This window comes from Eriocheir sinensis, chromosome 40 (assembly GCF_024679095.1).
Source record: "Eriocheir sinensis breed Jianghai 21 chromosome 40, ASM2467909v1, whole genome shotgun sequence".
NCBI lineage: Eukaryota > Metazoa > Arthropoda > Malacostraca > Decapoda > Varunidae > Eriocheir > Eriocheir sinensis.
In genome coordinates, this window is record NC_066548.1 from 2,870,493 (window position 1) to 2,941,573 (window position 71,081).

General features: G+C 44.9%; 3 protein-coding genes and 1 long non-coding RNA gene across 9 annotated transcripts in view; 3 read left to right on the top strand and 1 right to left on the bottom strand.

The window, feature by feature from the left end:
• The window catches only part of LOC127009209 (protein singed-like), a 118,171-nt gene extending 109,139 nt beyond the window's left edge, over positions 1-9,032 (top strand). For all 3 annotated transcript variants that reach the window (XM_050882064.1, XM_050882062.1, XM_050882063.1), the window contains exons 7-10: positions 4,711-4,867; positions 6,022-6,186; positions 6,537-6,673; positions 6,967-9,032. In XM_050882064.1, coding sequence (XP_050738021.1) covers positions 4,711-4,867; positions 6,022-6,186; positions 6,537-6,673; positions 6,967-7,169 — 662 coding nt within the window. In that variant the 3' untranslated portion in view covers positions 7,170-9,032. The remainder of the gene's footprint in view (positions 1-4,710; positions 4,868-6,021; positions 6,187-6,536; positions 6,674-6,966) is intronic.
• Positions 8,847-11,539, bottom strand: LOC127009210 (uncharacterized). Its single transcript, XR_007761706.1, has 2 exons — positions 11,473-11,539; positions 8,847-10,115 (listed from the first exon to the last, which is right to left on the bottom strand). It is a non-coding gene; the product is annotated as an uncharacterized LOC127009210 (long non-coding RNA).
• Positions 11,540-11,700: 161 nt separating this feature from the next.
• On the top strand, positions 11,701-22,424 carry LOC127009208 (synaptotagmin-3-like). Of its 2 annotated transcripts, none has more exons than XM_050882059.1 (12): positions 11,701-11,850; positions 14,607-14,750; positions 15,005-15,116; positions 15,219-15,363; positions 15,755-15,995; positions 16,221-16,372; positions 17,568-17,704; positions 19,143-19,285; positions 20,234-20,384; positions 20,551-20,677; positions 20,904-21,083; positions 21,344-22,424. In XM_050882059.1, exons 2-12 carry the CDS (start codon positions 14,635-14,637, stop codon positions 22,264-22,266), a joined length of 2,427 nt encoding a protein of 808 aa, XP_050738016.1. In that variant the 5' UTR covers positions 11,701-11,850; positions 14,607-14,634; the 3' UTR covers positions 22,267-22,424. The 2 variants fall into 2 exon arrangements, with proteins under 2 accessions (XP_050738016.1, XP_050738017.1); XM_050882060.1 differs by having other exon boundaries at positions 11,702-11,850; positions 19,143-19,286; positions 20,244-20,384.
• Positions 22,425-24,911: 2,487 nt separating this feature from the next.
• LOC127009211 (vitamin K-dependent protein C-like) lies at positions 24,912-57,983 on the top strand. Of its 3 annotated transcripts, none has more exons than XM_050882067.1 (13): positions 24,912-25,213; positions 27,356-27,899; positions 46,951-47,055; positions 47,665-47,827; positions 48,027-48,229; positions 48,922-49,106; positions 50,148-50,293; positions 51,357-51,526; positions 52,027-52,161; positions 53,540-53,764; positions 54,419-54,570; positions 54,814-56,324; positions 57,582-57,983. In XM_050882067.1, the coding sequence occupies exons 2-12, from the start codon at positions 27,783-27,785 to the stop codon at positions 54,935-54,937; spliced, it is 1,725 nt and encodes a 574-aa protein (XP_050738024.1). In that variant the 5' UTR covers positions 24,912-25,213; positions 27,356-27,782; the 3' UTR covers positions 54,938-56,324; positions 57,582-57,983. The 3 variants fall into 3 exon arrangements, with proteins under 3 accessions (XP_050738024.1, XP_050738023.1, XP_050738022.1); XM_050882066.1 differs by having other exon boundaries at positions 24,912-25,102; positions 57,579-57,983; XM_050882065.1 differs by having other exon boundaries at positions 24,912-25,102.
• The last annotated feature ends 13,098 nt before the right edge of the window (positions 57,984-71,081 follow it).

The window sequence follows — 71,081 nt, forward strand, 5'->3', positions numbered from 1 at the left end:
TTTCTTTATAGTCTCTTTAGGTAAAAACACTACTTAATTGTGTGTTTATGTGATACAAGCGTCGTTATCGTCTTCGTAATGCTGATACCCGCTTTCCTAATGCCTCTGCTCCAGGGTTTGTTAAAAGTTAAAGTTTGCTCGTAAAGAAGTGTCCCGCGGTACCTTGAGTAATCTTAGCAAGGAGATAAAAAGTACAGGTACCTTAGTAGAGCACGCATTCGTTTTCACTTCACTTATTGTAGGGCAGCCACTGAGGTATTTTCCCACCCTCCAATGTCATGCTCCCCAGATCTCTCGTTTCCCAGAACTTTCCTCTTGTTTTCCTTCACATCCTTCCTTCCTTCCCAGTACTAATGACTGTCTTATGATCCAATTGTTTATCTAGCACGCACTCACCCCTACCCTTTCTTCCCTCTTTGAGTCACTCCAGATTGGTCTCGTTGTCGTTGTGAATAGCTACGTGTTTTTCTTCATTCCCTTCCCAGTACTAAGAAGTCTTTTATGATCCAATTGTTTATCTAGCACGCACTCACCCCTACCCTTTCTTCCCTCTTTGATTCACTCCAGATTGGTCTTATTTTCGTTGTGAATAGCTACGTGTTTTTCTTCATTCCCTTCCCAGTACTAAGAAGTCTTTTATGATCCAATCGTTTATCTAGCACACACTCCTCCCTACCCTTTCTTCCCTCTTTGATTCACTCCAGATTGGTCTTATTTTCGTTGTGAATAGCTACGTGTTCTTCTTCATTCCCTTCCCAGTACTAAGGAGTCTTTTATGATCCAATCGTTTATCTAGCACGTAATCCTCTCTCCTTCTCACTTCTCCTATAATTCCTTCCCCTTCTATCTCTCTCCGGCATATGACCACAGATGTTGCGCCGACTAAACGAAGCTTTCCAACTTTCCTCTCTCCTTCCCACTTTTTTTCTTGATTCCCTCCGGATTGGCCTTGTTTTCGTTGTCTATCCGTGTTTTTCTTCTTTATTTACAGTATTCATGACCGTTTTATGATCCAATTGTTTGCCTAGCACTTAACTCCCTCCCCCCTTCTTTAATTCCCAACAGAGTGGCCTTGTTTTCGTTGTCTATACCTGTTTTTCTTCGCTTCCTTCTCAGTTTGCATGAGTGTTTTACCTTCTAACGATCGTCTTTCTTTTTCTGACCCTCCTCTCCTCCCCCCTTCGTTGATTCCCTCCAGATCGATCTTGATTTCGTTGTCTATACCTGTTTTTCTTCGCTTCCTTCTCAGTTTGCATGAGTGTTTTACCTTCTAACGATCGTCTTTCTTTTTCTGACCCTCCTCTCCTCCCTTCGTTGAGTCCCTCCAGATCGATCTTGTTTTCGTTGTGTATACCTGTTTTTCTTCGCTTCCTTCTCAGTTTGCATGAGTGTTTTACCTTCTAACAATCGTCTTTCTTTTTCTTTACACCTCATCACCGCCCCGCCCTCTTCACACTTTGATAGCCCTCCAGGCCTGCCATGTGTGCGTGGTGTGTAGTCCTCCCTTGTTCCTCCAGCCCTCATTGTTTTCTCGAGCCCTTCAGTCTTGCTTGTGCAGTGCTTGAACGTGTTTTGCCAGCGCGCCTCGTTTCCCCCCCTTGGTTTTCCCGCGTCGTGAGTTTGCTCAGTGGAGAGGTTCAAGGAAGGCAAGTCCGGGTGATGGGCGGGCAGCGCATCGAGGGGCTGTTTGCCGATGGGCGTGAGCGGTCCTCCAGCTGCAGAGCCAAACAGACGATTGTTAGAATGTAAAACAGTCATGCAAACTCCGAAGGAAGCGAAGAAAAACACGTATAGACAACGAAAACAAGATTGATTTGGAGGGAATCAACGACGGAGGAGTAATTCGTCCAATGTCTTCCGTTCGTACTTACATGGAAACACTTTTTGACGTTTGTGGGCATCTAGAAGAAAATTTAAGGTGTTTCTATACATGCAGCAAGTCTACAAACTGCTGAAGATGGAGAGCATATTGAGGAAACATTGCACTTTAAAACACACTAGTGCCACCTCTGATGCCTATTGAAAGAACTTGGGTCAAAGGATAAAGGCTGGTTTTCTTGCCGGTACAGAATTGTCAAGTTCTAGTTTATTGTGATGCTGAATAAATCGGTAAATAAATAAACAGATAGATTAGTAAAGGAAGAACACATTTGTTTTCTTCAGAAGGTTAAGTTTGCTGCCCAATAAAAATCTTATACTAAAATAATCAAGATCAGTTTTCGTGTTCGTAAAAAAATTGTGATAGTTACTTGCACCGAGAGGATAAATTTAACATTGTAAAAAGATGACGAATAATAATCAGGATATATGTTTTTTTTCCCTTCAGCGCGTGGCCGACGAGCTCTCGTTGACATATAAAAGTAAATAACGCTTTTTATTCTTGTATTAAACTAAAGACTAATTAGACGCTCTTTAAATATATTTGGATACAATAATCAGGATCATTTTGTGTGAGTACGTGATTGACAAACTCCCGTTTATGCCTGAACAAAAAGAAAGAACTATTTATTTTTGCTTGTTACCGAGCTTTTAAATTTGGCATTCCCAAAAATCACGAATAAAGATTATTCTCAATAACTTCAAATAAGCGCTTGGTCGACAACCCTCCGTCAGCGGTAAAGAAAGAAAATCACATTTGCACCGAAGTTTTATTTACACCCTAAAAATATCACGACTAAAAACAGTGCGGATCACTTCTCCGTGAAGCACGTGGCGGACAGGCGGGCTTTGACGGCGTGGCGGCGGGGAGGCGGCGCTGCGTCAAGGTCTCAAGCAAGGCGTGCTGGTCGAGGGTCTGTTCGTTGTGTGGAGGTGCTAATGGGCGAGGCAAAGATCAGAGTGCAACCAGAGGTGAAGACGTTCCCTTTAACACTTTCTCCTCCTCCTCCTCCTCCTCCTCCTCTTGCTGCGTGCCAAAGTTTACAAAATACTTTTCTGACAGCGTAAGAAAATAAGCGAGGAAAAGGAAAGAATACAGTGCAGGAAAGCGTCGAGGAACATATGGAACTAATTCGATCAGTCTGCCCATCGGGGACAGCGTGTTTCGGGTATTTTTGGCACACACTATTTTCTTTAGTTCTCGGTCTGTGCAACATACGCCACTAGAGAAAAGTCTAAGGAATGCGGCGGTGATGGCAGGCGTGAGGTCGGGAGGGGAAGGCCGCGCATCAAATTTATATTACGGCCACAACAGCCTCGCTCTTGTCCGCATAAGGAAACTTAAGCCGCAGCCTCTGCCCGCTAACAGCTTGCTCTTTGTGTCCAGGGGCGTGGGTGGCTGGTAGGTGACTGTGGCCTGGCTGAGGGAGGAGAACACTTCCCATCCCCCCTGTCTGACGAAGCTCCGGTGGGGAACACAAAGGAGAAAGAGGGAAGGCATATGCTATCACCTCTCCTCTTGACGAAGCTATGAGGGGGATGAGACTGCTATATACCTCTCCCTTTTGCCTGACGAAGCTCCGGTTGGGGAAATACAAAGGGGAGGAGGGAAGATGTGTGTTATCCTCTCTCCTCTTTACAAAGGTCTGGTTGGGGGTTGAGACAAAGGGGATAGACTTGTGATGCTCTTTTCCCTTCCCTTTTGCCTGACGAAGCTCCGGTTGGGGAAATACAGGATAGACTTGTGATGCTCTTTTCCCTTCCCTTTTGCCTGACGGAGCTCCGGTAGGGAAATACAAAGGAGAAAGGGGAAAGACTTCTTATATCCCCTCTCCCTCTGACCAAGCTCTGATGGGGGTGAGACAATGATAAGTGCTGCCTTTTTCCTCTCCCTCCTGACGAAGCTCCGGTAGGGGAAGAGGAACACAAGAGGAAAAGTGGGAAGACTTGTGATATTCCCTCTCCTCTTTACAAAGCTCTCATTGGGGGTTGAGACAAAGAGGACTCCCCCTGGCCCCTTCCCCCCCGGGCTGACGAAGCATCAGGGGGCGGGGAGATGAGACAGTGGGGAAAACTGTGTGTTGTCCCTTCTCCTACCTGATGAAGCTGCAGCGGTGGTAGGGGGGGGGGATGTCGCCTCCCCCCCACACCCACACCCACCCTTACACACACACACACACACACCTGGCTGACGCTATAACGGTGAGACACGGGGAGGAAGCGTGTCTGTGCTCACTGAATCACTCTTGAAAATGCTTGACGGAAAGCTCTCGTGAAGACTGTCAACAAAGAGGATATCAAACGTTTCAGACTCTTATTACGCCCGTTTTTTAAAGGCCACAGATGGGATACGTGGGGTGTCATGAGTGCTTTTACCGTCCATGGCGCAGAAGCCTTCCTTAACTACCGCCACAGTCAAGAAACCACCCGTTGAAACCCTTTAAACTTCTGCTGGAGCCTTTTTGAATAGGTGGACTAAGGTTTCGAAGAGTTTGATAATATGGCCCTTCTTCTGTATCTTTAGGGCCTTTCATAGTCATTTTGTTTTTATCGTTACCAATGGCGGCGATCGACACTATAGTTTTCCACGTGAAACTGGCTACAGAGGAAGCGAGAGGTGTTGAGAGTGGGTGGTAAGGTGCAGGGCTAGGCTAACCCCGCAGCCGCCACTACCCCATCGGCCAGTTTTACGTGGAAATATTATAACAGCCATTGGTAACGATCTAAACAAACAAAATGACTGTGAAAGCGGCCAGTTGTGTTCTCAGTGTTCTCCTGATGAAATACCGGGCCGGGGAAGCATAGTAGTAACACCTCCCCTTTTGTTGACAGGTGTGGACGTTACTGCCAACCAGGAGGAGATTTCCCAGCACGAGAAGTTCCAGCTGGAGTATGACGGGTCGACCAAGCGCTGGTATGTGCGGACCATGCAGGACAAGTACTGGACGCTGGAGGCTGGCGGCGGCATCCAGGCCAACACCACCAAGCCGTGAGTGCTCCGCCGTGTTCGTTTTTACCTGTTGCCATTATTAGCCCGGTAGCAGCGGGGATCATGTTTCCTAATGGTCCCTCCAAGCGAGAAAAATGAGAAAAAAATCACCCCTCACACAAACCATTTCATAATATATATCAAAGCATTTGTGATCAGATTATGTATCATCTATTTTGGGGGGCTTATATCCAGGCACAAATTTGGCCCGTCGCTGCTACCGGGTTAGATTAGATTATTATTATTATTTTTTTTTTACAGCAGAAGAGACAGTGTAAGGGCGTAAAAAAAAGAAAACAATAATGAAAAAAAAAGCCCGCTACTTACTACTCCTAAATAGTGGCCAAAAAGATAAATCAATTTCGGGAGGAGAGGTGTCCTGATAGATTAGTTTGTATGTCCAGTATTTTATCCGATAATTCCTCAAACTTGTGTGCAATTTTGAGACAGTATCAGTGTAAAAGTACCGAGGCTACACCTTAGTTACTCGTTCATGTAGATTTTGTAGAGGGATACAAATAGGGCATACAGTGATCTTACTTTGTTGATATTTACTTGGTTTTTGGACCCATATAAAAGCATCTGTTATTTTGTTTTTCTTTCTCATCTCTTCCATTTTATTCGTATTAGTTTACAGTGTTGGTAATTTTGTACCCTACATGTATAGATTTTCACTGTGGCTGTACAAATTGAGATGACAATATAAGTATAATCCTCTCCATTTTTCAAGTGTAAAAAAATATATTTAAGTGAATATACTCACAAACACGCATGGCAGGCAGAGGTTGAAGCCCCGCTCAGGCCACTTTTTTTTCCGTGGACTTGGAGTGGTTACTGTCCCCTCTTGAGCAAGGCGATGGGGTGTGTGGTGTGTGAGGTCCTGGCAGTGCCCAGAGAATGACTAATGAACCTTGCTCCAATCAAGAGAGTACTGCTGGCGATTGCGAGTCCAACTTGTGATCAGGCCGTGGTGAAATACACACACACCCACAACACGCACACGCACATCATCCACAAGCACAATACGCACACGCACAATACGTACAAGCACAATACGCACAAGCACAATACGCACAACACACACACACACACACACACACACACATAATTTTCTCTTCCTAAATAGTAATGAAGCTCCCTGTCTTCCCTCACAGGACCTCCAACGCCCTGTTCAACTTCCAGTGGCTGGCCGACGGCTCCGTGGCTTTCCAGGCAAACAATGGCAAGTACGTGGCCACCAAGAAGTCTGGCCACCTGTTTGCCAACGCCGAAAGTCCTGATGAGGAGAGTGCTCGCTTCCACTTCTACCTTATCAACAGGTATGCTTGGAAACAGCAAAACTACCACTGGATGATAATTTTGATTCTTGTTCAAAAACGTGATTCCTCGTTTGTATCTGGATCTTTCCTAAGAAGTGTTTGTATACTTACTGAGAGACATCAGGTTTTATCAAGACTTAAATATATTGTTTACTATTGCATATATTTGAGTTAGAACTTGGTTAATTAGTATTATTGTAAATATGGAGTTTAAAATTATCTTCACACTGCAAACTGATTAACTATTACCACATTTCCATCACATTCCTGGCTGTCCTTGTGTTTGGCATAAATGTTGTGTAAATATCTGTGTGTACTGACTGAGCCGTGTTGTTGTGGTTGTGGTGCAGGCCGGTGCTGGTGCTGAAGTGTGAGCAGGGCTTCGTGGGCTACAAGATATCTTCCAGCCTCAAGATGGAGTGCAACAAGGCCAACTACGAGACCATCAGGGTGGAGCGAGGCGAGCAGGGACAGGTCTTCTTCAGAGGTACTGCTTCTTGTCACCCGTGCCTCATACTGAGTAGTATTTTCATATCTCATGACAGAACCAGCCACCACACTGACCAACTAAGATGATATTAAAGCTGTCATATGAAGTACTAATTGTAAAATATCGTATCAGATAAAAATTAACATTGTAATATAATAATATGTACACTAATCTTGCAGTTTACAATAATTTGATATAGCAAACACCATTTTTAGATAGTTAAATGAACGATATCGGCAATTGTTAAACTCACTTGGCAGAACTTAAGTTTATCTTTGTTACCCCCTCAGGCCAGCAGGGTGGTTACTGGCATGCCTGTGGGGATGGCATCATGGCTGACTCCGAGGTGCCGGAAGGCTTCTTCATTGAGCTGCGTGAAGCCACCCGTATGTGCATCAAGAACTCCTCTGGCCAGTACATCATCACAGAGAAGAACGGCGGCTTCAAGCTGGGAGACACAGATCCCGCCCGTGCCACGCTATGGGAGTTTTGAGGTGGCAGGCCATTGTGGAGTCAAGCAAGGGGTGAGAGGTCCTCCAGCCTGGCCTAGAGTGTTGAGAAGGCAGGGGTAGTTTGGCATCACACCGAAAGATCTTGTATGGTAAGGTTGTAGATGTTTGAGAGATTGATTCATTGCAGAATTTAATTTGAGGCAGATTTGCAACATCCCATCCAACCACTTAAATTTAGTGAGGTCCTGAAGGATGTCGATACCGCTCAGTAGGTGTAATTAGGATGTAAGATGTTTTGTGATGTTCTTTTCATCAATGTTGCTATCTGTTAATCTGCCTAATCCTTTCATCGAAGAAGAGATTTTTTTTTTACTTTTATACCAACGAGCTGAGTTAGAATTTTGCAACTTGAAAGTAAGTTTAATCATCGACAAAGACACTCGGTTACTAGGTAATGCTATAATCTTAAGGAACTGTATGTGTTACAGACTCCAACAGTAAAACAATCTCACAAGGGAGTCTGTTGGTGCTTGGGGCTCCCGGCCCGGCAGTACTCAGACTCTCTTGTGGGGGCTGGTGGAGAGGCACTGGAGGTCCGCACAACCAAAGTATCTACGTCTTTGTATCTGTCCCTGTACAATTAACTTGAAGCCTTGCTGTTTGTAGATATCATTATTACTAATATTGCTTCCACATGTCCCTAAGCTAAGTCAAATAATCTTGTACTTAATTATACTTTTTTACTCTTTCTACCTGTGACAGATGACTGATTGATTTGTGGGAGTACAGGACGGAGTTGTCCTATTGATACATTTACTACTGATATATTATATTACATATTAGCAAGATTTTTTATGATTTTATAAGGAGCATTTTGTGATAGTCCAGTCCCTGCGTCATGCACCACCACCTAGCTCGTGTAGCCAATTAGGCATCAAAGCTTGCTTGTCTGAGGCTGCTGCGGCCACTGTGACACACGTAGTGAAACAGATCAGTGTTTCCAGAGTGAGGCTGACATTCACTTGTTTTCATAATTGAAAATGTCAGTTCATAGTATGTCAAATTTTATGACATTTGTTTACTTGGTACTAAGAAACATCTGGTAGACAGAATGGTCTGTCATATCTAGTTAAAGGCAAAACTACAGCAAATCATGAAAGTCTGGATATTTCTTTGATATCTTTGAGCATTTTACAACACAACAAACAAGTTTCAACGGAATAAGTTACAGCAGTGTGTTTGTGTGTGTGTGTGTGTGTGTGAGAGTGTGAGTGTGAGTGTGAGTGTGTTTATATCTGCTTCTGTGTCATCCACTGCCAAGTGCTTGCTCAAGGATCTTTGCATTAGCCAGACTAACTTGGATCATGATAGCACCAGCTAAAGTGTGCTTAGTGATGTGTATTGATCTGTTAACCCAAATCAGTCCAATGAATCAACAATGGTAGCAGCAGCCTCCACGCTCTTGGTGTCACAGCCACAGCTCCCACACTGTGGCCACCAGCCAATGCATTTATGGAAGGGGAAGCTCGACCCAGGACTGTATAAAGGGGGTCACATAAAGCAGGAAGTCAGCTGTGTCCCTGTGCCCGCCAGCCTTTCCCTAACCAATACTAGCTCTTGGTGTTTACTGTTCACCTCATTTAGATGTTTGTGTGCTACTCACCATCTCATTTCAGCAGGTGTGTCCCTTTTTAACGTGTGTTTAAGGTGTGTAGGAATAACCCCTCAGTGTCATCGGGTGTGGGGTGGGGCGGGGCGGGGCACTGCTGGCTCCCCCGCACAATCCTGCCGGGTGTAGTCTGTTGATTGTAAGAAGCGCTTTAGGCTAGGTATACACTCTTTATTTATTGCATTATTGTATAGCAGACCAGTATAAACTGCTTATTAATAAAGTAAAGCAGACATGTATTTATTATTTTACGGCATCCTGAAATGACAATGTGCATATTCATACCTGGAGTTTTAAAAGTCGGAATGTGTAGTGTGTTGATACATGGGTCACATTTACTCACCCCGCTATTCATTGTCTCTCTTCTGTCAGCAATATTTAGTGGAAGCAAAAAAAATTCCCTGCTTTTTCATTGTTGTCTGTTTGCTTTTTATAATTTTGTCTTATTAGACATCTTTTATGATAGTCAAAGCCAAGCATAACTCTCTTGTATCACTATAGAGATTGAAATGCTTAAGAGGAGTAAAAGTGGCAGGCATTTTGCTGACATCATGTGCGTCACAATTGTCCATCCAAGCACTGGCCACTCCACTGTGAAGAATGCACCACAACTGAAGGAAAAGGCTCAACTTTTACCTAAGCATTCTTCTGATGTCCTTATCACTCACGTGCAAAGTGACTGAATGTTGAAATTTAGAGTTTCTGCTGTTAGAATATGAGTGCATAAATCCAGGGGTCAAGGCAACTGAGCAATCTATGTTGCAGTGTTTGTTATTGGCCCTGATAGTCACAACACGGGGCAATTTCTTGAATTTGCACAAATGCTATTGTAGCTGTTTTTTGGTAGAATTAAACTATGTCTATAAAAACAGCATCATGGTATACCCAAAAATGAATAGTCCGTCTCAAAAATACTTCCTGATTCTTAATTAAACCCTCTTATATAGAATCTCATGGGGTATGTTGTTTCTTTTTCTGTTTAATTTTTTTTGTCATGTTTTTGTGGTTGATCTGAATGATGAATAACGGGTCCCCTGATTATCCACTGAATGTTCCAGTGTCCTCTTTAACTCATTGAAGGTTTATTTTTTTCAAAATATACATTTCCTGAGCGTCTTTCAAGTAAAAACTGAATGTTCCTGCCTCCATCGTGACCTCTGGGTGACTGACACAAAGGATGGTGAGAAGAGTTGGCAAGTGGTGCCGGGATCTACAATCTGATCCACTTTAGGAAGTAGGTCTGAGCTGTCTGTGGGTGTATGTCACTTGCTCAGGAATGGCCCAATAGGTGTGTGTCACAGCCTATGGGTTACTTATGCTGCAGGAGACAGAAAATAGGAATAATAGGAAATGTTACAGTAGCTAGCTTTCAAGGTGAGTAGATGTTTTGTCATAGCTAATTAAAATACTCATGTATTCATTATCAAACTCCTCTTCCTCCTCCTCCTCTTCCTCCTCCTCATCATCATCATCACAATCAGCACCTTTGCACGGAAGCACTGTGTGGTGGGGTTCACCCAATGTAACAAAACCAATAATCAAAGGCCAAATTTAGTGGGCGACAAAATCAAATATCTTCTGTCCCCAAACTTGGGTACATACCTCAGTCTGGGTGCCTTCACTGACAGACTAATCAGTACTGAGGCAAAATATTTGGAATACTCATTATTATCATAATTTTCTTTGACTAACCTTTTAATGGCATATGAAGGACTAGGGTTAATTGAGTACAAGATAGTAAATAAATGAAAAGGTATTGCCTTGTGATGGCCACTCTATTCATTAAACAATGATGTTGCCCACAGTCCAACACTGGCTATGAGGCCAACCTTGTCAGATGCTTCCGAAACATAGGCATAAAATGAGTCACAGCAGGTAAGGTGTGTGCAACACAAGTGGGTTAAATGAGAACTTATTGTGTAACACTGAGATAGTATGAGTAATGGAGATGTATACATATGAGTGATGAATGTGAGCAAAAGATGTAGAGTGCAAAGTGGTGGAATGGGTAAAGTGTAATACACCGAGATGGTATGAACGTGAGAATGCATGATTGTGATTTTTAGGAGTGTGTGCGAATCAAACAGGAGTCATTTATGGAGACATATGGAGGCGGGTCAGCTTATTGAGACCACCGGCATGGTGAATTTATATGACTAAAGAATACATGGAGAGGTGGGAGGAAGAGTGTGAATGTTACTAAAAGGGAGTGTGTAAACAAGGGACGTGCACTAAGATCAAGAGCTGGATGTCTCGCCCTGAACCACCAAAGCCAAGCATCATGAGTGGTGGTCTGAATATGATTTCTAGCAACTGGGGCTCTGGCGAGCAGCGTGGATCTGGAGAAGAGCCTCTGAAAAATTTAGCAGCACCAGCACAGGTAGAGATCTATATGAGAGCATTTAGTAAAAGCTAAAGGTCATTGCAAAAAATCCATTTCGATTTATATCATCTGGCAGTCTGCAAAAAGCAGAAAAGAAAGGTATAAAAAATAAACGATTGTATGCACGAGTAGTTTAGGAGACATCATAATGCAACGCGCGATTAAAAAAAAAAAAAAAAAAATATATATATATATATATATATATATATATATATATATATATATATATATATATATATATATATATATATATATATATATATATATATATTCCTGTCAGCGACAACCGAACCCTTGAATGTCAATCACACGTTGTGGGCGAACACGTTCAAGAGTCACTGAGGACTTTCTGTAGCAGGCCGTTGCGAGACGTCCGTAACATTTTTCCCCATTATCTCTCCTGAAGATAACATTGATACCATCTAAGGTGTCTGAAGAAAGAAATGCGTCGTGCTCTGGGAGCGAGATAGGGCGGAGGGGCGTGTTGGGGGAGGGGGTTGGAAAGGGCCACAGGTGCAACGAACACCTGTGCACATCACATCCACCCTTGCCACCTCCTCATCCCCTCCACGGCCAGTTCCACGCCAGCCAAGCAGCGTCACCCACGCCCCAGGGCCTCGTCACCGCGGGAGTCTCCTCGGAAGTCCTGCCCCATGTGTTGATGGAAAATGTGAGAAGGGGGCGAATGAGTGTGTGGGGGGTGAGGTGCTGGCTGCCGGGAGGCGCTCGTTGTCCTATTCCTGACCTCGCCTGTAACACTTTTTTTTTATTTACGGCGAAATGGCAGAGTCGTGACACGCGTTGAGTATTCGGTCACCTGTTTTTGGCGTGTATACTTTATTTCCTTATCTAACAACCCTCAGTGGTGAGTGGCGGATGAAACGAGTGCAGCAATCAAGACTGTGTTAATCAAAACCATGTTGGGAGTGTACAAAAGCCTGATCCCGTCCCGTTATGATCACCAGATGAATGACACCCGGATTTCTGTGCTACCACCAAATGTACATCAAACCCACCCTTTAATAGTGGGAGTTACGGCTGTATAAAGTTTCCACGGACGTACATTTTTTTTTTTACAGCAAAGGAGACAGCACAAGGGCACAAAAAGAAGGAAACAATAAAAAAGCCCGCTACTCGCTGCTCCTGTAAAGAATCCGAAGAGGTGGCCGAAAGAGCAGTCAATTACGATTCCTTTATCAATTCGTATAAAAGTTTGGTGTTCTGTCTGACAATATCTATCACTACGTAAGAAACGCCTGATAAAGCGGAATGTATATAATAGTAGTGTAATAGTTAAAACGAGAAAACTGAAACAAGTCATAACGTTGCCTAAGACTGATGGTGAGCGAGGCGCGTTCAAGGACGGCCATGAAAACAGCCGAGGAATGTTAGAAGCCGTTCCGCTATGCGTCCGGGAAAGTGGGTCAGAGCGAGCGTCTCAAAATAGTTCCAAAAGTGTCACAGTAAGGAGGCAGAGGAGCATTTACATTTTTTTTTCCAGGCACGGAACAGGAGATGGCATGGTATGTCACGAAGGGTTATTCATGAAGTTAAATTGCCGAATCAAGTAATACGGAACTGCATCAAGTGACAGTAAATCGATGAATGAAGAGCTTTGTGTGTTCCGGGAAGCAATTATGAATCTTTGGGGACACCTGCACCTTACTCTTCTCGACAGCTGCTCTTATGAATCATTAAAGTGCAAAGTTTAGGATAATCGTCCTCGATTACTATATGTCCTACGCATGTGTGCCTCGCGGCCACGAATGAAATTCAGTGACGACACGACACCTCGGCAGCGACTCGTCAGTGCTCGCGGTGGTGGAACGCCGCCGCCTCCACGTTGCTGGCCGCCTCGCCCCCGCCCGCCACCCAACGGTGAAAGACGGGAAGCATTACCGCAAGTGTTAGAGGCGGTGAAATCATCACCTCTACCACTATTACTACTACTACTACATGTCATGCATAAAAGTTCTCCCAAGGCCTTATAGTCAAGAAAAGATGACGCCACTATAAAACGCTTGCCTGCGCCATGACGTGCTGGGGCCGACTACCATCCAGGCCCCTCAAGAAAGCCTACTGGCGCTATAGGCTGGCCTGTAAAAAAAAAAAAAAAGGCATGTGACTCATGCTCATCCGTCCGGTGGTGCCTGCCGCCTGTGTGTGTGCGGGCTCGCGAGCTGCGGCCCGCTGTTACAGTCGTGTTGACCAGGTGTTGACAATATCGCCGCGTTTGGTTTGGGCGGATAAAAAGATTAGTTGCGAGTTTATAGAACTTTATAAAGGATTTTTATGCTGAATAATGCACACGAAGCGTGTGTATGGCCGGCTTTATAAGCGGATCAATATTATTGTGACGCTCAGGCCACGAGAACAGAATCTTAGCTCACTTAGATACACTAACGGTATGCACAGTGTCCAGTCGTCCCGTTGACTTAGTTCCACTCCAGCAATGAATCTTCCGCCATACGTGGACAGGAAGTACGTAAGGTGTCTTACTTACTTGTCTTTTATTTATCGAAAGTTTTGGTAGAATCACCGAGGCCAACTTGAAAGTCCACCCCCTCTACATTTTTCTTCTTTCTACCTATGCTGTAGCTGGTCAGTGATACAGTTTGACGCTGCGACCCGTGGGCTGTGAGGAATAGGAGGCTCGGCCGGTATGGTTTTCAGAAATTTCTCGAGCTTCTTTTTATAATTTTTATGGGTCTTTAGTGCATATTGCTTTGTCCCTAATTTATCTTGATAAACAGTTGAAAAGTATTTCATTTGTCTTTTTTTTATTATTACATGAACTGACTATGCGTTGGACTTGGGTTTATAGAAACATTTTTTCATCAGCTGTCAAATCGGATATGAAAAACATGCTTTACACATGATAGAAAATTTAAGTCGGGAACTGGAAGAATATAGAACAGTACTTGGAAAGTCAGGTGGACATTTCTGACGACCAATGACAGCCATGAGGCGTGAGATCAGTGTCACTTAACAACTGATGTGATCTTCAGTGTGTAATTTGTTTGGGCGTACACACTGTCGACGCCCTTGTTGTTGACTGGATGTTGCACACGTTCCTCGGTGAAGCTTAGGAGGCCTTCTCGTCCCGGCCCTGTAGTGATGCCTGGGAGCAGCGGAGGACACACACACACACACACACACACACACACACACACACACACACACACACACCTGTGTTCCAGATATATCCTGACAACGGGAGTGAGTCATGCTCATAACAACACACCACACAACAAAAGGAACACCGGTGCGCTTATTATTCATCGGTGTGTTTGTTTCTTTGCCTTTTCCTTTACTATCCATTAATCTATTTTCACTCACCCTAAACGTCTGTCTGCTGTACTGTGACGTGATCAGACGGAGGCAGGACATTCTCCCTTTATCAGCGGCTCCCTCTTGACACGACAGAATGGCTGAGCCGCCCGGCGAGTTTTAGATGGGCGGGGAAGGCGGCGTGATGAGCGCGGCCATGGTGGGCGGCGTGGTGGTGGGCGCCTCGTTAGCCGCCGCCACCATCCTCTGCACCTCCCTCTGCCTGGCCCTCTGGTGCAGGTGAGTCGCAGGGTGGGAGCGAGGAGCGTGTGTACGGTACGTTTAATGTACTCGAGAACAGGTGCATGTGATAATACCACACGATGAATCACCCAACAGGCTGTAGATATAACACTTCCCGGAGTCAAATGTAAGGTTGGTTACTATGATAGGCATATATTCATTGAAATTCATCAAAGAAACATCATGGATTATAGGATCAGGCTAGGGTTGACCTGACCCTATAAGTGGGTTTGTGTATGTGTATGTTGCAGGCGGTGGCGCGGAAACGGTAACGACCCGAGTCCGGCCACCTTCCTCGTCAACAAACGGAAGCCAGGACAGGAGTTTATCGCGGACCACCCCATGGCCCTCGTCATGCCCACGGTGAGTCACGACGTTCTGTAGCTCGCATATTGTCTCTGGGCAGATAAGTAAGCGCGGGTCTTGCGACAGTGAACCCCTTTTCCTATATTGTGTGTCCCTCAGATCACCCAGAGCGAGGCGGACAGCGAGCCGCGCACCCCCACGCCCACCACCACCCTCACGCCCACCAGCGAGTGGCCCAAGCGTGGCATGTCATCCTACACGCCGGCGTCCAGACCCAACACCTTGGACACCACGAATTACCCAAGTGAGTACCCGAGACACAGACGGTGATGTAAATTTACAAGGAGCTCATCTAAGCACAGCTAGCACGCTACACTGGAGGGTGATTCCTGGTATTGGACCTGTTTGACTGTTTTAGGTGATGAGTAATAATTAAATATAGGATAATTAGGAAGCTTTTTGTTGCTACTTTGTGGGAAACAAATGTAACATAATGAGAAAAGTATTTTTAAAACCACAATTTTGTGGCTACTCTGTTATCAGCAGAGGAATTCTTTAATGTTTTGTTTCCATCAGTGACTGTACCTTCATCCAACGATAAGCCGGTACCATAAATTATCATATTGTCTGTCTTCCTCACTGTGTGCCCACGGAGGCCATGGCGTGACCCCCATCGAGTATCTCTTCTCCCCCAGGGATGACGACCCTCGCATCGCCCCCCAGCTACTCTCCGCTGCCCACCTACGCGACGCACCGCTCGCGCACCTCCCAGCGCCCCCGCTCTGCCTCACCCCGCAGTTTCCTGCCCACCTCGCCCCGGACTCCGCCTCTATCCCTGCCGCTGAGTGCACGCAGATGGCCGTCAGGAACTCGCCCCAGCTCCCCTCTCACCCCCGGCACGCCCCCCGGCCTGCTCCCTAGGACCTATTTCAGAAAGTAAGGCTCCGCATTTTTTGTTTTCGACATATTTCTTTTCAGGGCACAGCATGCATGTAAACTTTCACAGTATTCAGCCTACCAAACTTTTCCAACCTCTCCACCTTTACTGACCTGTCCTACGTGAGGTTAACGCCCCAACTGTAATGATGAACCTTCTCTCTCTCTCTCTCTCTCTCTCTCTCTCTCTCTCTCTCTCTCTCTCTCTCTCTCTCTCTCTTTCAGGGGCGTGGTGGGGTTGGAGGACCTGCGCGCGGCCCTCCACCACTCCTTCGTCACGAGCGAGCTGGGCGGCGGCGATGCGCTGGAGGTGAGCACGCCGGACTCTATCGAGGGGTGGGCGCCCGTGTGGACCCCGGCCTCCAGCGTGGGCTCAGGTGGGTAGCGAAGGGCGGGGATTTGTGTGTGTATTTGTGTGAGAGAAATGGGTGTGTGTTGATGTGTGTGTGGGTGGGTGTACGTGTGTGGGTGGATGTGTGGACTTTAGTAGACATTTTTTTTGGTTATGTTATTGTTGTTGTTGTTGTTGTTGTTGTTGTTGTTGTTGTTGTTGTTGTTGTTGTTATTGTTGTTGTTGTTTTGTTGTTGTTGTTGTTGTTGTTGTTGTTGTTGTTGTTGTATTTTTATTATTATTATTATTATTATTATTATTATTATTATTATTATTATTATTATTATTACTATCTTTATCATTATTATTAGTGTTATAGATATTATTATTATTATTATTAGTAGTAGTAGTAGTAGTAGTAGTAGTAGTAGTAGTAGTAGTAGTAGTAGTAGTAGTAACACTTTAACGCTCTTGTTGTTGGTGGTCATGTTAGCGGGGGTGATGCTGTAAGCGGCTCGTGTTGCTGCCATCATCAAGTGCTTGCCCCAAGTGCCCAATTAAGAGATTTCCTTACCACTTGGCTTTTTTGTACGTATTCTTTATACTCTATCAACATCGGTTTCCTGTTTGCCTCGCGTTATCAAGTTCATCATCGACACCGACAGACGTCACGCATTAATAGTCACGCTCTTGTTGGTCTGTGAGGCGCTTGTTGCTGCTGCGCCTCTGTGGGCTTGACCGGCAACAGGCAGCAACAGGGCGAGCTAGATAATTCTACGCTGTAAAGGAAATATGTTTAACTGAAGGATCAGAATCCACTTATATCTGTCTGTACACCTTGTTGAGTGTGTGTGTGTGTGTAATAATAAATGGTTTATTCATTTGTAGGAAGCCATAAGGCTGAAAATACACAAAAATACCATCCAATGAGTTTCATGTGGTGAGTAATGGGGGAAGTGGGGAAGGGTGATGTGTGTGTGTGTGTGTGTGTGTGTGTGTGTGTGTGTGTGTGTGTGTGTGTGTGTGTGTGTGTGTGTGTGTTGGGGTGGAGGGGTCATGTGATCATGGAGGTGTTAATGACCCTCACAAGTGTCGGTATCAAGTCCGTGCGAGTTTTGACCGGGACGAGAATATTGTGGTGTCTTGTGGGTCTAGTGTGTGTGTGTGTGTGTGTGTGTGTGTGTGTGTGTGTGTGTGTTACCTGGAGAGTGTCGGGTACACCTGACGTGGACGTTTGGCAGGCGGCGGCTGTGGGCTGGGCGAGGTCCGGCTCCGTTTACGCTACACCGTCAGGACGCGCCTCCTGCACCTCCTCCTCTACTCGGCCGACCAGCTGCCCCACCGCCTCGGCCCTGACCCCGTGGCCACCTACGCTAAGGTAAGCGAGACGCCCGGTTGACTAATGACCTTGTGTTCAGCAGACTGACATGGTCGGCTGAGGTTACCTCTTTGGTGACCCAGGCCCTGGCCATGGCCCTTTCTTTACTTTGCCAAGATATTTTACCTAGCTACATTACTTTATTGTAGATCTATATTCACGTTAGCAAACCGACAGGAAAGCTAAATAACTGTTTAGTTACGAAGACGTCAAAATGAAATATATAATGTAATATATAACATGATAATGTGTCCATATTATCATGTGATTTATAAATTAATATTACGACTCATAGCTGGAGCAGATTTGTCAATAGAGTCAACCAGATTGAGACTCCTGCAACTCACTCTTCGTACCCGAGAGGGCACGAAAGTTTGATCTCTGCTGACTCATTGTTAACTTTATATGATTTTCACCTTCCCAGCGCTGAGAAAGTTTTCTCTCAAGATATTGTTTACAGGAGGCCAGAGAAGATCTTTCTAACAAACAATTAATGAATTAATGCATGGAGGATCCAGTCTGTAAGATTCCTTATTTAACCCAGGAAGTTCATCGATGTGACCCACGGAATTTTTTTTATAAAGAAAAAAATTGTAGGAATATATCAACAAAAGAAGGTTAAAAATCATCAGTAAGCTTTAACCGAACCCTGAGGTCAGTGACAAATAGGGATAATCTGTCAAAAACTCAAGTAGACTGCAGAGGAGCACAGGCTTCCAGCCACCTCCCTGCTTTCCTCATCAACAGCATAATTTTTTTTTTAATGATCACTCACGCTGTCTACACGTTGATCATCTAACTGCCGTTCCAATGTTACTTTATTTGTTTCTCGTGAGTAAATGGAGCACCGTTAAGTGGATTTAGGATAGTGCATAAGGCAGCTCAGCCAAGGCCTTCCATGAGTGAGAAGGCCATGGCTCAGCAGACCCTCCTCTGCAGCCACTCACTGAGGGTCTGACGGAGCATGATAGGCGAGGGTGGGTATGCGAGTATGACGATGCGTTTTCCATCATGAGCACGGGTGACTCACCAAGGAGGAGAAAGTGTAGGCTACGTACTGGTACCCGGAGAAAGTAAGAAGGACGGTAGGGTTGTGGAAATGCAGATAAAAGACAGGACGAGGTGTATAGATAGTTTGGAGATGGATGGATAGATAGATAGATAGACAGAAACAGACGGGAACAGCAATATAAGCATAAAGAGAAACAGACCAACACCGACAGGAACAGAAACAGAGCGGACAGACACACAGCGGGAGGAGAAAAAAATGCCAAAAAATATATATATATGCTGACAAATAGACAGAAAAACGGCACAGACAAACAAACAAGCACAGAGAGATATAGGAAGTTAACGATATAAACAGACAGACCACATTTACAACCAAGTCCACCCCCTTACCCCCCCCCCCCTCCATCCCCCTCCTTCCCTCTCCCAGGCGGTGCTGCTGCCGGAGAAGCGGGTACGGTTCACCACTCCCTGGGTAGCCGCCACGGACACAGCAGTCTTCAACGCCTCCTTCACCCATCCGACCCGCCCCTCGCGCCTCGCCCACGCCACCCTCAGGCTCTCCGTGTGTCAGGTGAGAAGGAGCGTCATTTGCCTGTCTATTGTTACCTGTCCTGTTACCTGTCACCTGTTAGCTACTTCTTTTTTATAATTATTACCTGTCCGTTACCTGTTTATCGTTATTTGTCTCCTTGTTACCTGTCATTGTTACCTGTTTCATTGTTATCTGCCTCCTCGTTACCTGTCTCCTTGTTACCTGTCAAAATGTTACCTGTCAAAATGTTACCTGTTTCATTATTACCTGTCTCCTTTTAACCTGTCAAAATGTTACCTGTCTCACTGTTACCTGTCTCGCTGTTATTTGTCTCACTCTCACCGGTCTCATCCTAATTCATCTCATTGTTACCTGTCCGATCACCTGCTTCTGTGTACCTGCCCTGACCTAGTTTTCTCATACCTCTGTGACCCTCATCCACGTAACCTTTTGTTTTGTTGCTACCTGTGCATGGGTGTTGCTGTGACCCAGTTATCCTGTCGCCGCGTCCGAAAGGTTCAGGTTTATTTGTGTTAGTATTTTTTATAGGACGGTGTGTGCCGCCCCGAGAGTGACCAAAGTCTCCGAAATCTAAAGTTATGAAAGGGGGAGAAAGCAGTCGTTAAATATTGCAAAGGTGATCGAGTATATTCTGTTCTATGTTCTTGGGAATTAGTACGTCTAATTTCATCTTCTTCATTTATTTTTGTTGTTGTTGTCATCATCATCATTATCTAGCTTTGCATTTATTCAATTCATAAGTACCCGAAATCCTGAAGATATGATCAATTCATTTAAGAAAATTTAAAATTTCCTTCTTACAGTCTTTTGCATTTAATAAAAAAAAAGGTGAAAACATTACTCTAGACATCCGAAACGGCTTCTACCGTAATATAAAAGCTTAGATTTTAGTTTGTTGAGAAAATCTTGTGAGTGCTTTGGCGAGGGCTGGCTGGTGTGTCTGACTCTGGCTGCCTCTTGGTGTGGGTGCTGGAGGTGACGGGCTGCGGGCGCCGCGTGGTGGTGGGATACTGTGCCGTCAACCTCTCCTCTATTGGGATGCGTTCCGGCCTCACCACCGACATCGACACCGGCCTCCTCGCCCTCCACCTGCAGGAGACAGCCCCGGACCAACAGGTGAGGCGCATCAACGAATGACTTGCGAGACTCCACTGTGTTGACCCCTCAGAGTAATCGTATACTATTGTAATATGATCATGGTACGGTCGGGCCGAGATGTGATTGACCCCGAAGGCTCCAGTAGAGTGTTGACTTACGGGGTGTTGTGTGGCGGCGGCGGCAGGTGGGCGTGGGAGGCCAGCTGATGATGGGCCTCAAGTGGGACACGGAGGCAGGCGCCCTCACCATCAGGATCTCCTGCATCACCGGCCTTCAGCTGCTGCACCTCCAGCCGCCCCTGCAGGACAGCGGTACGTGGAAGAGGAGGGGGAAGGAAGATAGATAGTGGGATAGTAGATAGGGTAGCGGGAGGATGTTATATTGTTTTGGTAGAAACGTTCATCTGCCTTGGGAGTGACCTCGTTAGTTTTGCCCAGAGTTCATTCCCTCGTGGCCGTGCAATCAAGGCGCACTTAACGTACCCTGCCCAGAGTACGTCCGTCATGCCACACCGAGAAATCATCCATCCTCTCACAGCTCAGGCGTACGTCAAGGTGACTGTGTACGTGAACAACACCATCCTGTGCTGGCGGCGGAGCGGACCTCAGCCCGTGGCGCCGAGGGTGGAGGTGGAGGAGAACCTCACCCTCCACATGCCTGAGCTGGACCTCGACGCCACCCATCTCGTCCTCAGCGTCAGACTCCGCACCCGCCCAGGTACACTTGCGGCTGGCAGTCAATAACCTCTGCCTGCTGCATTGTCATCTGATTAAATATTCATAAATCACAGTCATTCTTATTACAAGGCTAACCGTTACCAGGCTCAATGTGTCACCTGCAAGTCAAGACACTGAGTGGACGTGTGTGCTAATCCCTCCTCTTAGATACCCACAGCCAAGTATCAAAACCAGCACTCCAAAGCCAGTTTCAGCCAGTGAGATGCACGACTAACTCTTCCGTGTTCGGTTCCCGTGCAGGCTGTGGGCGTCGCGTGGTGGGGTCGTGTTTGGTTGGGCGCGGTGGCTGCGTGGGGGAGGACGGCCATCACCACTGGGAGGACATGCTCAGGGCAGCCCCGGACTTCGTCAATAGAACCCACCCACTCTCGACCCACCATGACCTCGGCGCGCATCCCAGCGACTACGACGTTCATGAGTGGAAGCAGGACGCGGGCGGGAAGGCGTCTCCCCACTTCCAGAGCGTCCCGGAGAGCACTGCTTCAGACTACCCAACGACTTTCACCTCCTCTGCAATATCGAGTCGTCCCTTGATCCTTCCCAGCCCGAGGAAAGCTTTGCCCAGCCCCCCAGACCAAAGCAGTCCGCCCACGAGCCACACCACGCCCCTCAACAGCTCGTCAGCCGTCACTCTCACCACGAACACGACAACTCTCAGTAGTTCCTCGGTGCTCACTGACCCCACAAAAGCCCACATCAGCCCCCTAGTAGACTCCAGTTCCTCCACGTCCCTTAGCAGTCCCTCAGCCCTTATCAGCCCCAGCAGCGCCCACAGTAGCAGTCCCACAGAGTTTGTATCGCCAGACCTAACCTTCAGTGGCTCCCCTCCTGTTCCCAGCAGCTCGTCGGCTTTCACTAGACCGTCCTCGACCCTCAGCAGTAGGTCGGGAGGCAGAAGAAGCTGCACCCCGCCCCTTCCTGGCCCTACACCCCCTCACACCCCTACACCCCCTGCTGCCCAGACACCCACGCAGGGCCCTACACCCCCTCCTGTTTCCATTTCTATATCTCCTGCTCCTACCTATCAACAGGACACTCCGATGCCCCCAGATACCACCCCAGCACCTCTCCCCCACTCCCATCTCCAGCCGCCCCCTCTACCCCCAGCACCCCCGCCGTCCCCCAGCCAAACCCGACCAATATCTCAGCACAACACGCTGTAAAAGGTTGTTGTCGGGTTACGGACGTCAACAGAAGAATGTAAACAACGAGGTGCGTCTGGACACTAGCTTTAACGGGATGTGTTACGGGATGAAGTATATGTGTGTATTCTAAATATAAAAATAAAGCTTAATGTGTATAGGAAAAAAAAAAAAAACTATTGGTTGATATTTCCCTATGATGAACTGTATGATGATGCATGACTTTGACACACACACACACACACACACACACACACACACACACACACACACACACACACACACACACACACACACACACACACAGGTAAGGTTAATACATGTTTATTTATGAGATCGATACTTGATTTCTTGACACATATACAAGTCATCTTTGTGGAGTCGTGGTCAATCGCTGTTTCAAATATATCGGAGTTGCTCTTCGCTCACGACCCGAGACCCAGCAAGGCGGAGACACATATCTGGTTCCATTCGGTGTCAAGTAATGGGCGGCGCTAGACATCCTTGCTTGTGGACATTGTTATTATTTCAGTTGCGTGTGTATACGAATCAGTGAAACCAGTGTTGCATTTTGTTTGAGCAACGACTTGGTGGCCTTGAGACATGAGCCATTGAGTCAGGGGAACGGAGTGAGGACATTGGGGAACAGTCACTACTGTCTCCTGGGGATGGCGTTGGGGCAGGTCAGGAATAGCGGGACAATCTTCCTTCGCCAGGTGTCCATTGAACGGCTTCCCCGAAAGTAAGAAAGAACAGCTGGATGGTCTGCGCTCCAAATGCTCAGGGCGGGATCGAATCTGTTCCCGTGGATTCGTATAGCTATTATAGGCCGGGTAACCACTTTACCAGGGAGGTCATCTATAAAGCGTATTAAGCTGATACTTGTTAGAACATGAGATAAGTTGTCGATAGCAGTATTGTCACCGGTGCTCTAAAGATGAAAGAGAAGACACTGTTCAATGTAAATGCAAACGAAACAACGCTTCGAATATTTTTTTATGTGAAGAGGAAGGAGGCCTCGGCACACCACAGCAGCCGCTAAGTGACCTGCGCCTTACTTAAAACTTAGGAAAATGTGTCATGGAAATTGAAAGTCTCGCTGATCATTGCTGTGAGCCCTGCCCCGCGTGGTGTGGTGGGGGCTGGGCAGCGCCTTCTTGTGCGGCACGTAAATGGAAAAGCAAACACTGACTAGGCGGCCGCCGGCACGCCTCGCCCTGCATGAGCCTGTTTCGGAGGGACGCCGCCGCCCTTGCTCCCGCCGAGGATCCGCCCTGACCAAGGATGCTGAGTTAGCCCCGACTCGCCATGCATTTTGGTAATTATGTTGTCACCTGTTGCGCTTTGTCTAGCTACACCTTTCCATATCTTTCATAATTGTAATGTTTTAAGTGCTGCAAATATCAGGGTATCTGGGTATCAGGACACCTCTCCTCCCAAAATTGACCTATCTTTCGGCCACCTCCTTGGATTATTTTTTGGGAGCAGCGAGTAGCGGGCTTTTTGTTTTATTATTGTTTCCTTTCTTTTGTGCCCTTGAGCTGTCTCCTTTGTTGTAGAAAAAAAATAATAGTAAATAAACACTAGCTCTTTTCTCGTTAAATAGCTCATGAAATTTCTTTGTAATGGACGACCTTGCATGTCTCCTCACGGCGCCTTTGTGATGTGTGATGCGGGAGGTGCGTGGCTGGTGGCAGGTGTATAAATTTTTTGGGTCATTAGGAGGATGAATGTTTCTTTGTGAATCTTCTTCGTGGTGTGCATGGTGTTGGTTAACCAGCCGTGCCTCGCGATGTATGTACGCTAATCGCCCCCAAGATCTTGATCGCCGCTGTCACCCTGTTTATAACGACCACCCACGAGAACAACGCTGGGAACGGGTTATTTATCAACATGAGTGACAGGTAATGCGGTGACAAGTGATGAGCAGTGTTAACAAGGACACGTTGACCACAGCTGCTTGCCTGCTTACAGTGACCCCCCAGCGAGAGCAACAAGACGTTACGAGAGAAAGGCGTTAACATGAGTGATGGGCATTGATGCGGGAGATGACAGCGACCCGCCCGCCAGACGAGGCTAGCATACAAACCAGCGCCACACACACACGAAGGCGACGCCGGCTCAGGAAACGGAATACAAGCCACCAACCCACACTGACGCAACCACGCTGCCGCAAAACATCCACATATGGTTCCTCTATATGTGGCGGAGATAAGGTTACCTCGATGTACTGATAAGGGCTGCCTTGGCCACGGCCTTGACGGGGAGCGGGTGGCTGCCGCTGCCCAGCCATACAAGATTCCTGGGTGCTGTGTGGCAAGCCTTCCCGTCCCCCTTCCCGCCCCTACCCCGGAAGTGATAATGTAAAAATAATGATAATGTACAGCGAAAGGGGGTTCACGCCTGCTTCATCCTCGGAGATGCAGTGGGTGAGTGGAAGACAGATGATCATAGCCATTACACCAGCATCAGCCGAGGGACGCCACTGTAAACCCACTATCAAGATCATCTGAACTTGGGGGCACACGCGGAAAACGAGATAGGAACACCACATACAGGAAGAAGGGTTGAGGAGGAAGAGGGAAGCGGCAAGGAAAGGGTGATGGAGGGGAGGACAGGGCTGCAGGAGGCTGGCGGGCTGGCGGGCGAGCTGCGAGACGAGGTGAGGGTCAGTCAGCGTCAGTGAGACAGAGGCTGGCGTGCGTGGTGGAGGCGGCAGCTCCCTACCCTCTCACACATACACACTTGCACACAGACACACACACACGCGCACGCACACGCCAGGCCTATCTCAGTGTTTGGCGGTGCGTGAGGCTGAGTGTGAAGTGTCGAGCCGTGACGCCGATAGTCGCTCAGTGTAAGTGCTCGTGTCCCAGCTGCGAGGGATGAAGAATTTGCATCGGCGAAGTGAGAGAAGCACGGGCTGCCTTTTAAGTGCTGAGGGCGGCACCGTGAGAGCTGACTTTGTGTTAGTATCCCGTGAAAACCTGAAGGCCTTCTTATAACTATCCCTGAGTGCACGAACTAACCACCGCCCCAAATAACATTACGAAAATACACGAATTTCAATGTGGATTTGTGTGTATAGGAGAAAAATATGTATCAACTCTATAGTATTTGTATTGTGAAATGAAAAAGAAAAACTGTACTTTTCTCGGATGCAACACAAGACGCAATACACACTCGTAATAGATAAACGAGATAAGATAAAAGATAACCGTGGGAAAATGGTAGATAGATAATATAAACATGCATAGGGGAAGAAAGGGGAATGAATACAGCTCATATATGCACTGACAGGCAGATAAGAGGGTATAGGCATGGAGGTTGGTAGGTATGTCGGTAGTAAACTTGGTGCAGTAAAATCTTTTGTAAGTTAAGAAGGTAAATAGTCCCAGAGCAAAACAAGCAAACATATATGAGTGTCCAGGATAATGAACCTCCACTTTCTCCTCCTCTTCCTCTGCTTCTCGTCAATCCTCCGCTTCTCTTTATACTTCTTTATTGTGTACTATTTACCCTTTTCTTATTTATCCAGTCTTCTTTATCCTTTTCTCCTTTCTTTTACATTTTCATTGACTTTTTTTTTCTACCCCTGTCGCTCTTTCCTTCTTTCCTTTTCTTTTTCCTTCCTTCCTTCCCTCTTTCCTTCTTTCTGTACTTTTTATTCTTTTCTTCAAGTCTTTTTTTTTCATTTTTTTTGTCTTCTGTTCCTCCTTTCCTCCTTCGTCTCCTCCCTCCCTTCCCTCACTTCTTTCCTTCTTTTCACCTTCTCGACCTTCTCTTCACTATCATCATCACCATCATTTTTCTCCTCCTCATTCTTGACCTCTTAAACTCCCTCCTCTTTTACAACCCTCATCATGCCCTCACGTCTCTCCATACCCTCCTCTCCTCCTCTACCTTCTCCTTCCCACAACTTTACAACTCCTCTTCCTCCTCATTTGCTTAAGCCCTCTATATTAGGATCCAAAGACGGCTGGGGACAGTCGCGGTAACAGTGACCAGCCTTGGGGGACACGGCTCCTTTGAGGGGGTGGGAGGGAAAGTCTACAAGGAGCAGGAAGAGGACGAAGTTTGGGGATGATGAAGGGGATGATGGGGAGGGGGTTGGGGAAGAGATGAGAGGCTATAATACGCTACCAGCCAAATTGACCTTCATGCTCGAGTTACTCCCAAAAGAATCTGTTTATTTCTCCTGAATATGTTGCTTTGACTCGGATTTTTTTATAGGATAATTGGACGCGTACGGTAGGCTATTCCTCGGGCGCTTGTTTACGGAAAAAGATACAGTAGGCTATTTATTTTTATCTTATTTTAGAGGGTATGTATAGGTAAGTGTTCTTTGGTGTTTTGTTTACGGGGATTAGAGTTTAGTGTTTTCTTTTTCGTCAGTAGGCTATTTATTATCCAGTTTTGTTTTTAGGGAAAGGTGGGTTAATGATATCTATTTTTTATGGTTGTATTAGGCTATGTATTGTAGTCCTACTTACAGAAATAGGGTAGTTTTGCGATCTTATTTTTTTTTCTTTGCAATAGGCTACGTATTGTCTAGTCTTGTTTACTTAGATAGGTGGGTTTACGATATCTTATTTTCATCGTTATTAGGCTACGTATTGTACAATCCTGCTTACAGAAATAGGTTAGTTTTACGATTTTGTTTTATCTTTGCAATAGGCTACATATTGTCTAGTCTTGTTTACTTAGATAGGTGGGTTTACGATATCTTATTTTCATCGTTATTAGGCTACGTATTGTACAGTCCTGCTTACATAAATAGGTTAGTTTTACGATTTTTTTTTTTTATCTTTGCAATAGGCTACGTCTTGTTTGCTTAGGTGGGTTTACGATATCTTATTTTCATCGTTATTAGGCTATGTATTGTACAGTCTTGTTTACGGAAATAGGTTTAGTCTTAATTAATCCTTCCCTCTTGAAAGCGTGACAATAATATCTGCACGAAAGGAGGAGGCTAGAAACACCATCTCTTGAATATTTTGCTTTGGCTTTTGATTGTTTTTAAAGTTAATAGAGTACAGAGTGTTCGGTCTTTTAGTAACGGGAAGAGATTGGATTATAGTTTGTTTTCTTTCGCCACCGCATATTGAAGGCGTGTCAAAATCTGCACCGAGGCACTAGAAGCTGAGAGAGAGAGAGGAAGATCCCGCCCATTCACAACGCTACGAGGACCCAAGCTCATCCACGCGCCATCCACCGCTTGGGAAATCACCCGCCAGCCAATCCGTCACGTCAGCCGCAAACCAGGAAATATATAGCACTGTTCTCACAAGACGCCATCATCATCCCCTCATCCCCACGCGCCTCCCGCCATCACGACACCCAGCACCACTACCTCAGCACCCACGACTTGCCACTCCCTCGAACCAGCTTCCTCGTGATCCTTTGGCAGGACAAGAGGCGCCTTCCACTGTACCCTATCTAACACGTGGGAGACAGTGAAGGAGGAAGGAACGCACTGACTCTGCTTCTACCTCATTGCTACTGGAGGCTAGAGAGGAAGGGGCTACACAGGGAAGATGAAACTGTGGGTGATGGTGACGGTGGTGGTTGGGGTGCTGGCGGCGGCGGAGGAGGTGGGGGCTGCCAAAAAACGCTCACGTGCCCACAGGAAACGTCATAACCGGAGGAAATTGGTGAGTTACCCTCTTCTCATGCGTTACGTTTTCTCTCTCTTTTAGATAACATGTTGCTTGCTACTAACTTTGATGGTTTGTGTATTTTGAGATGCGTATGCTCTCTCTCTCTCTCTCTCTCTCTCTCTCTCTCTCTCTCTCTCTCTCTCTCTCTCTCGTGTCCGTTCAATCTCTTCGCCCAATTAACTTTCCCTCTTGTTCGATCTCGTCTCGTGTCCTTCATGAGTTGTAGACCGTGTGTGTGTGTGTGTGTGTGTGTGTGTGAGAGAGAGAGAGAGAGAGAGAGAGAGAGAGAGAGAGAGAGAGAGAGAGTGTGTGTGTGTACTGAGAAGGGGACATTTGCCCTTGGTTGGAATCTGTGGATGGAGTGTGTGTGTGTGTGTGTGTGTGTGTGTGTGTGTGTAAAAGAGAGAGTAAGAAGCAAAGAAAAATAGAAAAGGAACGAAGAGGAAGAAGAAATAAAGGAAAAAGAAAAAGGAATTGGGATGAAAAGGAAAGAAAACGAAATTATGGAAGAGGAGAAAGAGAAAAAAGACGATGAAAAACCTCCTTATCCTATCTGTAGACTCGTTCTTAATTCAACCTGTTTTTCTCAGTGTGCCCCAGTTATATTTTAAGCATTACCCTCGCGCCCCCTATGCAAGCCTCGTGACCGTATTAATAGCTAGGTGTCTGTCTGTCTCGCCGTCTGGTGCCTAGTTATCTCTATGCTAAGGAGTGGCGCCCATATTGACGTCTATCGCACGACCTATACTTTGAAGGGTCCTGGTATGGAGAGAGAGAGAGAGAGAGAGAGAGAGAGAGAGAGAGAGATGGGTGAAGGCAAATGTTTCATAAGAGAGGTCGTTTGAGTTGATCCCAGACACCTCATAATCATTCCTCTCTCTCTCCTCTCCTCTTTCTACCACTCCAAGCACACACACACACACACACACACACACACACACTGTTTATGTACCGGATTAAAACCCTCCTTGAACACTTGTCCATAACCTCTCTCTCTCTCTCTCTCTCTCTCTCTCTCTCTCTCTCTCTCTCTCTCTCTCTCTCTCGTGTCTCTTTCACTATCATTATCAGCGGTGATTTGTCATTCTCTGTCACCTCATTAGCCTACCAAACTACACCCTCCATCACCACCATCACCACCACCACATCTCCCTACCACCTCCCCGTTACCACCATCCACCACCAACTCAACCACCAACTCATCCCAAGAACATCATATCCCCTCACCCTCACACCCTTGCCCCAACCTCGCCGTCGCCACCAGCCAGGCAGACACGTGAGAGGTTTGTTGTTGTGTTTGTGGGAATACGGAAGGCGAGTTCTCGACACTAGCTTCTGTGCGGTATCGTGACCCCGAGAGCAGCGATAAGAGCAGACTGGGCGGCGATGGTTGGCTGTGTGTGTGTGTGTACGGATGTGGAGGTGTTTATTTTCTTTGACAGAGAGACGAACTTGATTTACAAAGGCCCCAGTGCTGTTGAGGTTATAATATGGGTCTTTGAAATGATGATAACTGGGCTGAAGCAAAGAATACAAAAAAAGGATATTTGAAGAACATGTAGCGACGCATAAAAAGGGAGTAAGAATAGAATAACAACCCGACACAATCACTTTAATCCTGATCCCAAACATTACCCGTTCAAACGAGATCCTTATTTGTGGCGGGTATTAACCCCTTCAATACAAACAGACAAAACATAACCTCCATGCCATATCCTGGTTTGCGTCTCTAGGATATGGTTCGAGAGATGAAATGACTCATATACTGCGTCATGGTACTGAAGAGGTTAAGTGAGTGTGTGTGTTTGGCAAAGCGCTCAGACCAACGCAGAATCATGTGCGAATAGGTGTGAAGGACGAAAGGATAAAATTAGTCGCGGGAAGAGAACAGATAATGCCAAGGATGGTTCTAAGGGCTCAGGTGAGGATGTGGCGGCGCATATGGTGGAAGTGGAGGCCAAGGTAACGATAGGGGCAAGAGGTAGTGGAGCTAGTGAGAGTGGTCCAGGTGGTGAAGCTGGAGGCCAAGGTAACAGGGGGGGGGGGGCAGAGGGGGGAAGGGAGGGGATGGTAGAGGTGGAAGGGGTCAAGGAGTGGCATTCAACACACGCCTTCGCTTTCTTCCTACGAGTCTTCCCTAAAGGTCGCACGCGGAAAAAGTTGCCTCGTGGCCGCGCGATGGAGGTTAGGAAGCGTGAGTGGGCCGTGTGACCTTGTCTGCCCTGCCTGTGTCCATCCATGCAGGGCCCGGCACCTCCATGCAGCGATCCCGGCAACACGAGCCTCACTAGGGAGCTGGGTGGTGTCTTACTTACATACTTACTTACATACTTACTACTTACTGACACTTACTGATTGACTGACTGACTTACCCTGGACTATTGTGTTCATTCAGAGTTCAGATGAGAAGAAGAAGTAGAAGTAGTAGAAGAAGAAGAAGAAGAAACGGAGAGAGAGAGAGAGAGAGGCTGTTGGAGGCGATAATTACAGAGACGAGACTGAAAAATGAGACAGGATTCATCAGCCTCGGTCCTGCGTGGGTTCGTTATCTGCAGAGAGAGAGAGAGAGAGAGAGAGAGAGAGAGAGAGAGAGAGATGAAGCCAGCTCAATTAGTCTCTTGACAACAGGATAACGTAACACGACGCCTCATTAGCGGTGTTTCAGGCAGTGAGGTGAGGCGAGACGCTGGCCAGGGACGGGACTGACCCAAAAACCCGCGCACAAGGATATATATAAATAGTTGTGCTCACCAATTCGTACGCATCCTTCCAGTTAGAACTCGTATCATAACAATTACTCTTTAGGAAAACTGAGATGAATCATGAAAGTTAACGTAAAAAATATATAAAAAAAGTGCTCACCAATTTGTACGCACTCTTCCAGCTATAGTACTCATATCAGAACAGTAACTACTAGGTTTGGGAAAGTGAGATGAATTATGAAAGTCAACGTTAACAATTAAAAAGGTTGCGTAATAATGGCGAACAGACCACATGTAAGAAAGATGGATTAGTGTAAAGTCTAGAGCAGTGACGGAGATGAGCACTGAGGCCACTTGTAGCTATAGCGTATGCCCTCAAGTTCTCATTTACCCTGAGTAGGCAAAAAAATCTTACATAACAATGATCTCTTGATAATTTGTAGTCTCTCCATGCCTTGAGGTTAATGAAATATAAAAATAAATACAAATAAGAAAAGAGAGAATTAAGAAAGGCTAGTGCAGTGTATAGAATCTTACGCAATACCGAGCTTTTTAAATCTCGTCGACTCCTTATGTCCTTACACAAATACTATCAGAGGAGATGTGTTTTTCTTAAGTCACAGCAGGCTGGTTCGTTGTGACCGCTCTTGTTTACATAGTTATTTTGTCCTTATCTGAGTGATTAGCGCTAGTGTGTCTTCATTATCTGGGCTTCAGTTTGCTCTTTTACTTCTTCTGCCGCAAGACTGTACAGACCATTATTGTACTTAGCCCTGAGAGAGAGAGAGAGAGACGATCCTGTGGTTTGGGAGTTTTTCGTCTTATCGAGTCAGCTGGCCAAAAACTTTTCCCTAATAAGTTCTCGTATTATAACATGAATTCAGTGAAAAATCTTTTTTCTTATATATTTCCATCGCTTATTCCTATACTATCCACCAATACTATTTTTTTTTCAGTAAAGGAGGATGCTCAAGTTAGGGCAAAATAAACAATAAACGAAAAAAGTCCGCAAGCGCTTCTTCTGCATATAGTTGATAGTATAAGTACCCGAAAGACAGTCAAAATCGGATGGAGAGGCAGGCGCCTTGATACTCCCCTCCTGGAAGCGTTGAAGTCGTAGGCATAGGAAGGCTGTCTTTAGAATCTTCATAGTAAGGGTTGCGACCTACCAGAGGATAGCGACAGGTTACTATTCGGGTCCCCAGTTCGTATTAGGTGGATAATTAAATACCGGACAGCATATGACGCGCAGCTCTTAGTCCTGTCAAAGAGTCTGGCAGTGGGTCCCGAGGATAAGACTTAAAATATAACTGGGTCGCAATAAAATAACCTTGCTGAACCACCCCCACCACCACCACCACTGCCTCCGCCTCTTGCAGACTCCTTGCGTTCTTATGTTCTTATATTCTTATCATTTACACATATACCATCACAACCTTTAGTACTGCCTTTCCGATAAGCTCCACTACCACCATTCCTACCATCTCCATAAACCCATTTCATTACCTATCATTCACACGCATACCATTTGCTCCACCATCATCCCTGCCATTCCAATACTCTCTTCCTACACCATTCCTATATATATACCATCACTACATACTCTCTCCCTACTTATACTTATAGTCCCACTCCATTACCCATCATCCATCATCATTATCACCATCATCATCAGCACCATGACCAACAAGCTGTAAGGGTGACGTGTGAGGTGTTATTTTGGTCTTGGAAATGGCAGAGGGCAAAGACAACACCATCTCCATTCCCACCACTCCCTCTATACAAGCGTCATCCCTGCCACACCCAAACACTCCCCTCTCTCTCTCTCTCTCTCTCTCTCTCTCTCTCTCTTTCTCTCTTCCGACAATCAAAGAATCGAGAGGTGTATTCGGAACCCAAGAAGTGACTTGCATGTAGTACGAGTGATTAAGTATGGCCGCCTGTTATCCGCGCTCTCCCTTCCTTCCTCCCCGCTCATTCTCTCTCTCTCTCTCTCTCTCTCTCTCTCTCTCTCTCTCTCTCTCTCTCTCTCTCTCATCAATGGTCTGCAGGAAGCACCGCCTACGTTTGTTATTCTGTCTACCCGACCCAGGCACGCCGCGTTGTCTTGCATGGCGCGGGGGGAAAATGCAGCTTCTTTGCACTTTGAGCAGCTGCCGAGCATACACTGCATAAATATTTAGTAGTTTTGAGCGAGGGTGAAGCTAATTTGACGCCTTACATGGAAATATTATTGTGACGCAAGCAGCAGCAGCAACAGCCTGCCGTCACAGTGCCGTGTCCTCCGCCGCAGCCCTTGAGGAGGATGCGCGGCGCGGGGTCGTCTGTTCCCTGACTGACGCGGAAGGTCTCTCTCTCCTCTCAGACTGGACATGTAAACAAATCGTCTTCATCACCTTGGCGTCGCTTGCAACAAAACCATCAACGACAGTAATAACAATGTGATACATAATTGTTGTTATAGTAATGATAATAATATTGATAATAAGAATAAGAATAAGAATAAAAATAAGAATAAGAATAAGAATAATCCACGGTTAACTTAAGTTTTATCGGCACGTCTAGCCGTGCTATTTCAAACACTGGCGCCTGGAATCTAAATAGACGGCTCCCATTCACCTCCTTTCTACCTTGATTATTATGGGCGGGTGGCGGGGTGTGCAGCGTCTGTCAGGGCGACTATAAACAAAGCCTGCCGGGGTGCTGAGAATTACTCGCCGGCGTGCGGGGAGGGAGTGGCTGTGCCGGTGGCCCTGGACAACGATTATCGCGCTCCCATGACCTCCCCTCCTCCCATGATTACAGGCTGAGCAGCTCCAAGCGTTTTGTATGGCGATAACAGGCGCAAGATATAAGAAAATTATAACACAAGGTTCTCCAAGAGGCCTGTCTGCCCACACAGGGTGACTCCTATAAACTTAAAACCTCTTATCCTCAACATTTATGAATATGATTATCTCTAACAATTTTTTTTTTTTAAGCTATCTATGGTGTTGAAATTCTGACACTTACCACATGGCTCCCAAGTCTGCTCCACTCGTTCACTGCTGTATTCGAAAATTAATTCTTGCTCATGATTAATTTTTTGGTAAATCAGAATTTCTAACTTTAATCCATTAGTACGAGTCCTATATTTTACAACTAGAAATTTATCTAAATCATCTTCCGTCACACTCCAAGCTGCAGTTGCTGTTTTACATAATGCATATCTATAATTTAAAGTTTTCCCCGTACGGCAAATTTATCAAGTAGAAAATATTTTATTATTATTCTCTGCACTGATTCCAACATGTTAAAGTTATTATGAAGTAAGGAGACGAGAACATTTTTTACCTGAGTCTTCACCGCCTAGAAGCATGCACGGTGGCAGCCTTGGCGGGGAGGGACGCAGGTGTGCACAGACAGCTGATGGCAGGCTGGCTCACTGGTCCCGTAAGGTGGTGTTGGAATCTAGCCTGCAGTTAGCGACGATTCTTCAGGTAGCCGTTGATCAGATCTTTATTTAGCGAGATTTTTTTCCCGTCACTTTATCACGAGTTGTTTATGGGACGATATAGCAAGGGAAGGAATGCTGATGATGTCGATGATGAAGATTGTGACGATGATAATAAGAAAAATATGCATAAGAGTATAAAACAAGATTAGTAAAGATAATAAAGAAAGCAGAAAGACCTTGCGTTGAACTGGGTCACAACATAAGTCAACGGTCTGAAGGGCGAGCAACTTCCTTATGTTATTTCCTGGCGCCACCCAACACACACACACACACACACACACACACACGCACACACTCCTTCCCACCCTCCCTAACCCCTCCCTCACTCCCCTTCACCCCCCTCACAACCTTACCCCCCCTTTTGCTAGATCTTCACACCCCCTCCCACCCTCCATAACCCCTCCCTCACTCCCTTCATCCCCCTCACAACCTTACTCCCCCTTTGCTAGATCTTCACACCCCTTCCCACTCTCCCTAACCCCTCCCTCACTCCCCTTCACCCCCCTCACAACCTCACCCCCCTTTGCTATATTTCCCACCCCCTCCCACCCTCCATAATCCCTCCCTCACTCCCTTCACCCCCCTCACAACCTTACCCCCCCTTTGCTAGATCTTCACACCCCCTCCCACCTTCCTTAACCTTTCCCTTACCCCGCCACTCCCCTTCACCCACACCCCACAGCCTTACCCACACTTCCCCACCTCCTCCCACCTCTTCACACCGCGCATAACCCTTCCCTCCCTCCCTTCACCCCCCTCACAACCTTACCCCCAATTTGCTAGCTATGCCCACCCCCTCCTACATTCCATATCCTCTCCCTCATTCCCTCCCCTCTTCACCCCCCCCCCCTCACAGCTTTACCTTCACTCTTCCACCTCCTTCCACCTCTCCCTCACTCCCCTTCACCCCACCACAGCCTCCCCCTAACTTTCCAACCTCCTCCCACCCCTTCACACCCTGCATATCCTCTCCCTCACACCTTCACCCCTCTTCAACCCTTCCCCACTAACTCTGCCTCCAGCTCCCACCCTGCCTAACCCCCCGCAACCCCTCCCTCCCCTTCACACTATCACCTTTCTCTCACAGCCACCCCAGCCGCCCCAGCTTCCTCCTCCTTACACCTCCACATTCTCCTCCTCTGCTATTATCCCTCCCCGCACTTACCCAACACATGCAGCCACATTACATCCGCTACAGCTTATCCTCTCTCCCCTCCCCCTCCCTCAGTCTCCCTCCCCTGCCACCCCCCTCCCCCCACACCTGCGGGCACGGCACACGCCCCAGACTCGTCGCCCGGCACTTCTTGGCGACGGCTGGACGGAAGAGAATATAATCATGCAAAGGACATCCTGGGCTGCATGGCGCCAGTGGACTCTGCATCCTTAGGCCAGCGGCGACGGCGTGAAGGTCACCTCGCACTTCCTGTAGCATGACTGGACTGCCGCTGCGACGCTGTAAATTGGTTCTGGTCACTCATTGGTAAGCGGAGTGGAGCAATACCCCGTCGACGAAGGTACAGGCATGCCGTCCCTACTGATTAGAGTGATGGGATCCTTACTCATTCACTAGGACGCGTGTGTGCTCCTGTGTGTGGTGCCGGTAACTGGGTGAAATTACGAAGGGAGGAGACAAGTTTTTGCGGCGGTGATTCATTGGTAAGCGGAGTGGAGCCATACCCCGTCGACGAAGGTACAGGTATGCCCTCCCTGCCGATTAGAGTGATGGGATCCTTACTCATTCACTAGGACGCATAACTATTGCTCCTGTGTGTGGTGATGGGATCCTTACTCATTCACTAGGACGCGTAACTTGCTCCTGTGCGCGGTGCCGGTAACTGAGTGAAATTACGAAGGGAGAAGACAAGTTTTTGCTGCGGTGAAATGCTGCTCCATGCCTCCAGGTGGTGCGCGTCTTGTCACTCGCCTGCCCACACAAGTCGCCTGCCGTCCCAGAGGATAAAAAAAAACGAAAGCAAGAAACCAAGTAACTCAATACGAAAAACCTGAGTAAACAGAGAGTACGTGTACCTTCGAGGAACAGGGACAGCAAAAAGGGATTAGGCAGCGAGAAGCGAGCCAGACAGTGCAAGGGTGTCCGCCGTGATGACGAAAACAGTGCCAGACTTCCGAGGGCGTGACAAAGGTGAGACGCTGCACGCACACACACACACACACACACACACACACACACACACACACACACACACACACACACACACACACATTCTCTCTCTTTCCTTCTTTCTTTTTTTTTCTTTCTTTCTTTTCTTTCTGCCTCTCTTCCTTTCTTTCTTTCTCTCTTTATTTATTTATTTCTGCCTCTCCTTTCTTTCTTTCTCTCTTTCTTTCTTTCTCTCTCTCTCTCTCTCTCTCTCTCTCTCTCTCTCTCTCTCTCTCTCTCTCTCTCTCTCTCTCTCTCTCAAGGAGGTCATGTAAGCAAAGGGACCATCCATTCACGTGACAACACCAATGGATAGCACAAAAAGCGACGCATCACTCACACACAAACGTAAACGGAAGCCAAAAAATCACCTCTTGCTAAACACCGACATATACACGGGCAAATAAGCAGACCGGTCAACTTACAGGAGCGGATGATGTGGAGTAAACAGATTTGAAGTAGAAGTGGATGATGTGGAGGGAGAGGCGTCGGTGGGTGGAGGAGGTGGCACGGGGCTGTATATACAAACCCGGAAGAGTCATCTACAGTGATCTAAAGTACTGAACAGACAGACAAATAGGGTGACTAATCGCCCAGCCGACAGATAGGTATGAGGAGATAGGAGTGGAGGAGGAGGAGGAGGAGGCAGAGGGGGAGGAGGGTGTGGAAGGGGAGGTCATGGGTTGAAGGAGGACGTGAAATGGAGACAGAGGTGGAGAAGGACGTGGAAGGGGAGGCAGAAGTGGAAAAAAAATGTGGAGGGCGAGGCAAGGGTGGAGTAGTCTATGAAGGAGGAGGTGGAGGGTGGAGGTCTTGGATTTAATGAGGATGTGAAAAATAGGCAGCAGAGGTGGAGGAGGACGTGGAAGAGGAGGCAGGAGTGAAAGAAAAGGGATGTGGAGGGTGAGGCAAAGGTGGAGTAGGCTATGGAGTGGGAGGGTGTGGAGGAGGAAGGTCAGAGCTGGAGGAGAACGTAAAATGGAGGCAGCAGGGGTGGAGGAGGATGTGGAAGAGGAGGCAGGAGTGAAAGAAAAGGGATGTGGAGGGTGAGGCAAAGGTGGAGTAGGCTATGGACGGGTAGGGTGTGGAGGAGGAAGGTCAGAGCTGGAGAACGTGAAATGGAGGCAGCAGGGGTGGAGGAGGATGTGGAAGGGGAGGTAGGAGTAGAAAAAAATGGGATGTGGAGGGTAAGGCAAGTGAAAAAAAAGGGGACATGGTGTGGCAAGGGTGGAGTAGGCTATGGGGGGAGGGGGGAGGGGGGGGAGTCAGAGCTGGAGGAGGATGTGAAATGGAGGCAGGGGTGAAGGAGAACGTGGAAGGGGAGACAGGACAGTGAGGCAAGGATGGAGTAGTCTAAGAAGGGGTATAGAGGTTAGGTTTGGTTAGGTAAGGTAAGGTAAGGTAAAGTATAGAGGTTAAGTTAGGTTACTGTGGGGTGGGTTAGGTTGCATAGGTTAGGTTAGGTTAGGTTAGGTAAGGTAAAGTAAGGTTAGGTTTGGTTAGGTGAGGTTAGGTTAGGTTAGGTAAAGTAAGATAAGGTAAGGTATGGTAAAGTATAGAGGTTAGGTTACTGTGGATTGGGCTAAGTTAGGATAGGTTAGGTTAGGTTAGGTTAGGTAAGGTAAGGTATGGTAAAGTAAGGTTAGGTTACTGTGGGGTGGGTTAGGTTAGGATAGGATAGGTTAGGTTAGGTTAGGTAAGGTAAGGTAAGGTATGGTAAAGTATAGAGGTTAGGTTACTGTTGGTTAGGTTAGGATAAGTTAGGTTAGGTTAGGTAAGGTAAGGTAAGGTATGGTAAAGTAAGGTTAGGTTAGGTTAGGTTAGGTTAGGTTAGGTTAGGTAAGGTAAGGTATGGTAAAGTAAGGTTAGGTTAGATTAGGTAAGGTATGGTAAAGTAAGGTTAGGTTAGGTATATATAGGCAGCCAGAGGTAGGGTAGGAGTGGAGAAGATGGAGGGTGGAAGGCAGAGGCGGCTTAAGCACACAGACCCGGAAGAGCCATCCCCAGGAGTCGTGACATGACGCTGACAGAACGAGGACATTGTAACTCTAGCGGCAGGAGAGGCGGCAGGCGGCGGACCTAAAGGATGGCTGTGACGGGGCGCTGTTGGTGGTGGTGGCAGGGACGAAGAGGGAGATGTTGAAATCCTATAGTGGCAGGTGCGGCGAAGGTCCCGCTGGGGAAGAGGTTGATGGGTACGGTGCTCTGGGGTAAGGATGAAGGGGAATGGGGATGCAGTGTTTGGGAAGAGGTGGATGGGTACCGTTCTCTTTATTCCGGAAAGGTGAGGGAGATTTGGATGTACGGTAATGTTTGGGAAGAGGTTGATGGGTACGGTACTCCACAATGCGGAAAGGGTAAGAGGTGAAGGGAGATTTGGATGTACGGTAATGTTTGAGGAGAGTTTGATGGGTACAGTACTCTGGGGTAAGGATGAAGGGGAATGGGGATGCAATGTTTGAGAAGAGGTGGATGGGTACCGTTCTCTTTATTCCGGAAAGGTGAGGGAGATTTGGATGTACGGTAATGTTTGGGAAGAGGTTGATGGGTACGGTACTCCAAAATGCGGAAAGGGTAAGAGGTGAAGGGAGATTTGGATGTACGGTAATGTTTGGGGAGAGTTTGAAGGGTACGGTACTCTATATTGCGGAAGGGGTAATAGGTGAATGGACTGTGGAGGTATCGTGTTTGGATAGAGGTGATGGATGCAGTGTTGAGGAGGCGTTAATGGGTTAAGGTATAGTGTTGAGGTAATGTACAGTATTGTGAAGTTGTAGTGATGGAGATGGAGTGATGTGCATGGATGTAGTGTTGGGGCGATGTATAGAGGCAGTGAAGATGTAGTGTAAGGGTAATGTGTACAGTTATGGGGAGGCGTAGTGACATGGAAGATTATCGTACTCAGAGCATAGTATATACCGATTTCTGACGCCTAACTATTGCCAAGAAACATCAGGATCTAACTCTTTTAACGATAACTATAAATGAGTTTCGTTATTGGAGCCCAGAAGACAGTATTGGGGTAGGAAGTCGGGAAATATAAGCGGCTGAGTACGACAGTCTGGGAACGTTGGTAATGCGTATAGGCAGAGGCATAGCTGTTGACGTCACGAGGGGCGATAGACATGACTCGCTCTTGACTAGCTGAAAGGCGGCAAACAGGAGACAGTTCAACGTTGCCAGATTGTCGTACTCAGCTTCCTATGTTTGCCGATTTCCGACCCAAAAACTGCCTCCTCGACCCCAATAACTGCCTTCATATATAGTTATCGTTACAATGGTTAATAATTGGTGTTTTTTTAGATATAGCTATGGCTCAGACCAGCGTTGCCAGAGTATCGTATTCACCACAACGTATTTATTATTTTTTAAGCCTCAGACTTTCGTACCTACACAAATAACGACAGAAAATCATGAAAATTAGCATTAAAACTGTTATTTGTTGAAGTTTGTGTTTTTTGCTATAGTTATCGTCAAAAACTACGAAAATGCAATACGATGAGTACGACAATTTTGCAACGCTGGCTCAGACACCGGTAAATACGAGGCTCTGAGTACGATAGTCTGGCAACGGTGACTGGGGACTGGAGAACCGCACAAACAGTTCCCATTAAACACGACTTTAGGGCAAACATTTTACAGCGTTTCAGTTTCATGCTGGGGTCGGTTTTCATATGATACCAACGAAGATTTTTTACAGGCGCCGCGCTTCATATCCTTTTTTCATGGTCATCGGAGAAGTAGATGTGTGTGAAAAAGGAACGCAATCTAATATTTACACTCAACGGAGGGCGGCGGGCCAGAGGGTGGGGGTGGGCGGGGCATACCACACTCGGGGAGGTCGACAACCCTGCTGCTGGGGAGATACTTATGCTCCCTGACACCCCCTGACCCGCGGGATGGAGGTGACGTGTGTTTAAGGGGATGAGTCAGGAGGCCGTGGAGGGGCTGGGGGCTGGGGGACTATGCCTCTAGATGGGTCAATGGGCTTCTGGGTCTTTAAAGGTTGGGATCGTTGAAAGGGAAAGGTTGGTATTGTCAGATACTCCCAACCCTCACACCAACCATTTCCAAACGCCAAAAAGGGAGGTTAATCAAGTTCTAATGAGTGTTCTTTTAGGTTCACGGTACAGAAGAAGGCTCAGACTACCACCAGGATCATAAAAGTACCCCTGGAAATGCCTAAACTCCCACGAGAGACTAGTAAATTACGTGTTCTTGGGTGCAGAAATGTTTAAAAATATAGCCCCTTTTAAAGCCTCAGGGTAGGGTGAGATGCTGCGGACTTTTTTTTTTAATATGTGGAGGTGTTTAAGATTAGGTTCGGGAGGGATATATACAGAGGAAGCCCATGACGTATCTAGGAACCGAGGGAGCCTGCTGATGGAATAGTCTAAGGGGTACTGGGGGTGTGGGGGGGAAGGTCGAGGGTCAGGTTATATCCTAGAACCCTCGAAGGCGCGCACGGTGTAGGTTACTTGCCTAATCTTCGTGCTTCTTAAAAATACTTCTTGGAAATACAACGGCCAGGCAAAGCCACCAATAGACTCCGGGAATGATGATGAATGTTGATGAATGACGTTTGACGCAGCTGTGTGTGTGTGTGTGTGTGTGTGTGTGTGTGTGTGTGTTCTTTTAGGGGTTGGTGTCGGTGAGGAAGGTCTGCGTGGTGCTTCAAAGTTGATGATAGTCCAACGCCTACTGACATTATTATCGTGTTGTCTTTATTACTGTTTACGGGAATTCTTGTTTACCCTCTCTCTCTCTCTCTCTCTCTCTCTCTCTCTCTCTCTCTCTCACCCACCCACCCACCCATCCACACACACACACACACACACACACACACACACACATACACCTGAAAGAGAAGTACAACGTTACCCAATATATTAAAAACTCTAGGTATCCTGCATGCGTTTAAGTAAGTAGTATTAATTTTGAGAATCCCATCACTCATAACAACAACACGAAGAAGAAAACGAAGGAGAAGAGGAAAAATATGAGACCAACAACATCAGTAATTATATAATATCTTTAGTCCGCCCATATCCGTTCCCCCCCTCTTCCCCCCCCCACCCTCGTGCCGACCTGACCACCAGCTGATGCTCCTTCAATAGGGAGTAATTTGACCTCTCTTTTGGCCGCTCATTACTCTTGTCTTTGTGGGAAGAGCGATTAGCGGGCTTTTTTTTACACCTTTTTTTTGGTTGCCCTTGAGCTGTTTCTTTAACTGTAAAAAAAAAAAATAATAATAATTGCAAGTCATATTCGGTCCCGTTCTCGTTCCTTGTTTCGTCAGGCTCCATTCTCATTTACACGTATCGGCCATGTTGTTATAATTTTGTTTGTTTTGTATTTGTTTTCTGCCCTAGAGTTGTTTCCTTGGCTGTAAAAAAATAAAAGAAAGTCGGTCATTTGGAAGTGGAAGCATATTTTTATAGTTTTTTTATGGCCACCTTCCCTTCAGCTTGTCCTTCTGTTTTCCTTTGTCGTTTCCTTCTTGCTCTTCTCATTCTCATTTTTCATTGCTCTTTCTTTCGTTTGTCTTATTCTTCCATTTTCTTCTTCATGACACTTTTCGCATTTTTCATATTCCTTATTCCTTTTTTTTTTTTTTCATCCGCATAACATCGTCAACATCACAAACAAAAAAATAGTCCTTACCAGAGAGAGAGAGAGAGAGAGAGAGAGAGAGAGAGAGAGATCAGGTCACTTCAAGGTCTTTCTATCACCGGGAAATATTGTCTGGCCGGGCGTCTAGACTCCTGTCCTTCCCCTTGTCTCTGTGCTTTATTTCTTTACTTTTATCATCGTTATTATATCTAGTAGTTGTAGCAGCAGCAGCAGTAGTAATAGTAGTAGTAGTAGTAGAAGTAGTAGTAGTAGCAGTAGTAGTAGTAGTAGTAGTAATAGTCACCATAATTATCTCCTCACTTGTCATTACTCACCTGCTAACTCGCATTCCCTTCTTTCCTCACGCCCTCCATCCCCTCTTTCCTCGCCTGCTCTGACTCACGCCCTCGGCACGCACATACACTCACGCACACGCACACACTAACCCCAGAAACACGAATCCTAACTCTCCCAGGACAACATGAAGTGAAAACAATCCCAGTCCTTACAGTCAGTCAGTCAGCAGCGTCCATCCTCACACTTTTCGCTCACTCTCCACTCTGTGTCTCGTGAAGTGTTTGGTGACTCGAGGCAGCGAGCGCCACATACCACAAGGCCATCCTCGCCCCGTCATGTTTCTCGTAAAAATATACAAATTAACAGCAGGTCACAGCCTTCCTTGTGTCTATTAAGGTCAGTGGTGGGGGCTGCAAGACCGATCAGCAGGCTCTCTCTCTCTCTCTCTCTCTCTCTCTCTCTCTCTCTCTCTCTCTCTCTCTCTCTCTCGCTGGTCATATGGCTAATTGATTACATATATATTTCAGCGCCAAGATATTAATACATTCTCTCTCTCTCTCTCTCTCTCTCTCTCTCTCTCTCTCTCTCTCTCTCTCTCTCTCTCCTCGAAAACATGCTAAAATCAACTACTTCACTATCAACACGTCTCACATTTCACATTTTGCTTGTTTTTTTTATTTTTTTTATCTCGCTATGCCACGCCCCTCACCCTTTTCCCCTCTTCTCCCTCCCTCCCTCACACCCTTCTCTCTTACGCCCTTTTCCGTCTCTCCCTCCTCTGCTGCTAGCCTCGTTTGGCAAGCGGATGTTGAACTTGAGTCCCATTGTGCCATAGTTACATAGCTGGCGGTGACTCGACCCTGCCCGGTGTCGTGTTCCGTGAGGGCGTGCCGGAAAGGTAGGAGAAGGAGGAGGAGGAAGAAGAGGAAGGCTTTGGAGAAGGAATGAATGGGAAATAGGGATAACATGAATGGGAATGAGAGAGTATGTAGAAAGAGGCCAAAGAAGAGAGAAGCGTGACAGAAAGGTAGAAGGAGGAGGAGGAGGAGGAGGAGGAGGAAGAAGAGGAGAAGAAATTAATGGGAAATGGAGATATCATGATTGGTAATGAGAGAGAACGTTAGAGTGAGGAAGAAGAAGAGAAAGGTAACGGAAAAAGAAAAAGGGAAAGAGGGAAAAAGGAAATGAAAGATGTTACATAAAGAGAGATCTTCCCAATCCTCGTAAAAATGATAATAATAATAATGATAATAATAATAATAATAATAATAATAATAATAATAACAATTGTCGACATTTATGTTAGTTAAATATTTCTTTGGTTTCCTATTCATTATTTTTCTTTATTTCTTACCTTCCTTTCCCCGTTTTATATCATTGTTGTTAGTAAAAGCTCATCACTGCTTGTCGTAGTAACTGGGGGAATTACGTGAAAAAAACCCTCAGTGATGACAAGAAAAAATAGTAGGAAGGTCATTTCCATGGACATCACGTGACCTGGTGGCGGAGCACGCGACATAGTCTCTCTCTCTCTCTCTCTCTCTCTCTCTCTCTCTCTATCTATCTCTCCACAAGTAATGAAAATAAAATGCTTCCTTTATGATATACGATTATGTTATATGATGTACGGTATATATAGGTATGTTTGGAATAAACGTATGAAAAGAAAATTCAGGAGAGAGAGAGAGAGAGAGAGAGAGAGAGAGAGAGAGAGAGAGAGAGAGAGAGAGAGAGAGAACTTAACAAACCAAAATGATACAGAAAGACAAATGTAACTGCTACACACACACACACACACACACACACACACACACACACCACACACACACACACACACACACACACACACACAGGGCCACAATAACACAACAAAACACTGACATAATTCAGATACAAGCGTCAAAAGCAGACAGACAGATTACGTCCTAACCTCTCCGTCCCTCCCCTCCTCACCGAACCTTCAGAGAGGGTCACATGTCGCTGTTCTCAGACGCTCTCCCCTCTCACATTAACCCCTTGACCGCGGATTTCCTACAAGAAGACATCACCAAGCTACAGGAATGGAACAAAAAGTGGCTGCTACAGTTCAGTGAGGAAAAATGTTAAGTCCTGTACCTTGAGAGAGGATATCCAGCATACCAATACCACATGGGAAACACTCCATGCACTATCCACCACAGAGGCAGAGAAAGACCTGGGACTATATGTTATCAGGCTACCAGTGAAAGCCGAATCCGTGCCAATCGCAGCGGACGGGTTAAGGGAAGTTCGTCATTGAGGGGGAGAAATGTTAGGACCATCATAAAGGGAAAGAGATTGATCAGACTATTAGAGAAGATTGTCCTAAAGAGTAGAAGAATATTAAGACTATTATTGAAGAAAACAAAATGGTCAGACTATCCTTAAGAGAAGATTGTCCATGTGGGTAGATGAATAGTTAGATTGTCATTGAGGGATTGACTGTCCTTAACTATTTCCAAAGTTCAAAAAGGAGATTAATGGTGCTTTCATGTTTTTTTTTCCACGTTCATGGTTCAAAGCATCGTCGAAGTACATACCACCAGGGGCATAAAGCTACCCCTGGCAATGCTCACAACTCCTACGAAAGCCTTGTCAAATGTGTGTTTTTTCCACGTTCATGGTTCTACCACCAGGGTGCATACCCCTGGCAATGCTTACAAACCCTACGAACCCTGCAATGCTCTCAAACTCTACGAAAGGCTTGTCAAATGTGTTTTTTTTTCACGTTCATGGTTCAAGCCGTGTCAAATGTGTGTTTTTTCCACGTTCATGGTTCAAAGCATCGTCGAACTACATACCACCAGGGGCATAAAACTACCCGTGGCAATGCTCACAACTCCTACGAAAGCCTTGTCAAATGTTTTTTTTTCTACGTTCATGGTTCAAAGCATCGTCAAACTACCATCAGGCGTTCATGGTTCAAAGCATCGTCGAACTACATACCTCCAGGGGCATAAAGCTACCCCTGGCAATGCTCACAACTCCTACGAAAGGCTTGTCAAATGTGTGTTTTTTTCTACGTTCATGGTTCTAAGCATCGTCAAACTACCACCAGGGGCATAAAGCTACCCCTGGCAATGCTCACAACTCCTACGAAAGCCTTGTCAAATGTGTGTTTTTTCCACGTTCATGGTTCAAAGCATCGTCGAACTACATACCACCAGGGGCATAAAGCTACCCCTGGCAATGCTCACAACTCCTACGAAAGGCTTGTCAAATGTGTGTTTTTTCTACGTTCATGGTTCTAAGCATCGTCAAACTACCATCAGGGTCATAAAACTACCCGTGGCAATGCTTACAACTCCTACGAAAGGCTTGTCAAATGTGTGTTTTTTCTACGTTCATGGTTCAAAGCATCGTCAAACTACATACCACCAGGGGCATAAAACTACCCCTGGCAATGCTCACAACTCCTACGAAAGGCTTGTCAAATGTGTGTTCTTGGGCCCCGAAATGTTAAACAATATGACCCTCTCAAAGGCAGACCCAGAGTGGTGAGAGCAATGTCGGCGCTGTTCTCACAAGCACTGCATCTGGTGACTTTGCATGCTGTTCTTTTCCAAGTCTTCATGAGCCGGTGAATCAATAGCATCGAGGTGTATGTATTACCGCACACCTCCTTCGCCAGTATCCACAGCGCTTCATAATAAGGGTGTACGTGTGTGTGTGTGTGTGTGTGTGTGTGTGTGTGACATCTCTAGTCTAACCTTCCTCTCTTTATCTGGTTTATTTTCATTACTCGAGTTGCTACCATTTTGTTATCGGTTCGTCCTTCTGTGCAGCTTTAAATGCGGTTATCATCGTAACTGTTATCTCTTATCTTAATAGTTGGCCATCACAGTTTACGTTTTTTACATTTAATAATGAAAGAAAATGTTTATATACACCCTTAACTTAGAAAAACATGAACATATAATAATAAAGAAAATCTACGGAGTTACGTTGCCTAGAGATACTGAGAACGAACACACACCATGGCAAGAAATTCATGAAATTCATCACATACAATTCTCGAAAACTAAATCTGCACGTAAATCAAGCATGAAGACAGCCATTTTAAATAATCAAGTAAGCTTTATAGTGTTATGCTTTCTGCAAGGTCTATGAAGATCTTAAAGGCGAGAGTATTAATTAAATGGGTCCAAAATCGGTTTTCTTGCCCCAGTTTGCACAGGCTCGTCCGAGGTGGCCTGCAACTTATGCACAGTGGAGCCGATGGTGACGCATGCACACACCGAGAAGCTCGGAGCCTTCTGTTGCTCCACAGTGAAAAACATGTGTATCAGCCTACCTCTGTATACAACTAGCCCCGATCTCCCAATGTCCCCATGTAACAAAACCAATTAATATCCCATTATTACATAAGTGTCAGTCAGGGGAGAAAGAAGTGCTTAGAAAGCATTACTTTCGTATGCATTTTGTTGTTAATTATTCTGGATAGTGACGAAAACTACACATGCATTCATCGACACTCTGCTTAGGGTTTACTGTACGAAGGAAAAACTCGACGAAAGTGAATTGGAGCGTAAACATTGAATAGTATTAAAATAATAAATGTTTATCTATCTTTATATTGGACACAATTTTTACACTTAATAAAGTTTCTAATTACTTAATTATATAAGCTTTTCCATTATATGGGAACTGGTCTGCAGGTGTATGATTGTAAGTTCGGTGTATTGCATATTAAAGCTAAGGCAAACATGTCAAGGCCCACCGTCCCTCTCACCGCCATAACTCTGTGTCTTCCTCCAGCACCAGCAGCACCATGCGGCGGAGGGGGCGGCCGAGGCAAGGGATGGGGAGCGCGGCGTCACCGTGCGGCCCTGGAAGGGTTGGCGCCGCTGGTGGGAGACTCAGGTGAGCGCAACACTGACTCCTTTACCCCGCCATCATCATCACCATCGCTATAAAGATAGCAGTAGTAGTAGTAGTAGTAGTAGTAGTAGTAGTAGTAGTAGTAGTAGTAGTAGTAGTAGTAGTAGTAGTAGTAGTAAACAGTCATTATTGTCACTTCCATCACTGTAATTATCATTATTTATTTACGCATGAGCAACAATTGGCTATGAGGTTAAGCTATTTTTAAATTAGTAATACAAAATGCAACTTGAAATATGCTATATTTTGTCTGTCATTATATATGTTTCTTTTTAACAATTAATGATTAAAAGCCTCCAATTCTTTTGGAGATACATCTCCATGCATCTAACATATAAGACAGGACGTATTGTTAGTCACTCGACATTCGGGGAGTACATTACGGTGGTACCACTCAGACGTATACGAAGGACTATATATAGTTTCTTTTCATCAAACACGTTAAATTACATGACTTATTTTCTTAATTATTTAGTTTCATTAGGAGACGTTGTTTCCGGAATTCTGTATTCCTGAAAATTTTGTAGTTACTGTGCTTTCTACTTTTTTCTAAACTCTTTGGTCTTCTCTGTTTCCCTGTGACCGCCTTAGTCCGGGGACGGCCGCGGCCGCCCATACGGCCACCACCAGCACCTGGTCCGCCCGCGGCCCCTCCCACACGGCTCAGGCAGCTCAGGCTCCGACAGCCACCCGCTGGGAGGCCGTGGCTCAAGGCGACTACCTAACGCCTTGATCAACGCCAGTCCCGCCCTGGGTATGCCTCGTGTGTGTGCGTGTGTGTGTGTGTGTGTGTACCTTAGTTTTTGGGTACGAGTATTATATGTCTTTTTCTCTTAAGCTATACGATTTTGATATAAAATATGCTTTTCCCACTCTTATTTGGTTAGCATTTTCACGATACTTCTACAAATGTGCAACTCAATAATATTCTTTCCCTTACGTGTTCCCTGCAGGCGGATTCTCACAGCTGGGGGGCGGGGCGGCAGGAGTGGGGGGAGCGGCGGGGCAACAGGACCTGGCGACGATGGACCTCGGAGAGCTGGCGGGCGGCTTGTATAGCGAGTGGACCAACTGGTCACGCTGCTCCCGACGCTGCAGACAGAGGCGCCGAAGGTCCTGCCGCGTACCCATCGTGTGCGGGTCAGCCGTGCAAAAGGTGTGTGTTTCTGCGCGCGCGTGTGTGTGTGTGTGTGTGCGTGTGTGTGTGTGATTCTAATAAGTACATGTCATGACTATCTATCTATTCACATATCTATCCTGGTTCCTGGTATCCATCTCTCCTGTTGTTATATTGACGGCAGGGGGTTCAGTAACTTGTCAACGCCTCACTCCTACTTTCCTTCCCTTTACACTATCTCATGCATCTTTCGCCTCCTTGCCCGTCTTAACATTCCTTCAGACATGCTCTCCAATTCTTACCTTGTCACACACTCCCTTCTTATGCCTCTACCTTCTTTCATTCACTCATATCCTTCCCTCCCTTATGTTTTTTTTATACACATATAGTTCTGTTTTACTCATTTATCTTCCCCTACCAACCAATCGCCTCCTTTCTACCCCTCTTCCCTGTCCTTTCCCTCACACACTCCTCGCCTTTCCCTCCTTGTTCCTTATCGTGTAATACTGTTCTGTTCTACTCCTTTACCTTCCCTTACAGACCAATCACCTCCTTTCTACCCCTCTTCCCTTTCCTTTCCCTCACACACCCCTCGCCTTTCCCTCCTTGTCCCTCATCGTGTAATACTGTTCTGTTCTACTCCTTTACCTTCCCTTACAGACCAATCACCTCCTTGCTACCCTTCAACCCTTTCCTCTCTCTTACACACCCTTCGCCTTCTTGCCCCTAAGGAGGAGAGGACTTGCTCGGGCGGGCGCTGCGGGAGGCGACCTTTCCACATCATACGCCCCGAGGAGTTCTCACGCCAGCCGCCCCGGAACGATATGCGTGTCCTGCTCAACTTCAACGCCATGTTCTATACCCGCTGGTCTCGCTGGTCGTCCTGCAGTAGGTCTTGTCTCACCCGCAGATACAGGTCAGAGCCTCCCGTTGCCGGTTGGTTTTCCCTCCCCTCAAGTCTTTTCTGCTTCAGTTTGCTTCCTTTTGTTTTTGTATGTTCCTATTCGTGGTCTTAGTTGTGGTTATGTTCCAGTAACTATCTCCTCCTCGTATCCACCTCCTCCTACTCCTTCCTCCTCCTCCTCCTTCTCCTCCTCCTCTTCATACTCTTCCTCATACTCTTTCTCATACTCGTCTCCTCATCCTCATATGTCTCTTCTGTACCCACTTCGATTATTTGCATTAGAAATTTCAGGTCGTTGAATGAAGTTCGGTGAAGATGTTATGAACTTTTTTCAGCTTTTAAAAGAGATGTGCTCCCTCCCCTCCCTTTTCTGTTTCTCTGTCTGTCTGTCTGTCAATCCTAAATCCATCAACAGTAGATAATTTATTTACGGAGATATCCAATTACAAAAATGTTTGGGTCATTGTCCGTAGAGTTTTTTGCTTTACACGTGATGATAATGTTTTGATACTAGACCATTAAATTTTAGTCATTATTTACATGTTTTTACATACACTGAGTCTGAGTAAATCATAAAATGTAATGTTCAATCATGATCTGATGTTTGATAAATGTGTAATGTGATTTGTCTCTCTCTCTCTCTCTCTCTCTCTCTCTCTCGTATTTTTTGGATAATTTCATCGTAATGCGATGTTCTTATCACTATTTTTTTATTCTAATTTCAAAACATCAAAATATAAAACTCTTGAGAAAGATTTGAAAAGCAACATTACAAAGAGATGTTTGATATTACTTCCTTACTTAAATTTTCCAGATACTCAGTAAAGTTAAACTCATTGAACATCGCATACATACATAATACCTTTCATATACATAATCTGCAGAAAAGCAAGTCTGACCACTAAGTTGTTATTTGTTGCTGACGATTCCTATAACTCACCCATAGGATCATCAAGTAGTAGGCCTTCGTTTAACTTTTCTCGTATCTATTCGCGTATAATGAAAAAAAACTATGTGGCCTTGATTTCACTCCCCCCGCGTGTACATGCTCAGGTCCTGCAAGTACCCGTTGTTCTGCGGCGGCAGCGTGGTGCACGAGGAGGCCTACTGCTACGTGGAGGGCTCCCTCTGCGAGAAGTGGTACCGCCGCAGCCGCCACCCGTCCTCTTCCCGCCGTCGCAAGGTCGCAGACGTGAACAGTGAGTCGAACCCGGCATCCGTTTGTTACCTTCTGCCTCGTCCTCGCTCTTCCTTCCTACCCTGCCTCGTCCTCGTCCGTGTTGTTCTTACCTCCATTCTCCGCCCTCGCATATATCCTTCTACCCCATCCTCCTCCTCCTTCCTCATCCATGTCTTTTTTTCCTCCTCCTGTGGGTGACATACGTAAACAGTGAGCTGACCCCGTGACCGGCTGTTTGTCACCTTCTGCCCCGTCTTTCCTCTTCCCTCATACTGTGTCTCCAGCCTTGTCCTCGTTGGTCTTACCTCCATCCTTCGCCCTCACCTTTGCCCTTCTCCCCCTCCTCCTTCCTCTTCTTCTGTTGTGTCCTCTTTACCTTCTCCTCTTTCTCATGTTCTTCCTAGTCTTCGAAGTACTTTCTTCTATTATTTTTTCTTAGATGGCTAAATTTGAATTGTGAATATTGTTTATAATAATTTTACTCATACACAACTACGTTAAAAATATCGGTGCATTTTTTGTACAATGGTTTAGCATCTCTAAACAGTCTAACGAGAATGGCTCACCCACTCCTCTCTTACTAGTCGTTTCCTTAACAAATTGAATTAAAAATAATTCCTACACTAGAGGTTGCACATCCCAAGAGCTTACCACTTCTATATCATTCCAGTTTATAGTTCTGTTGAAATCACCAGATGATTCTACTTTTTTATTTCATTTATACTCCATCTTTTGCAATAGCACTTTTCTATTTTGCAGTATATATCCTACTAGATCATTATACACATACTCTTTCACAGCACGTTGCATGGCGCAGCATGTACAAAGTTACTACCGTTATACTTCCTTCTCTGTGTGTAATTATATATTGATAATAGTTCAACCAGTGCAGGCGTCTATTCAAACTTCACTTCGATAACATGTTTTGGCGGGGGAGTGTTTAGTAATTATAGAAAATAATCCAAACTGACATAGTTCTGACATACAGTTTGAACTTTGAATGGCGGGACTAGTTAAATACATGCATTGTATCTGCAAACACTCCCGCATCGTGTGACCCACATTGCCGCGTCCCTTCCCAGCCACGCCCTCTCCCGCCTCGCCACCGCGGCGCCCCGTGGAGGCCTCGCTGCCCCAGAAGTGCGGCGTCAGCAACGTGACGTCTTCTGCGTTAGATCTCCGCATCATCGGCGGCAGGATGGCGCAGCCCGGGGAGTGGCCGTGGCAGGTGGTCATCCTTAACCGTTACCACGTGAGTAAACTTCTTTTGCTGTCCCGGTCTGAGAGGAGCTGGTGGGCCGCTCCAGAGGTCCACTGCTTGGTGTGGGGGATCCGAGTTTTCCTCCTCACTGTTCCCATCGAATGATTAACTGTGCTTTTCCACCTAAACTCACCAAGGGGAGGTAAGTTTCCAGTAAGCCTATACAGCATGCCAATTCATGTATTTGAATGCTACGAAGAAGCTTGACTGCTATTCCGTACGGTGCATACTCTTTTATTTAGAAAAAAAAATTGTAGTATACTTTTCATTAGTTGCATTTTTTTTAAAGTTTTAAAGTATGATAAATTTGTGTACGTATAGGAAGGTGTAAGAATATTTCAATAATCATTCACGTGAATACACTAAGCAGTCCCATGATGAACCAACAACGTCACTCACGCGTCTTTCCGCCGGTCATGTGATCTAGTGCAGCGAAGTTCTCAAAACCTCTGCCACGCTTTATTTTGCATGTTTTTTACTGTTTTTTACAGGACGCGTTCTGCGGCGGGACGCTGGTTGCCCCTCGCTGGGTGCTGACGGCGGCTCACTGCGTCAAGAGGAAGCTGTACGTGCGCCTGGGCGAGCACGACCTGGCGGTGCACGAGGGACCCGAGATAGAGTACAAGGTAGGACGCTCTGCCGGACGCTTCCAGGTCAGAGGCGTGCCGGCGGGTCTTGGGTTGAGTTTTTATGATTCCATTTTGACAGTGGAGAGCAGAGGTAAGTATTTTCTCTATTCCGATGGCCGTGCCTTTGAGAGGATTGTCCAGATTGTCCCACTATCACTAACCCGGCAACAGCGGGGATCATGTTTCTTAATGGTCCCTCTAAGCGAGAAAAATTAGTAAAAATCATCCCTCACACAAACCATTTCATAATATATATCAAAGCATTTGTGATCAGATTATGTATCATCTATTTTGGTGGGTTTATATCATGGCACAAATTTGGCCCGTCGCTGCTACCGGGCTGAAGACTCTCACCAAGGCCATCTGTCAAAATAGTGATGGCGGAACCCCTCTCCCTGCCTGGTGGTCAAATATTACTGCCTTACTTCTCTGACATTGCAGGCTGTAAGTGTTCATAGTTCCAAACAGTAGCGGTGCCGTCCTAGCTGTGCCTTGACCGAGAGTATGTTACTTCGAAAAAGAATATAGGTCATGCCCACATTGAAGACTGGGTTGCTAAGTATATCCTCGTTAGGTGCATACTGTGTAGCGTGTACCAACTCATTTATTCCGTCCTTATCCTGTCACGAGCCTCTGCACACCCTCTTATCATTTTGCTGATGATTAAAGCTACGTCCAACGTCTCCGCCTGTGAAGAAAAAAAAAAAATTCGGTCGTCCCCTTGAGCAAAACTGATGCAGAGAAGCTAGGGGACTTGCGAAGTATTCTTAGTAACACTTTTTTGTGCATGAATTGCATCATATTACAATGGCGAGCTATCACTGCAGAAAATCCTGTTTGTATTTTATATGTAGTGTAACAAGTTGAAGTAACGGTATTTGATGTTTGTCGATAGCAGAAAATGGACGGCTTTGTTCAGAAAGTGTGAAACGATATCTCTATTGATAATTTAAAGTATGACATTGTAAGCCTCAGGAACTACTCAAGTGACTTCCGACTTGCAGACCACGCAGACAAAACTTAAACCCTGCATGAAGAAATGAGGCTGAAAAGTTAATAAGATTACCGGGAAACCCATCACTGGGATGAGCTAAAATTGTCTGTCCCAAAGGAAGGTTACCGCCTAATGACACGGCCGAAACCCAGGAGACCCCTTGGTCGACACAGGGGCTGTAGCCTGAACGTCCGGGCGGCAAACCCGTCTGGCGACACAGCGTCTATGCCACTGCGCCGCTCAGACACGGACTTCGAGGAGGATCAAGATAGGTGATGCCAAGATGAGGCTTAAGTGAAGTTGTAGTGTACGTAGCCCCCCCCCCCCCCACACACACACACATACACATATTCAATCACAACGCCCCGTCCTTTTCTGCAGGTGGCGCGGTCGGTGGTCCACCCCCACTACGACCCGACCACGGTGGATAACGACGTGGCGCTGCTGCTGCTGCCGGAGCCCGTGGAGCCCGGGCCGCACGTGTCGCCCGCCTGCGTGCCGGAGCAGGACGCGGAGCTGCCGGTCGGGGAGTCCTGCACCATCATCGGCTGGGGAAAGGAGCGCAACACACACTTTTTCGGCACAGACGTACTCAACGAGGCCGAGGTGAGCTGGTGGCTTGACCTGCGCTAGGAGGGGAAGAGTCGCGGCGCTTGGCGAACAGAGAGAGGAAGAGATGAATGGAGGGAGTGGAGGACGATGCGACAATGAAATGGGTGTTTAGAGGAAATGTGTGTGTGTGTGTGTGTGTGTGTGTGTGTGTGTGTGTTCTCTCTCTCTCTCTCTCTCTCTCTCTCTCTCTCTCTCTCTCTCTCTCTCTCACACACACACACACACACACACACACACACACACACACATATTACCTCCATATACCTTTTCATGGTCAGTGTTCTCCCTTCCTCCCTCCGTTTGTCCGCCTCCGCTTAGTGAGGGGAGTAAGAATGCTTTCCATGCTGTCAGTCTATTATTGTCTGTTTTTATTACATTTTATAATCATTTAAATTTTCATGATATCTTTGTCATTATACCTCTAGATCACAGAATTAATTAGAGCATGATGTATGTTTTTACTCGATTTTGAAGTCATTAAGGCGCAAGATGTTCCTAATAATTTTACATGACAAGAGAAGATGTTTTAAGTTCTAGGCACAAAGTAGTAATCTCATACAAGGACGTGTCGTGATTGCATAAGTGGTCTAGAGCGTCTGAAGTAACCGGGCGGCAAACTCCAATAACACCAACTCCCCGTCCCTGCAGGTGCCCATCATCGACAACAAGATGTGCGAGGCCGTCTACGAGGACTACTATATCACCTCCAACATGTTCTGCGCGGGGTACAAGCGAGGGCGGGTGGACTCCTGCGCAGGGGACTCGGGCGGCCCGCTGCTGTGCCACCGTCAGGGCCGATGGTGAGTCAGCTGTCTTTTTTTTTTTTTTACAACATAGGAGACAGCTCAAGGGCACAAAAAAACGAAACAACAATAAAAAAAAGCCCGCTACTCGCTACTCCTAAAAAGAATCCAAAGAGGTGGCTTAAAGAGGGGTCAGTTTCGAGAGGAGAGGTGTCCTAGCTGATACCCTCCTCCTCGTCACCAGGTAGGAAGGAGTGAAGGAAGCAGGAGCTGGGGACTTACCGATCGTCTTCTTTACAGGCACATATACGGCATCACGTCCTTCGGTGAGGGGTGCGGCAAGAAGGGGAAGTTCGGGATCTACGCGAGGGTCTCCAACTACAGGACGTGGATTCAGTCCGTCATCACCACCATTCACTCCTGAGCACCCTCTGCTACTGCCTCGCCATGCAGTCCCTTGTGTCGCCGCGCGAGGGAGGACTAAGACTTTAAATGAAGTTCACGTCCGCAGTGTACCTAGGCATCGGTGGTTCAGTGGTGGAAGCAAGTGCGGTACAACTGGCCCCGTGCACGTCCTGACCACCGTAGCAGCTCGTTGTTTGTGTGTTGGAGAGCATAACTCAGCTTTAGTGATTGCGTTTGTTTGTTTTGTTTTTGTTGATTTCGTTTTCTTCAATCGAGTGGTGTCAATGTTGAGGTTATGTTCGAAAGATGCAACTATTTATGCGAGAAATTCAGGCATATTAGATATTTGTTTCAGAATATCAGGCGAAAAGCCATGCATAGAATTTTCTCCTCGCTGTAAGAGTGCAGGCGTGGATATCCCCCGAGGCCTCCTCCGTGAAGGGCAAAGAGAGGCCGTCTGCGGCCCGAGGCGACGAGATGTGGTCCAGGACCTCCTGACGAGTGGCCCGATACCTTCCTCCCTTCGTCAGCGTCCCCGTCACCTGAGCACCTGAACGTGACCTGACGAACGTGATATATCACACACACACACACACACACACACACACACACACACACACACACACACACACACACACACACACACACACACACTTACGAAAGAAATAATATATTTATAGCTCTATATAGCATTTATACTTTTTTATAATAAAAATGTAACAAAATGTGCTGATATCACTCATCAAGGGATACGAATGGGAACGGAGCAGGATGCAGACAATGTGTTCTGCTTTGGCCCGTGTCACGCCGGAAACGTGAAAGCGTTCGCGGCTGGCTCAGTGCATAATTACGGTAATGATCTACTCAGTGTCGATGGCCCACAACGCTAACTCGACACCATGTGGCCGTGAAGAAGGGATGGCAGAGGTGGAAATTTTCGAACGGTCTTCAGGTAAGGCATTTGTCTTTGATTCTCAATGATGAAAGGACGAAAAAGTCATCTTAGCAGCTCTTCGTGACTCTTTAGGTACAATATTCATACCGAAAAACCGAAAAACTGTAGAGATGTATGACTGAAAAGTGACTTGCGTCAACTATCCAAACACATGTATGTCCGCTTCAGCCGCACGCCAGTTCACTCCTCGGACGTCAGGCTCAGCATGAAGACACTCGTCCTCCTCCAGCTCTGCTTCGTCATGCTGCTCGTGTTGCCGCTCTCTGAGGTGGCAGGAGCCCCACTCAATAATATATTGAACACCGTGACTCCTCCGTGCCCCACTTGTTACACTGAAAGCAACGGGCAGTGCTTCTTTCAGTACTATAACTTTAAGTGCTGGTTTGGAGGCGGCATCACCTTGGACATGGGATCATCGTCGTTGGTGATATGAGATTCTTCCGTTTGCCAAGTAAGTGTGTTCAAATACAAGAAGCTTCTTCCTTTTACACAACTCCAGCGTCTCTGGTCTGAACGTTACTCCGTGCTCGGGCTCAGATTTTCCAGATGGATACAATGTTTATGTATTTTATCCAAAATTTGTAATTAGATGAATAAGAAATATCAGGTGAGAAGTCAGGTTAATTGATTTTTATGCATTGCGATCACATACAAATACACACACAACAAAAGAAAAAAAGAAACCGCCGCTGTCGCATTCTCCACGAAGCAGCTTTGTGACGCTGTTCCGGTTCAGAGATTTAATTTAGATGTCCATCATAGCTCCTTTACAGTGAGGGAGGCATGCTAGCAGGAAAGAGTAATATTCTGCGATTCATTTGTTTTCACATATACTAATTTACGTGCGATGGAAATTAGACTATAAGAATTCAGTGCCTCCTTTTCATTAATATGCTGTCGACCATATTATCTCTAGTATCGAATCCTTGAACCTTAGTTGGAAATTTGAACTGAGGTCCAAGGATTCGCAACTAGACATATGATGGGGAGAGAATATTTACGAAACTGAGGCCTTGTAGAGAAGGGCCTCATTTAGAAATAATTTTTGGTACTTTGAAGGACTCCTAGCGGGCCTGAGGCAAAGCAGTCGGCGCACAGCCTCCCCTGGTGCTAATTCTTCCTCAGGCTGACTGATTTTTTTATTTAGTAAATTACATAATTGTACACTGACCTACTAATACCTATATAGATGCCTATTGAAAAAATACGTGTTGGACTTAGATAAGGTGAACTAAGGCAAATTATTATTATTATTGTTATTATTATTATTATTATTATTATTATTATTATTATTATTATTATTATTATTATTAGGAGTAGTAGTAGTAGTAGTAGTAGTACTAGTAGTCGTAGTAGTAGAGTCGTAACAGCTCTTGCTGCGCCCCACCGCCGCGCCGCCGCTGGCCGCACGGTGGGGTTGATTCATGTCCTCCTAAACAAGATCTATAGAAGGAGATCTTGCTCATAAAGAGGCACGTACAGAATCCCAAACTTAGATTTATTTTTCAAGACAGGGTTTCATACTCCTTTGGGTGGATAGTCACGCACAGAATAACTTTCTCAAACAAGCCAATGCTTTCAAGGTAATTTCAGTTTCCTTTAGTTTGCGACAATGAATTTGAAAAAACCTATAATAATTATCATTCCAGCCCGTTAGGTCATGTTCACGTATGTCGTGTTTTTTTCCTAAATTCTTTCTTCTCAGCAGTGCCGTGGGAACAGCTAGCTAACGAGAGGCGAGCCAAGTATAAGTGTCACGTCCACAGAAACAACGCCGAGTTGCAGCCACCGCTTACACCGCCTTCTACAGTAGACTCACCACTACACAGATAGGAAATGAGATCATGACTACTGAAATAAATCAAATACACTGAGAGCACCATTCAAAGTGTCACCCCGGGAGCCTCTCCAGTCTCTACATCAAAATCCAGTCGCAGCATTTTTGTGTGCGAACATGTTTTTCCGCTGCCTGCTGCTGCTGCTGCTGCCGCCCGTGCTGCTGCCCGTGCTGCTGCTGCCAGTGTCTGCCTGTACGTGGGGTATCTGGAGTGGTTGACTGGTTTCCATGTAATGTGGCAGTTGAATCAGATTAAACAACCTTCCTTTTGGAGTTTCCTTTTTATTAAGTATTTTCTTCTTTCTCCTACATTACGCAGATTCCATTGCTAGATATTAGATTGAGATAGTACACACACACACACACACACACACACACACACACACACACACACAACAAAATTTGCCGGTTGCGTTATGCCTAAAGTTGCTGGGCCAAGGCCCGTGCTGCCCCTATAGGGAGGAAGCAATCTTAAAAAAAAAGTGCCAGCAGTGAAGATATTTTAGCTGTGAGAATGGAATGCAAGAATAAAAAGGGCAGACCAGAGAGAGTAGTGGTGGTTGTTGTGTACATGACTGTGGAGGGTGAAGTACAACACCCTTAGGAAAATTGTGAGAGCACACAAGGGAGAGAGTGATTGTTATGGGTGACATGATTGCACACACGGGTATGCAAGGGTGAGCGTGTGAATCGGAACGGGGAAATGTTTGTTGAGTTTGCAAGTGACACGGATTTGGAGTACCTGAATGAAACTCTGGCAGAGGGACGAGTGACCTGAAATGCAAGGGATCAGGAGTCTGCGATTGATTATATATTGGTGAATGGGAGAATGCGTGAATGTGTGTCTCGCATTTGGATAGAGGAAGAGGGAGTGATTGACATAGAGTCTGACCATAACATGTTGACAGTGGAGTGTATGTTGCATGGTAAGAATGAAAGGAGAGAGAAGGACAGGAAAAAGAAGTGGAGGCTGAGGGATGTAGGGTGGGAGAACTTTCAATTAGACCTGAGTGAAAGAAGCTGGATGTCTGGGAGTCTGCATGATGTGGATGTATTAAATGAGGTACTCGTAGAGAATGTGAGAGGAGCTGCACTGCGTCATATAGGGTTTGTGAGAACGAATGTTAGAAAGCGTGTGTGCGAGCCATAGTGGAATGAGGAAGTAAGGGGAGCAAAAAAGGAGCGAAAGAGGTTGAATGTACAGTGTAGACGGCTGAGAATAAAGAGGCATGAAGGTGAAGAGACTGAGAGTGAATATCAAAGTCCATGGGGAAACTATGTGAGGCAGCAGCGACGGACAAAACGGAAGATCATGGATGCAAAGGTTAAGTGTGAGAGAAGTGTGATTCAGACCCTGAGGGAGAAAGGACTTGAGGGCGGACGTGAGTGGTACAGATTCCTGAGAGGTGAGAGGATGTGTGACAGTGAAAATGTGGAAAGTCTGAATTAATTATTAAGGTGAATGACGAAATAATTACAGATAAGTAGAAAATGAGGGAGTTAATTAGAGAGTTTTGGGAAGAAATAGGAGGAGTAGCGGAAGTATTTGGTGTGAGAGAAGGATGTGTGATTATGGAGAGGAGAGATGCAAATGAGTTGAATGAAAGTATCAGTAGGAAGGATGTTGAGAGATGTATGAAAAGACAGAAGAATGGTAAAGCAACAGGACCAGATGAGAGCCCGTATGAGTTGTTCAAAATTGGAGTTGAGGCTGTGATTGAGAGGATGACTGAGTTGTTTAACCAGGTATGGGAAGAAGAGAGAGTGCCGAGTAAATGAAATGAATGTATGTAGAGTGACTCTGATCCACAAGGATGAACATAAAAGTAAGCAAGAACTAAAAAGAACTTAGGCTAATGTTTCACAGGTGCTGCCGATACAAAGGCCTGGCTGGGGGGAAATCTCAAGCCACCTGTGACATCAAGCTCAAGATCAAGACAAATGTAAACAAGAAGGCGTGCACAGGCCTGAAACAGCCCCGTAAAACACTGAAGGAGGAAAAGAAGGGTCTGCCAGGCCGCTACAGCCCTCCAATAGCAACAGCAAAGGTGACAGCTCCGACACTGTGCCTACACCTACAAATGTCTATATACACCACAGCCACACTGATACAGCATTCACGGCAGCTACAGGTCAGATAGAGTGAACTAATCGACACCATAGGCCAGTTTTACAGCCCAGTACAGTAAGTTTATAAGCTCTCCAACCCAATATAAAATACGAAAAAAAGTCCTTGTATAGTGTTTTGCGTTGATATATAAAATTGGAGAATATAGGAACCCACGCAGGGAATCTCTTTTTAGTATTTGGTATTGAGTAGAAATAACGGATCATTGTGGAGGATGTAGTTTGGTGGTGTGGGCGCTTACAACGACTCTGTGTTGGACTGTTTAACTGGCCCCAGGAGACACATCAGGGAGGGCCACTACTTTTTGGTGAACAAAGAATCAGAGATATACAAGAAAGAAAAGAATATTTTAAAACTATCTGGAAAACAAGACACAGAAAAACACAGGAACTGCAGCACAACTAAAGAAGTGGGAGCTGATGCCAAGGCTTATCCCACGCCTACTACTGAACTGAACTGAACTGAGGAGTGACAGGTGGTTAGATACAGCACTAACAGGATAATGGTTAGGTTATTAATTTATCAACAATTGGTTACTACCAGCAGTGGGTTAAATTTAGCATTGGATTGATAAATTACTTTTAGTTTCATTAAATTGAAAAGAATAAGAAGTGAATGTTACAGATGAATATTCTGTAAGTTTCCTTACTATGTTACAATGTTTTCAGGAGAAATGTTTGTATGCAAGAGAATTCCAAATCTGTGCTTGGCATGGGAGTGTTGTGTGAACTCCCGTCTCATAGCAAATGCTGCCAAGATTCCAAGTACAGAGCCTACTGAAAGGAGAAACAAGACTCAAAAGAAGATGCCTGATTTTTCAAAAATTCACAAAAAAGAAGGGAAATTACTGAGAGAAAAGTTGCTGAAGGTAAGATCATCCATACTCTTAACTTTTTATCAACATATCTATATAGATTTGTATGCAATCTGTTGAACTGGTTGCATTGTCCATTAATTCACAGGATTTCTTTCCCTACTCTGTCAGCTTGTGCACCACTTGATAAGTGAAGAAAAATTTTGTTAAGCATTAATGGTACTAGTACTACAGAATAATACTTTCTACTTTGCCATTTTATGTTTTATTTATTTTTCACAAAGAAAATTCCTTATCATATTGCTGTTTTATATTAAACAGTTTGTACATTATTTATAGGCTGATAAAGGAACCTCTGATACCCATTTGTACAAGAAGCTTTATCCATGGGAAGACTCAAAAGAAATGGCAGAACACCTAAAGAACACTGAAGTCTACAATTTTGGTAAGTTTCTTCAAAAAGCATGAACAGTTAAACTAAAACCAGCTTGGAAACTTATTTTTAAGTGATGTGACTGGCATCAGAGTAAATAGTGTATGTAGATTAAGTACTACATTATTTCTGTCATAGATAAAAATGCATGGCTGCCAATATGAGGTGAATGAAACTGATGGTTGATATTGAACTTTGCATGTTTATGCTCAAGGGAAGGTAGTCACACATGTATGGCTATCTGGTGAGGGGTGCTTGTGTAAGGTAACAACATACATGAGTATTAAGGGAGGTGATCATTGAAAAGATGAAATTAGATAGGTTCAGAAGGCATTGTTTGCTTCAGGTCTTCATTGGTTTTGAGACAGTACTTTATTTTTGTCATAATAGTCATTGCCATGTTCTGACATGGGCTGATTTCACAGAGTGATTTTTCCTAATGATTTTTTTTTCAGAGAAGCTTCTGTTTACAGGGTAATAATGGGGGTGGTAGTGGTGAGGCTGATGATGATAGTTAACTAAATGTTTATAGCTACCCTTGATTTATTCAGATGGACTGATAGCTCTGAATAAGCCATATGGTATTGCTCAGAAGGCAGTCGGTGCAACATCAAAGCAGAAGACTATTGTTGAGACACTAAGCAGCGGGAGTATACCAGCCCACATTCCTGCCATGACCCAGGTTCTGCCTCACCTCAAAAGCTTGTATGCAGCAGAGCATCTAGAAATTATTAAGTCTACTGAAAGGTTAGTCTTGCTAGGGAGGTGGAACATAGATTTTTTTTTTTTTTGTGCATCCTTCATTTCAATAGGCTACCTGCCCTGTATCCCTCAACGCCTCACTGCCACAACTTCATCCTTGGCAACTTGTTACTAATCATTCCAAAATTTTGTATGGCATTATGTCCGGTTTACGTCATATATAATATACGTGTATGTATGTATGTATGTATGTATGCCTTCTTGGTGTCCTGCGGTGAGGGCGTGGCCATGTGGTGCTTGGCGAAGGAGGCAGCGGTACAAAAACATATATACTATATTTTATTGTAAAAATAAGTGAACCTGTTTCTTTGGGTAGGTGGAGCAGTGGATTAATTCTTCTGAGCACATCGCCCAAGGTCACAGAGAAGGTTCAGAAATGCCTCAGAAGATCCAAGGTTGAGGGTCAGCCAGTCACAGCATACCAGGCAGTCACAGTTGGCCTTCCTGTTCCGGTCAAGATTGCCACAAAAGTTGGTACACAACTGGAATACATCCATAATGTTGGCCATGTGGTAAGTACATATTTTAGTATTCGTTTTATGAGATATAAATATGTTATGATAACCCTGATACAAAATACTCCTTCTACTGATAATAATAATGATAATTATTTTACTTTTATCTTTTGTTAATTGTTATAATCATCATCAAGTTACCCCATTTTCTGTAGTCAGGGTGAAGATAGGTAGACGTGCTCTCCACCAAAGACAGATTTAAAGCATTGCACCAGAAAGAGTTGGTTAGCATTTGAATCAGAGGAGGACTGATTGCCCAATGAACTGGGTACAAGTGTTGTACAGACTTACAGTGACTATTAGTGCCAATGGTTGGCAATTACACCAAGGGATGTCTCACACTCCAGCAGGGTGTGATACAAACTGTGGCTCTCTGGTGAACAAGGGTGTGTTTCCTTAGCTCATTTACGTTGACATTCATTCCAATTTACAAACCTGATGATGATCATTATTGTTATAATTAATTCTACTTTTTCCTGTTGCAGCCTGTTATAGTGAAGAAATTTTCAAATACAAGTGTTAAGTTGAAAAAGGTGAGGCCAGCAGTAGTGGAACACAGAGCTCTTGTGTACAACAAAGAATTAGATACTTCACTCCTGGAGGTAAAAATAATCATATTTAGTCTAAAGTTGTCAAGCTAAAGAAACATGCTGAAATTTAACCATTTTTAAGACTGGACTCTTGAAGCTATTCTCAAATGACTAATTTTTAGATTTAAAGTTTTTTTCAATCATTTAACCTAACAGAATTTTTGTTTAAAACCCTAATTCCTAATGGCAAACTATGATAGGTCAGTGTTTGCCTAATTATAAGTGATAAGATTAAAATTGAATCTCAGTGTTTCAGATTTAAAACTTATATAATTTTGTATTTTTCTACCAAAAATTATCTCATAATATATCTATTGATTTTCAACAAGGTTCACAGATTCTGAAGATTGATTTGAATTTTTTCATCCCTTTTCACATGTTTAGTTTCACTATATTTGTTATAAACATGTTTACATGTATTTAAAGTGTATAAATCAATGGAAGGTTACGTCACTCAGTCTGCATCAGTAATTAGTCCTTGAGGTAACTGAACTCACATATGCAGCTTTGTCTAACAAAAGTTATCTGCTATTTCCCCAATATTCCTTGCCAGGCACTAGTAATTAGTATCATTTAGCCATATTGAAATAAGTGAAAATCCTGCTACTGAAGAAACTTATAGACTTAGTGAAACTTTTGAAAAAAAATGAATAGATGGAATAGACTTGAAAATACTAACAACTGATGATCTCTTGACAAAATTTAAACAGTGCATAGTACCTTGTTAATGGGTCTAAAATGATTTAGTATGAATGATGGGCTTGAAGCTTGTCTCATATTTGAAATATTATCTTTTGAGGATTCCCACACAGTTAATTCCTATTTCTCCTACAGGTGAAGACTCAGGTGTCCAAATGGCATTTTTTGCGGGTTTGGCTTGCACACTGTTACAGCCCTGTTTTAGGAGACCACTTATACTCAGGAAGAGTAAGGAAACTCCTTAGTAGAAGAACACAAGTTAGCCCACACAATGTCAGCAATGAATCACAGGTAAATGCATTTTCTTTTTGTATTGCAATTCAATTTGCTCTGTAACAATTTTGGAAGTCTAGCTTATAGTGGATACAAGTTAATGCACTGCCATAGTCTCTGAGATCTGATCTGTCTTTCCATAAATCTGGTGCCATGTTTCCCCTTACGGGCATGGCCTTGGCTGGAGAGCTTCCACTTCTTGTTCATACTTTCTTTTTTGTGCAACACCACCACTTCCCATCCTACCTCATGCATGTACTGTAATTTGTGGCATACAAGTCGACCTCAAGATTATTAGCTCAAAATTATGGGCTAGGCCTACACTTGCTGAATTTCAATGCAGGAAGGCTTGAGACAATAGTGTCATCACCTACCAAAATTAAATGCATCCAGAGAAATCAGGGCTCATGGAAGTTTGCTGTTCAGAAAGACAATCTATCAAACTTCCTTTCTTTCAACTTTCAGCCCTCATCAGGCTGAAGGTAATAATTTCATAGCTTTCAATGGTCTCATTCAGAATCACTTGCTATGGGTGAGAGATAACTACCTCCCTTCTCTTTCTGTGAAGAATCTGGATTGGATTGCATCACCCTTTAATTGGTTGCCATGGCTAAAGAGCTGGACTTCATGGCTGTGGAACATGACAAATTTATTGGTATTTCCCCTTCACACCCTGATCTTTCCTTTGTTATGTAAAATCATTTGTCATTAACCACAAATTATAAAAAGTAACTTAATATACCAAATTAGCTACTGGACAAGGATACTAAATATGTCATATCTATAAAACACTGGTTATTTTAATTATTTAAATTCATCACCAGGTAACTAAATTTAAATGGAAATTGCATTCTGGGCCTTAAGAGATTAAAAACATTTTACTGACAAATGAGGTCTCTTAGTAAGGGTGCCGTGGTCTTATGAAAGGCTTGGCAAGGCTGCCTCAAGTAAAACATTGTTGGAAATCATTGTTGGAAATGGTTACCATGTGACCTCCTCCTAATATTTACTTCCATAAATGATGTATCATGTAATGTCTTAATTTTCCTTTCCTATTTACAAATATTTCTTCAGAAGTAATAAAAATAACAACCTACCCCACAGGTTCTACCAGACAACCTCTACTCTTTGCTGGATTTGCCCCCAAGGTCATCAGAGTTGGTTCCGTGTCACATACACTTGTCAGAAATAACTCTTAAGCAGTTCAATAAGGATAAATCAGATCTGGTCCTCTCTGCTCCTCCTCCTGAATACTTCATGTGGACGTGCAGCAAGCTAGGACTTTTCTTAGACAAGGAGAAAGAAAATACTGGAATTGAATCTTTCAAAGAAGCTCCATAGATCTAACATATAAGATAAGTACTTCTTAAATAATTGTATATAATACTGCTAATAAACTAGCCAAATATTCTTGTAAGGGTAACTGGTTTACCTCTATTATTCAATCCATGAGAAAAGAAAATATATATAACATAAATATTTGTGTCTTGCATATGACTATGGCTAGGGTTGAAGAATCCCCTGTTCTTGTAATTTCAACATTTCTAATATTTCTAAGGAGCAGGCATAGTATGTATGTTACATAACCTGCATTCCTTGGTGCTGTGTTTACTCATATGACTCAAGGAAGGAAGTAAGGGGTGATTTTGTATTGTGTATTTGCCATGTCAATCTCATTTTGCATTTTTCCTTATTTCTTGCCTCTTTGCTTATTATTTTCTAAACAGGATCATTGGAAAAAACCTGAGCACCACTGATGCACTTTTGAAAATTTTCATTATCTTAAGACTGAACTGGATACAGAATCTGCAGCCAGCTAGGCCTTTGTGTTGCATTTCATCATGTCATCCATGATGTCCTCTTTGCTAAAACTTCCCATGTTCACAGAAAGGAACAAGTGACAGGTCATTCAATAAACCATCAACCCTTGCAGGAATCCCACTGAGTAGCAAGGGATACCAGAGTACCTTTGCAATGCACTGAAGGAAATGCCTTCATGAGATTACATAGACCGCAAGACTTCCCTGTCAAAACTCGGGTCACTTCTCCACCAGTAGAAAATCGCTAGTATGTGGTTGGATGTTAATTTAACTGGTGTGAAACCTGGCAACTCAGGTCTTTGCAACTTAAGCAGTTGGTTGCAAATTTCCATGAGGAATAGATGAGTAAGCACTTTGCTTGGTATACTTTGAGTAGCGTAATGCCGTTATAGCTGTAGCAGACCTTTGCAAGACCCTTTTCGAATCAGGATGAGTTGTACGAGATTGCTGCTTGGTGGCCTATACTGTATGTAACTTACGGATTATAGTTGCTTCTCCAACTTTAGACAGCTCTGCAGATTTAGGATCCGGGCTTAAAAAGTGATGCGACAAAAATCATCTGAGTACTAAGGAGTTGAAGGGAAATAATTGCAAGAAAATGTGTACTCCCTTCTTCATTTAACTCTGATTTTCGTATGTGTATTTTAACATTATTGTTACAATTTTATGTTAGTGTGATGCAGAATTTTCTCAGGAAGATGATGGTCGTCTCAGTTTTTCTTGAAAAATAATGTTGGGTCAGGAAACAGGGTGGGAGTGAGGTGTGTGAAGTCGTCGGTTTTGGATGAACTGGGCACACTCATGGCCTTGGCGAGCAGTCTAGTACGTAAGTCTGTGAGAAGAACCAAGGAGAACCTAAGAAGTGATACAAAGCGGAATAGCTCAAAAGAAGTAGATGCCAAGACCAAGACCAAAACCTGTTAAAATGTAGAAGCTAAGACTAGGACCAACACCTGTTAAAAAAGTAGAAGCCAAGACCAAGACCAAAACCTGTTAAAAAGTAGAAGCTAAGACTAGGACCAACACCTGTTAAAAAAGTAGAAGCCAAGACCAAGACCAAAACCTGTTAAAAAGTAGAAGCTAAGACTAGGACCAACACCTGTTAAAAAAGGAGAAGCCAAGACCAAGACCAAAAGATGTGATGCTGGGATGTGAATGGGAGGAATGGGAGGAGGACAGAGGACAGAGGGATGCTGCACTGCTGCTGCTGCTGGGAGTGAATGATGAAACAAAAAATTATAGAAGCCATGAGAGTTTTCTGGAAAAAGATGTGGTGTAGAAGAAATAAAGGGAATTGGAAGATAATGGATGGATACTGTGTTGTTTTTTTTTTTAGGGGCGGATGCCGATAAGGCCTGACTCTCCAACGGGTCACCTGTACAGCAAGAGCAAGAGCAAGAGAGCAAAAGTAAACAAATCGAGAGGCAAGAGGATTACAGGTGACTTTTGAACCTTACAACCTTTTTACCTGACCTTCTTTGTCACTTATCGTAATATTTCAGTCTGACAGTGCTTGGCAAGGTATTGAGATAACTACGATGAATAAAAGAATAATTAGGGTTCAAGATAGGAGAGGAGAGAATAAAGAAGTCCTAGAAATAAGAGGAAAGGAAGGGAAAGTGACTGTTTAAGGTAGAGAAAAGTGAGAAATTGGAGAAAAGGAAGGGAAAGTGATTGAATTCTAGGTAGAGAAGAAGAAAAGGGAAAAAGTGAAGGAAAGGAAGGGAAAGTGACTGTGTTGTAGGTAGAGAAAAAGAAAAGGGAGATACGTTTGTTGTCATCCTCTCTTCAAGGATGATACCAAACAAGAGAAAACAGCTAATGATGAAGAAAAGGCCATGACCCTCCCAGAGAAATTTTCCACAGTATTCACAAAGGAACCAGAAGGAGAAGTCCCACGTCTAGCAAATAGGGAGGTGCCTAGTCTCTGCCACATTCAAATTACACACCAGAAGATCAAGAAAGCACTATTGAAACTGAAAAGAAACAAGTCCCCAGGGCCAGATAATATACACCCTCGTATACTCAAGGAAATGACGGAGGAGCTATTAGAACCACTCAAGATAATCTTTCAGAGCTCACTGCAGGAAGGGAAAGTGCCTAACAGCTGGCGTATAGCACATGTAACTCCTATATTTAAGAAAGGCAACAAATGTGACCCAGGAAACTATAGGTCAGTAAGTCTAACAAGTGTTCTAAGTAAGATCATGGAATCACTGTTGAGAGAGGAAATAATAATACACATGAAAAGACACAACCTGTTTAACAAAAAACAGTTTGGGTTCATATCTGGAAGGTCGACAGTACTGCAACTGATGCGAGTCCTGGACGAATGGACTTCAAACATCGATGAAGGGGAAGCAACGGATGTCATCTACTGCGACTTCATGAAGGCCTTTGACAGAGTCCCCCATAATAGTCTAATAGAGAAACTAAAGAGCTATGGTTTTCAGGGTGATGTTCTAAACTGGATTAAAGATTTTCTGAAAGACAGGAAGCAGAGAATGATGATCAATGGAGAAGGATCGGACTGGAGGGAAGTAACCAGCGGAGTACCCCAAGGATCTGTGCTCAGTCCACTCCTTTTTGTGCTTTTTATCAATGACCTACCAGAAGTCACCAAACATGGCTGTGAAGTATACCTCTATGCAGATGACACTAAGATTTATAGGAAAGTTGCCAACGCTGAGGACTGTGTGAAGCTGCAAGAGGACCTGGATGAACTCAGGAAGTGGTCAGAAGAATGGATGCTGTATTTCCATCCCGATAAGAGTAAGTCAATGCGAGTGGGAAGATCCGTAGTGGCAGAGCACGAATACACCATGTTTAATAACATTCCGCAGACCAAGGCTGAAAAGGGCATAGGCGTCGTAATCGATAGCAAACTAACCTTCTCAGAACATCTTGCAGAGAAAATTAACAAGGCGAACAGAATAGTGGGTCTAATTAGAAGGACATTCGTGTATCTTGATGCCAAAATATTTAGAGCACTTTTCACAGCAATAGTAAGACCTCACTTAGAATATGCCAACCAGGTCTGGTGCCCACACCTAAGGAAGGACATAGATGCTATCAAGAATGTGCAGCGTAGAGCGACAAAACTGGTCCCAGAGTTAAAGAACTTCCATTATGAAGAGAGATTAAGAAGATTACAACTACCCACGCTGGTGTATAGGAGATCCCGGGGCGACATGATTGAGACTTTCAAGATTATTAACAACATCTACGATCCTGATTGTACAGAGGGAGTTTTCCGGTTGAGGGAAGAGGACACAACGCAGGGACACAGTAAGAAGATCTTCAAGAAGAGAACCAGGCTCGACATGAGGAAATACTCCTTCCCAAACAGGGTTGTGAACATTTGGAACGATCTGCCAGAGTGGGTAGTGTCAGCAGAAACTGTTATTCATTTTGAGTCATGTTTAGATAGAGTGTGGAGGGAACAAGAACAAAAGTATGACTATAAGGCCAGTATCACCACCACACATAGACAATTAGTAATCAGGCTTTAGAACTGGAGTCACAGGCATGAGCCTCTTCCAGAATCATCATCTGTGAGTATCTGTGAGTACATTTTAATCTGACAGTGCTTGGCAAGTCCTGAGTCTTACTTTTTCCCCACAGTAACAGCCAGCAGAATGGGTACCTTTGTGACATTTCATCAGCAGACACTGAAGCACCTGATTGAGGCGTGCCATAACTGTCCCAAAGGTAACTATGGTCCTGTAGAGATAATGGCCCATTGGGATAGATAAGTCTGATGGGTGTCTTGGTTATCAAGTGTTTCCTCCTACAGTCTTAGCATCACCTTCACAAACCTAATATTGGAGGTAAATCTAAAGAACAGTAATTTCCATAATGTTATTACCTTTTCTATCACCTATAAACTTGGGAACTTAGAGTAATACAGGGTTTTTATCTTATCTTAAGTTAAACTGACTTAACCCTTTCAGTACGGTGACGCTGCTGTCGGCATCACCGTATGGAAAGGGTTAATCCTCTTCTAAAACTCTTAATCCTCTTCCATTTCCTCTTAGTCCTCTTCTAAACCACTTAAGAGGTTTAGAAGAGGATTAATCCTCTTCCAATTCCTCTTAACCCTTTCCATACTGTGACGCCGACATCTGTGACATGGTTGACTCGGTAGTCCACTTCACGGAAAGGACAAAGCTCATACTACTGAAAACTTAAGAATATATTAGCAAAGTCATGAATCAATAGTATAAAATGGCAAAAATACCTAAACTAGTTTGGTAATTTCAAAAAATCAGGAAAATTTCAAATCCCAAGTCCTGGTACTACTTGTGATGGGTCTTAGGCTGCAGTTAAGTTCCGAAATGTACGAAATTTCCCTACATCTAAGTAATTGTAAGGAATTTTCCCAGAACTAGGGTATTTTTCAACCACCCATAACTCAAAAACTATGCATTTGTGACGCATTTCATGTTTACCACCACATTCCCCACAGTCTCAATGCCCCCCTAGCCAATTTGGTTGTTCTGGGTGAGCATGGGCAAACACTAGAATAATGCCCTGTCTTTAAAAATGCAAGTATTCTTGTTATCTGAGGAGGGTGACTAGAATTGACAGTGTTGCAATTATGAAAGAACCTTGTTATTTTGTTAGGTAGAATTTGAACTAAAAATACTAATATTTATATGTGATCATAGTCCTTCTTATTGCCACATTTCCTAGATTATGCAGGTCAAACAAAGGTTTTAGATTTTTATGGGATTTGTTCCTAGTTATCTACCCCCTGGATGGGTGAAGAGCCATTGAGAAAAAAGGTTATCTATTGTATTCACCCATCCAACAGTGTACCATTCTTGTGGGATTGTAATAAATTGCATTTTAATCAGAGGAAAGATGTAAATCAGGATGTATTACCTATCTCAGGTGATGTGCTACCCATTTTTGTGTGAAAATGATAATCATATTTCATGTGCATAAAATCCTTGTAAATGTTCCAGGTAACCCAGCTGAGGTGTCCATAGGCAACATGGTATCAGAGAAATCTGGAAAGGGAGCAATGCACCCCTTCAGTTTTGGTTGCTGTGAGACCATCATTACCACTGAAGGTGCCATCCTTTGGCACTCTGAAGATCTTAGTCTGGAAGCAATAGCTGGAAGTACTCAGTCTTGCCACCAACTAGTACACAGTAGTCCAGATCCTACTGATATTGATAAAGATTATAATGACTTTGTGGACATGAGAATAAAATGGGAAGAAAAAGGTGCTAAAACTGATGCTGATGATGATGGCTCCTGCAAAGTTGTGTCAGAGAAAGATCCTCTGCTACTGGATGACTCATTTGGAGTTCAGATTAGTAAAAGTGA

Coding starts and splice junctions, on each gene's coding strand:
- LOC127009208 (XM_050882059.1), top strand. CDS start 14,635: ATGGGCGGGGAAGGCGGCGTGATGAGCGCGGCCATGGTGGGCGGCGTG. Junction 15,364..15,754: donor GGACACCACGAATTACCCAA/GTGAGTACCCGA, acceptor CTTCTCCCCCAG/GGATGACGACCCTCGCATCG. Junction 17,705..19,142: donor CCGTGGCCACCTACGCTAAG/GTAAGCGAGACG, acceptor TCCCTCTCCCAG/GCGGTGCTGCTGCCGGAGAA.
- LOC127009211 (XM_050882067.1), top strand. CDS start 27,783: ATGAAACTGTGGGTGATGGTGACGGTGGTGGTTGGGGTGCTGGCGGCG. Junction 47,056..47,664: donor GCCGCTGGTGGGAGACTCAG/GTGAGCGCAACA, acceptor TGACCGCCTTAG/TCCGGGGACGGCCGCGGCCG. Junction 49,107..50,147: donor TGTCTCACCCGCAGATACAG/GTCAGAGCCTCC, acceptor GTACATGCTCAG/GTCCTGCAAGTACCCGTTGT.